The 72,089-nt window shown below is 42.2% G+C and overlaps 2 protein-coding genes, 1 long non-coding RNA gene and 3 pseudogenes across 4 annotated transcripts; 2 read left to right on the top strand and 4 right to left on the bottom strand.

Moving 5' to 3' along the window:
• Nucleotides 1-23,167: 23,167 nt before the first annotated feature.
• LOC121955789 (E3 SUMO-protein ligase ZBED1-like) lies at nt 23,168-25,151 on the top strand. Its single transcript, XM_042503871.1, has 2 exons — nt 23,168-23,657; nt 24,148-25,151. The coding sequence occupies exons 1-2, from the start codon at nt 23,168-23,170 to the stop codon at nt 25,149-25,151; spliced, it is 1,494 nt and encodes a 497-aa protein (XP_042359805.1).
• A 12,548-nt stretch (nt 25,152-37,699) lies between these two features.
• On the bottom strand, nt 37,700-45,488 carry allc (allantoicase). Of its 2 annotated transcripts, XM_042503121.1 has the most exons (11): nt 45,301-45,488; nt 42,251-42,301; nt 41,586-41,673; nt 40,838-40,957; nt 40,640-40,719; nt 39,791-39,923; nt 39,322-39,477; nt 39,066-39,139; nt 38,381-38,489; nt 38,117-38,235; nt 37,700-37,995 (listed from the first exon to the last, which is right to left on the bottom strand). In XM_042503121.1, the coding sequence occupies exons 1-11, from the start codon at nt 45,388-45,390 to the stop codon at nt 37,813-37,815; spliced, it is 1,203 nt and encodes a 400-aa protein (XP_042359055.1). In that variant the 5' UTR covers nt 45,391-45,488; the 3' UTR covers nt 37,700-37,812. The 2 variants fall into 2 exon arrangements, with proteins under 2 accessions (XP_042359055.1, XP_042359057.1); XM_042503123.1 differs by lacking the exon at nt 38,117-38,235.
• Nucleotides 45,489-46,604: 1,116 nt separating this feature from the next.
• Nucleotides 46,605-54,152, top strand: LOC121955256 (annotated as a pseudogene).
• Nucleotides 54,153-63,774: 9,622 nt separating this feature from the next.
• LOC121955788 overlaps nt 63,775-72,089 on the bottom strand; it is an 11,589-nt pseudogene continuing 3,274 nt past the window's right edge.
• LOC121955258 lies at nt 64,729-68,234 on the bottom strand (annotated as a pseudogene).
• On the bottom strand, nt 68,453-69,806 carry LOC121955266. Its single transcript, XR_006106620.1, has 3 exons — nt 69,750-69,806; nt 68,899-69,001; nt 68,453-68,549 (listed from the first exon to the last, which is right to left on the bottom strand). It is a non-coding gene; the product is annotated as an uncharacterized LOC121955266 (long non-coding RNA).

Raw genomic sequence — 72,089 nt, 5'->3', positions numbered from 1 at the left:
AACAGCAAACAGAAGAAAATCTGCCTCCACTGATGTTTCTGTCTGTTTGGAGAGGATCCGATTTGGAGAGAGAAGAGTCGGAGGCTCAAAAATAAAGTCTAACCCTCTAAAACCTGCAGCCACATCACTTCACAAATATTTAACTCTGAAATCTGAGCACGTTGGTGTATTTTTTTTCAAGACATGGGGGAAAGAAAGGCATGAGCAACTTGGTAAGAAATGTTCCACAAATTGCAAAAACATCAGTACATTTGGAAAAATTATTTAAAAAAATTATTAATTAGCTAAGGGGAAACTATTTTTATAATGATCAGTTACTTTTTAATAAACTAATTTCCTGCTAATTTTGGGTTTATTTCTTCTTTCCATGTTTTTGAAAGAAATCTCGTGTATTTGCTCTGTTTAAAATGGTTAATTAAATGTTTATTTTAACTTTTTTTTCAGGGGGTAGAGAGACAGAGAAAAGGAGGATTTGGACTCTTTGTGTTGGTCGACCTGAAGCTGAATATCTGTCAGGAAACATGAGACGAAGCTTCAGGCAGCAGAAACTCAAACACACAGCTGCAGATGTTCGGGACGCTGCTGAGGAGCTGTGATTGTGTTTCCTCTGAAAAATGATGGACGCAGATAATAAATGGTTAAAGTGACCAGACTGATACGAGTAAAACATCTCTCTTGACTAATTCTGATAATGTCGTATTTTCAGTTAAAGTCGGAAACTCTTTTGGAGCGTTTGTAACCTGAGAAGTTTGGCCTGATTGCTTCAAAAACACTGACAGAAGGCGGCGAGCAACGAAAGAAGGAAATCACACGAAAAATTAGCAAAATAAAAAACTAATGTTGTATATTGTAAAACAAAACTAAACAAAGTAAAACAAAGAATAAAAAATGCATAAAAAATACAACAACACTAACTTAACTTTAAATATGTAAAAATGATCATTATAAATATATATATATATATATATATATATATATATATATATTTTTTTTTTTTTTTTTTCCTAATTTTTTTCTCAAAGTTTATTGAACATTTGTTATGTTGCTCGTTGCCTTTTTTCCACGTTTTGCTCCGCGGTTGAAGGCTCTGAGAGCAGGACGAGGAAAGTGATGTCACTCCAGGATTCAAGGGGTTAAATATCTTCCACAAAATGTTTATATTTGATTAGAAACTGTGTTGTTGGTTCTGGATGATGATTATCTATAATGAGTTGTGATGATGTTTTCTCTTCGTGTGAGCGGTGACGTGAAGCGGAGGCCTTTAAATGTTCCACATCCTAAACACTCGGCTGATAACTGAAATCAGAGTCGTATTCGGCGTAAACACAACCTCATCAACACTCCTCACACCCAAAGACGTTTTCATTAAAATAAAATAATGATCTGAGGAGTTCAGGAGGTCCAGATGAAGCTGTTCGGGATATTTAAAGTTTCAATCAGCAGAAAAAATAAAAGGACAAATAAAAGTCAAACTGCAGACTCAGAGTGCTGCAATTTGAGTGAAATGACCCTTTAAAGGTTTTTTTTTTCAGCTCTGCAGCAGCTCAGAGGTTACAGCAAAGTGTGATAATCCCTGTGTGTGTGTGTGTGTGTGTGTGTGTGTGTGTGTGTGTGTGTGATGCATTCATGTGCAGAGCAGCAGGGAAGCAGCTCAGATGTTATCAGCTGCTGCTCGCATACAAAAAGACTCACAGCTGATTAGTTGAAACAGTGTGTGTGTGTGTGTGTGTGTGTGTGTGTGTGTTGAGAGAATAAAGTCAGTTTTATGGGTCACATTTTTACCAATAAATTTAAATTACTTATTTAAAGGAAATTTATATATATATATATATATACACACACACACACACACACACACACACACACACATATAGTGGTCCAAGTATTATCCTTGGGGAATCCCAAAGATTGTATTTAAATAAAGACTGTTGGTTATGAAAAAAAAATGCTGAATTTTGAGTTTATTTTACCGCAGATTTTTAAAGGTGTTTTCTTTGTTTGGCCTTTTTCATTTCTACTTTTTGGGGCAATGGTGATATAATTTTTTCTTTAATTTGTTTTTTGGCGACTTTTTTTTATAAAAAAAACATGCCTTCAAGGGCATTTTTTCTTGAAAAGAAATCTTTCTGGCAATTTTTAAAGAAAAAAAAAATGCTTTTTTTTTGTTTTTTCATTTTTTGCGATTTTTTCAGAAAATGTTTTGGTGATTTAAAAAAAATGTTTTGTGATTTTTAAAGAAAACATGCATGTAGATACAAACAGTTCATCCTAAGGTCCCAATTTTTTTATTCTTATCTTTACATCTTTAATTTGTTTTATAATTTTATCTTTTTTCTATAGAAATGATCTTTTATCCTCCTCCTCCTCCTCCTCCTCCTCTCCTCTCCTCCCAGTCTGATACTGGGAGCAGTGGGCTCATTAGTGGTGGAGGTGCAGTGATGGATGTGTCTCCTCCATGAGGAGAATTCAGAGCAGCGACGGCCAATTACACACCAGGAGAGAATGGGGGGGGGTAACCTTGAATTTGTGTTGCCATGGTAACTGGCCCCATCATCCATTATGGATAGTCATTGAAATTCAACACCAAAATACCTGACACATCCTCAAAGAAAAAAAAAAACCTTTTTTAAATAACAAACAGTTTTAAAGGGAAAAAAATGCTGCAAATTTTAAAGGACAAAAAAAAAGATGTACTTTGAAAACACAGAAAATTTTAAAGAGAAGGAAATCACCAGAATTTTTAAAAGAAAAACAGACAAATAACTGCCAAAACATTTTAAAATAAAGGGAAATTGACAAAAAAAAATAAAATCACAAAAAAGCCAAAATATATATATATATATATATATATATATATATATATATATATATATATATATATATATATATATATATATATATATATGTATACACGTTTCCCATGATGCCGCTTTATCGAAGGCGTGCGTCTGTGACACAGCACGCCGTTCAGCGCTTGATGACTCAAATGAACGTTTTGCTGAACGCAGCATGCTCGGCGTGCAGGTGAGAGGGAGGAAGTGATGGACAGAGAGTCTCAGTGGACAGACAGAGAGAATAAATTATGTCCAGCAGCTGAGGACATGATGAGGACACGGAAAGCTTCCTCACGTCAAACGTCTCCATCATCGTCTGTTTGCCGCTCACAGCAGTCGGCTTTTATTTTGGTGAAATCTGATCAGAGACTTTGATCATTGGACCTCACAGACAGACGTCTCCTGCGTCACGTGTCCTGCGTCACGTGTCCTCTGAGGCTTCACTCTGTGCATCACCATAAAAGGGTCATGTGACCCCTTTCAGAGGCATGCTGGGAGACTCTGCCTCCCCCCTCCACAGCGGGGGGGTCAGCACCTCCTCCCCCAATGTCCTCCAGAGCCGCCCCCCCCCGCCGAGCCGTGATCTGTCCTTCAGAGACAAACCTGCACGATAACGAGGAAACGATGATTTCCACGATGACTTACCGATAAATCTGCAGATTTACTGCACACACAGATCGGCCCCTGATAGGGCCCCTGGTGGCCCCCAAAGATTTTCTATTTTGACACTAAAAATAAAGTGATTCACTCAAGTTTTTGTCCTTTTAGTGTCAGAGTGAATAAAACAGCATCAAAACAGACGCCCCACACCCCAGACCAGGACACAGCTGAGACACTGATGTCCCAAAATCCTAGAAACGTCCTGAAATCTTTGAAATGCCCTAAAATCTGAGATATGTCCAAAAAAAAAAAATAGAAATGTCCCAGAATCCAACAAATGTCCTGAATTTCTAAAAATGTCATCAAATATTATAAATGTCCTGAATTTTTAGAAATGTACTAAAATTGGAAAAAAGCGTCCCATGTGGTTTTGGAGGGAAAACAGGTTAACCTGACAACAGAAAAACAAACAAACAAACAAATAAACAAAAAGAGTTGCCTGCTCAGAGGTCGGCCCGGTGGCGGCGGGGTTTAACGGTCTATCGGCTGTTTTCGGCCAGTTACTCCGAGTTTCTGCGGGAGGAGGTTTTTCCTCCCCGCTAACAGTTTCCCTCCACTTCCAGTCTTTGTGCTAAGCTAGGCTAACACAAACAAAGCTGCTTTTTAAAATAAATCCTGCTGTTTCTGAAGCTGCTGCCTGATGTTCAGATCTTCACACACGAACACTTCAGCTCTGATCTGTCAGCCGCCGCCGCGTCTCTGAGAATCACCGCAGCGGAGTCGGAGGTCGGCGGTGTCTCGGAGTGACGGAGGGCGGAGCGATCGGCGCCGACAGCCTCCCAAACAGAAGCTGTCGGCGCCGCGGCGTCCGCAGATGAGCCGCTGATGGATTCGGCTGTCTGAATCACTTTCTGATCACACGCCTTCTTCTTCTTCTGCTGCTGCTGTAATTAGGCAGCGAGCGCACCGGGAACGCCGCCGCGCAGCGACCACAATCAGCACACAAAGACGAGAAACAGAATCAATATCGAGCCGCCGGGCAGATGGAATATTTCAGAGGCGTAAATTAGGAGGCGAGCTGTCAGCGTTCAGAGGGCGGGGGAGGGGAGGCCATTTAAATAAAGCCGGAGAACGAAGACGGAGAAATTCTTATTATTTTTATATCAGTGTGAAAAAAATAAACCTGAAATATTCCACCAACAGAGACGAAGGACGAGTCTCAAAGGTCTCAGATTCTCCCAAAACAGGTTCTCACTTCTGTCTGCTCTGATTTAGCAGAGAAAAACGAGGATTTAGACGATAACGATTAGTCCGTCTTCAGATTGAGGTGCTGTCAGGGGGGCGGGGGTGCGACGCCCGGACCTTTGGGAGTTACATCACCGACTTTTGTTTAGGAAACTTTTGGAGATTTCTTCTTTCTTTTCAGTGTGTTTTTTTAATTAACTGGCGAGTGTTTTTTTAAAAAAATTGTAAAACAACAAACAAGCAAAAAAACAACATTTTTTTCCCTTTAAAACTTTGGTAATTTCTTAGAAACGTTTTGCATTTTTTCTATGAAACTTTTGTTTTTTTTTCCTTTTTCCTCTAAAATTTTTGGCAATTGTGTTTCATTTAACATTTTTGATGATTTTTTTAAAAAAAAAAAATTTTTCCTTTAACTTTTTGCAATCTTTGTCACTTAAAAAACTTTTTGGCATTTTTTTTCTTTTAAAACTTTTCAGTGATTTCTTTTTTCCTCTAAAATTTCTGGTGATTGTTTGTCCTTTAACATTTGGGAGGAATTTTAAAAACTCTTTTAAAAAAATATAATTATGTTTGGGTTTTTTTTTCTTTAACAATTTTTGGTGATTTTAATTTTTGTTTCTTTTTTAGAAATTTCACTTTTCTTTCAAAATTGTTTTCTTATAAAAGATTTAATGGGTGATTTCTTGGCATTTTTTTCCCTCAAAAAGTTTTGAAAACTTTTGGCGATTTTTTTCTTTTAAAACTTTTGGTAATTTTTTTTGCTGGAAAATGTTGACATTTTGTGGTAGTTTTGAGTGAAAGCCTGCCTTTCAGACCCATGAGCCCAGCAAAATAAAAACAGCCAAAATGAAAGCAGTTATCACAGCCAGAAACTGTAAATAAGAAATTATTTTGGGATTTTCACATTTCCGACGGTCTTTGAACAAATCATGACGCGCAAAAGCTTCCCAGCCACAAACCACTGAAGAGAGGAAGATTAGAGCCGAGATTAACCGGAGATTAACACCTGAAACACACCACAGGAAGACAAGGGGTTAATATGGGACAATCTAACCTGAGTTAATCCAGGATTAAACCAGCGATAATCCAGAGAGAATACGGACACAAGAAGAACAAACCAAGACAGACAGATTATCTCAGGACACACTGAGGACAGGAGACGGGATCAGGGATTAAACCAGGACAAAGCGGGGATTATCGCGGGAATGTGACGGATTATTTTGGGATGAACCCGGAAAGACCAGAAATGAAACCACCAGACTGTATAAATAACAGAAGTAGATACCATGACGATCACCCGCTGCTTTTATTCTGTTTTTATTTATTGTTATTTTTATTTGTGGACTTCGATTTTAAAGCTGTGAGTTCGGCATTTTGGCTGTCGCCATCTTGGATTTTTGCAGCCAGAAGTGACCATATTTAGACGAGAGGGCGGAGCTTCAGCTTAAAGACAATTGTCAGTCGCCAAAATGTGGAATTACACCGTCACGTGATGCTACATTAAAAATAAAAATACATTTATATCATTGATACAGTCTGTGATATAGATCCTGTTTGTTTAAGACAAATATAAAATACGATCTTGTCAAGCTGTCCGTCCCTCAGCTGAGACAAAATCAAAAACACGAGTCCCTCCTCAGCGCCGACATTTGTTTAATGTCTGACCCGTTCTGCAGCCCCTCCCCCCCCTCATAAATAACTAACAGTCCCTATCTCTAAGCACCCAGGGAGGCCGGCATGGCGACTCGGAGCGCGCTCAGAACGCCGAGTCCAGTTAAAGTCCCACTTAGGTGTTTAAATCCACTTCCTGTCACATGATCTGGGCGTGTCAGTCCTCACTTCGGTCTGATTTCAGAGAGACGAACACGTTTACAGGATTTTAAAAGTCCAGAAATAAAACAAAACTTCAACTTTTTCCAACATCAGAATGAGCATCTCTGGTTCAGGTTTGAATGTCAAAAGTCTGGCTGTGATTGGTCGTCGGTTTGGTCGGTCGGTCTGGCTTGATTGGTCAGTCTGTCTGGCTGTGATTGGTCGGTCGGTTTGGTCGGTCCGGCTGTGATTGGTGTCGGTTTGGTCTGTCCGGCTGTGATTGGTCGGTCGGTTTGGTCTGTCCGGCTGTGATTTGGTCGGTTTGGTCTGTCCGGCTGTGATTTGTCGGTCTGTCCTGGCTGTGATTGGTCGGTCGGTCAGGCTGTGATTGGTCGGTCTGTCCGGCTGTGATTGGTCGGTCGGTTTGGTCGGTCCGGCTGTGATTGGTCGGACGGTTTTTTCGGTCCAGCTGTGATTTGTCGGTCTGTCCGGCTGTGATTGGTCGGTCGGTTTGGTCGGTCCAGCTGTGATTGGTCGGACGGTTTGGTCGGTCCGGCTGTGATTGGTCGGACGGTTTGGTCGGTCCGGCTGTGATTTTCGGTCGGTCTGTCCGGCTGTGATTTGTCGGTCTGTCCGGCTGTGATTGGTCGGTCTGTCCGGCTGTGATTGGTCGGACGGTTTGGTCGGTCCGGCTGTGATTGGTCGGTCGGTCTGAGAGCGGAGCAGCTGGTTTTTCTAAAGACTCAAACAGAGAGCGAGCTGTCAGACCCCTCCCCCGCCACCGTCCCATCATGTCTCTCTGTGGGACGCTCCAGAGGACAGGGAAGGGGGGGTGTCCTCCACACCTCCTCCTGAGGAGACCCACCATCCAGAAACACTGATTAACCCTTTGAAACCTGCAGTGCCGTCACTTATCTTGTTCTGCTGCTTCCACAAGCGTTTAACCCTTTTAACTTGCAAAAAACAAACTGCAAGAAATAAGTAGATTTACATTTTTTTTTTAAAGCTAGGAAACAATGTGTCGGTGAAAAGGGGGAAGCACTATATTTACAATTATCATAATTAAGCTACATATTTAAAATTGCTACATAATTATATGATTTCTAAAGCACTCTTGCCAAATCTTGCTTACTTTTTTTTTTTTTTTTTTGCATGTTATTTTGTTTTATTTTCAGGTGCTTTTCTTGTGCTTTTTGCAAATTTCTTGCTAATTTTTGAGTCATTTCTTCACCCGCTGCTTGTTGCTTTTTCCAGTGTTTTTGAAAAAATCAAGTTAAGCTGAAACACCAACAGAACACACACCAAACTTGCGGATGAAAAGATAAAACGTTTGTATCTCTCAGAAATCTTAAAAGCAGCACACTCACCTCTCGCTGCGAGGAGGTGAGAAAGTCTCCGTCCGCCTGGAAATCACAGAAAACATCAATAATTCAGAGTTTCTTTAAGAGCTGTTTTGATTCTGCAGACATGAGATAAATACGGAGTTAAAACTGCTCGTCAGCAGTTCGTGTCTCTGCGCTCGTCTCTACATGATGTTTAAATAAAGATCTGGATAAATAAAACATGTTGACATGAAAACACTCCACAGGGCTCAGCTCGTCTCTGTCAGCATTAATATTACATACCTGCTGCTTTTATTAGCTTCATATAAAGAGATACTCCAAAACAACATCACAGCAAATATTTAACCCCTTGAAGACTGTTTGGTGCGTTTTAGCCTCTTTTCATTCTTTATATTTTTGATAACTGTGTGTGTGTTGATGCATGTGTCCTAAATGTAGTCCAGATTGTGTATTTGAGTGTAATCAGTGAATTTGCAGCTCAGCTCCTACAATAAGTCTAAAATACACTGTGGAAACTAAATAGTTACATTCAGACTGTTCAGGTCCAAAAATGCTCCATTGAAACCCATTCAAACTGACATTTTTGATCCCACAGCCATCAGAGCAGAAAAACAGGACTTGTATTATTTCTGGGTGTCATTCTGGGCTTTTGACTGAATTTGTCATTTTGACTATTTTCCACCTGATGAGGTCATTTTGACCATATTTGGCATATGGAGGAAATACATGCTATTTCCACTAGGTGACCTGTCACAGTCAATGTAGCTGCTGATCACTGACATATCCCAGACTGTCAGCAGCTACACTCACACACTGACATATCCCAGACTGTCAGCAGCTACACTCACACACTGACATATCCCAGACTGTCAGCAGCTACACTCACACACTGACATATCCCAGACTGTCAGCAGCTACACTCACACACTGAGGAGGAGGAGACTCAACATCATTAATTATTCCATCTAAAAACATAGTGTTATCATGACAAAAACCTGGAACTGAAATGGTTAAAATTCGGAAAATTAATGAATATCTGATATTTATGATTAGGACTGACTCAATGAAAGTAGAAAATCATATTAATGTATAGTACTTTTTATAGCCTGATTTTGAAAAGTGCATTTTGTGTGCAGAGCGGTGTGAGGGTGTGTGATATTAAAGGGTTAAACTGACTCCATGCTTCAGAAAACCTGTTTTTTTTTTTTTACTGTTTTTTTACGTTTGGTTTTCTGCACATTTGATCCAGTAATTAATTCTTCATTTAGGGGAAAAAAGTCCTTATGTTGAGGCAACAACCTCACATGCAGGGAGCGATGTTTAGGATGAGAGGCTCGCGGTGAGGACGAGAAAAAACATCGTTCAGACGGGAAGAAAACACCAGACTCCTGCATGGAAGTTCGGGTTTGCTGGATCCATTGATCGCCCCTCCCTTCCTATAAGTGTCCTCGCGCTCCAAATTTTCCGTAGTTACTGGAAGCATTACAACCTGACGCAGATTTACGCATAGGTCCGTAAGGCTGCGCGCTCAGTGGACGCCGCCCGTGTATGAATCAGCGCCTGGTACCGTCCAATCATCCGTCGGCATATTAAAAACAACACCACTGATTCAGTCCAGCCAATTTCTCAGCTGAGCTCTCTGCATGCACACGCCAAAGGTGCTTTTGGCATCACGCAATTACACCAAAAGCACAGAACAGACATATAAAAACAGGCTGAATCATCAATTTTCTTCAAAAAAGCAAAAAAAAATTAACAAATGCGGTTTTGGATTATCTCACTTGCCTCCAAAATAATAATAATAATAATAATAATAAAAAAAAAGCTTCTGTGATCATATAAAATTACTGTTTTTAACATTTATTTTTAAATAGAAAATAAATCTGAATAAATCTTTCAGGCTGTTTTTTGTGGATTTTAACAAATATTCTTCGCTGTGATGGAGGAGGAGGAGGACAGGAGTAGCAGGAGGAGCAGCAGCGGCAGGAGGAGGAGGAGGAGCAGCAGCGGTAGGAGGAGGAGGAGGAGGAGCAGGAGGAGTCCTTTCTTCCTCTCCGGCTCTCTGTGGCTGAACAAACAGAGAGAGTCTTTCTGCTGGAGGCGTCTTCACCTCTCAGGGTTACAGGCCGCCTCGCTAATCAGCACCAACACAAAACCCCCAGCAGGCCGAGGGGGAGGGCCCGGGGAGGCCAGATGCCAGACTCGGGCCCCGGCAGATGGGGCCTGATGAATCCTGAAAAGAAGGAATTGAAACCTGGAGAAGTTGCCAAGCGGCCGGCTGTAATTATCGCCGCGCCTTTGGGTTCATTGTCAACTAGAGTGGCGGTTGGGGCGAGCGACAGCTGTAGCAGATGGCGAGGGTCCAGAGAGAGAGGGGGGGGGCGGTCCCTTAAGGTGTCCTCTCTGTTACAAACTCTGAACTCTCTGCACCACGCTGAGATTCCTACGATTATCTAATGAAAATGCAGTAATTCACTTCAATAAAACTCAACTCTCCAGAACAGTAAATGGGAATGAATGAAATCCTGAAAAAGAGAAATGTTCTAAAATTTGAAAAATGTCCCAAAATCCTGGAAATGTCCTAAACTCCTAGAAAGTCCAAAAATCTGAGAAATGTCCCAAAATCCTTAAAAGTCTGAAAATCTGAGGAATTTCCAAAAATCTCAGAAATGTCCTAAAATCAGAGATAGTTTTGAAAATATAAGAAATGTCCTAAAATTTGAGAATTTTTTTAGGACATTTCGTGCTAAAATTCTAGCAAATCCGAAAATACAAGAAATTTTTGAAAATCTGAGCTAGAGATGAGATGAGATGAGATGAGATGAGATGATCCTTGGTTCGTCCCACAGTGGGGAAATGTACATTGTTACAGCAGTTTTGAGGTACAGGATAACAAAAAAAGTCCTACATCTTGACACGTGCAAAATCCAAGAAACATCCTAAAATCTTACAAACTTGTAAGATTTGGTTTGTTGGTGTTTTGCAGGAGTGGCCCCCAACAAAGCAGGTTAACTAACTGCACTAAACTGACGTTTTGGTGAGATTTATATTTATAAATATATTATATTTGTTATATTTGGTGTGATAAATGTATCTGTAACACATCTGTCACATGACCAAAGCTCTGCACTGTGGTCATGTGACACTGTGGGACTACCTGTCAGACTCTGGGTGTTTGTATGCAGCAGAAACTAAATGGTGACTCAGCAGAATTCATTTAGTGATGAGTCACAGGAGAGTGAACTCACCGTTACAGTAAAATACATTAAAGATGCCTGCTGAGCTGAAAATAACTGCTGACGTGGCTGTTTTTTTTAGCCGAGTCATCGCCGTGTCTGCAGCAGGAATCGGGACCCAACATGACGATTTCCAAAACATCATCACGTGCTTTAAACACGTCTGCTGCGTGACCATTTACACATGTAACTTGTGAGTATTTTTTCAGGTCACTGAGTCATTTTAGGAGTATTTTTTAGCAATAATACTTCTTCCTGCAACATCACCCATCACTGCAGGGGTGTGTGTGTGTGTGTGTGTGTGTGTGTGTGTGTGTGTGTGTGTGTGTGTGTGTGTGTGTTGGGTTAAGGGTTAAAAGGACTCAACAAAGGCTCCTCACCAGCAGAGAAAAGCAAATAAATGCTGCCGTCACCTCCTCACACTTCTGTTCACTGTGCCGGGAAACCACTCCTCCTCCTCCTCCTCCTCCTCCTCCTCCTCCTCCTGCATTTACACAAGTAAAAGTACAAAATCTTCTGCATCAAAACATATTTAAAGCACCAAAAGTAAAAGTACTCATACTGCAGAATCATCAGAATAATATATATATATTATTGTATTATAATTATTGATGCATTAGTGTGTTTTTTTTTTTTTTAATATTTTATTTAAATTTTTCATTTTTAAACAAACAAAACAAAACACAACAAAACAACAGGGCTCAGATGCATAAACTATCACCAGTCAGTTACAAACATATGCACAATAGAGAGGAGAGGCACAAGACAAAGTTGTTGGGACAGGAGCACGGTTAGCCTATTTTGGCCTTTTCAAGGTGGGCAAGAAAAGGGTTCCACAAGCTGGTAAAAGTCTTCATTGAGCCAGTATGGAGTTTATGCATTAGTGTGTTAATCAGTGACAATAATAGAAAACTAACTAAATAAATAATAAAAAAAAAAATTAATAAACCAAACCTACCCCAAAACAACAACTCATTTCAAATAAAGCCACAGAAAAAATGTGGAAAAAAACTTTTTTTAAAAAATCACTGGTCATTTTTTCAAAGCTATCTTTATAATTATCGTATTCATGTTTTCCTTTTTTCTGCAGAATTATTATAATTTTAAGCAGTTTTTCAGTCTATTTTTAAACGTAACGTTTCTCGTTTGTTTTCCCCTTTTTTTTGGCGGGTCCTGATCATGTGATCTGTTTTGTTGCATCCAGTGTACGGTGTCGCTGCAAACTAAAAAACCAATTTACTCGAGTAAATGTACTCAGTGACTGTCTTTGGTCCTCCGTTCCTGCCTCACTGAGGACACTGACGTCAACATTTTGTCTGTTAGTTATAATAGTTAGTTATTTTTTATTTTTCACGTAATAACTCAACTTTATTTAGGATATTTCACACAGCTGACGTCGTAGTTTGACAGTTTCTGTATGTTTAGATGTGACTTCTCTCAGTGTAGTTATTCCTCAGAGACGTTTTCTCTGAACGCTTCCGTCTCTAAACTGACAGATTTTAATCGTCCTGAAGGAAGGAGAGTTTTAAAAACTTTTCCTCATAACTTCATGAAGTTTTTCGTCTTAAGACTGAAGGTTTAAAGATCTTTGGCCCCGCCCACTGATGTTAATCTCAGCCAATCAGAATGTTTGATTTCTCTGCCTCCAGGCAGATAAACTGAAGGACTCAAGACACTCAGATCAGTGTGTGTGTGTGTGTGTGTGTGTGTGTGTGTGTGTGTGTGTCTGTGTTAAGCACCATCTGCTGTGTGAAGGGCTGACTCTCGGGGTCAAAGGTCACTGTTTCCAATAAAAGCCATTAGCAACGCTGACAGGCTGCAGTCTGCCAGGCGGCTCGGTCGCCATGACGCCGACGGCGTGACCAGCTTCATCTTCATCTTCTGAATTACAAAGAAGTTTAATAATCTCAGCTTAAACTTTTCTGAAGACTTCAGACTTTTTGTCTTGTTGTTATTGAGAAACAAACTTTGTTTTCATTCTAAAATTGACTTGACTTGAATCTTGAAAATCTTCTTAAATCTGAGAAATGTGCAAATGTCCTCGAGACGTCTTAAAACCCTAAACCTATTAAAATCCTTGAAACGTCTTTCGAATGATCTGCTCTAACGGTGAACATTCAAAACATGCAACTCGTTCTCGTTTGGAGCTCGTCCGCTGAAAACTCAGCCGTTAAAAACATTCATTGTACCGCGGCGGACAGCACCAGGCGGTTCCAGGTGGTGCGTCCACGATGTAATTTGAGAATGGGCAGACTGAACCGGTTGTGTGCGCACGAAACACGTCAAGATGGCGTCAGGTTGAAACACTGCCGGTAACGATGCAAAATAAAAAGTGCAGGTGTAGAAGTGGAAGCGGTCCCACAAACCTCAGACTTTCATGCAGGAGCCCGGCATTCGCTTCCTGTCTGAATCTGACGGGTTTTTCTGCACCGTACCGTGTGCCTCATATACAAAAATACAGATAAAAAACAAAACAACCATCTGTGACTTTGTTGCCTAACCATTTCCATCATTCCCAGCATGTGCATTTGTCCACATTGGCTGCCATGCGCTCCTAAAATCCTGGAAACATCTTTAAATCCTAGAAAATGCCCTTAAATCCTAGCTTAACTTTCAGTAGCATTTGGGCAGTTTTCCACCAGCAGAAATTCTGCCTTTATTCCAGTAAATAGCCCGGTCCTGCAGACAGCACGAGTTCAGCGTCACTGAGCTTACTTTCAGATGGATGGATACAAATACTCAGGATACAAAAGCTCCCACAATATTTCTGCAGACTTTCTGCCAGTCGTAGATTTTCATCAGGAACAAAATACTTGTGAATGAAAATTTGAAAATGCAATTATTCTTATCTGTTGTACCTGTATCAAGACACTGTATGCATATTCTACTGTTATGTCTGTCTTTCCTTTTATAATTTGATAACTCCCGTTTGGAGATGCATACAAATGCTTGCGTCTAAAAGCAGACATTAAAAAGCATGCTGCACGGTGGAGACTGTGTGTGAGGGGTGGTGTGTATCGTAGGTGTGAACAGTTCGTTACCATGCACATCTCTGATTGTCCTTTGCAGTCAATTATCTCCAGCTGATGATGACAAGGAGGCCATTGTGGGGAAAGGGCAATTTAGTCAGGAAAATCTGCACGTAGGGTTAAAAATAAAGAGATTATGATGATTTTTAGTTATTCCAGAAAAGTTCTCATGATATAAACATTTCATTATACAGCGTCTTTATGTTAGAAACACACGCGTGGCCCCTGAATGAACGTGTTGATGGTTCTCGCTGAGTTCATTAGGAGTCTGTTGAGGAGGAGCGTGGCGTTCATTATCGCCGCCGTGAACTCTCGTCCTCATTAAACGTTCTCATCGCACCAATAAAAACGAAAAAACAGTGAAATAACAACATGTGCGACACACTGCTGTCTGCTGCAACTACACATTCACACAGTCATTTATAACACAGCGGCGCCGAGTGCAGCCGAGCGTTCAGCACCGATGTCACTCGTCATTCATCAGAGACGCCGTCTGAGCTGCGTTCAATAAAACTGAAGGTGAATGATGAAGTTTAGGAGCTTTGTAAATGTAAAACAACAATCTATCTCTTCATCCATGAAACGATTCATTTTTTAAATCATGATTAATCACAGAATTTCCATCCATCCATCTGTTTAAATAAAAGTTACAAATGAAAAGCAGTGGTCCAAGTACTGATCCTTGGGGAACCCCAGATTTTTGCACAAGTCCTGGTCCTTTAACCCTTTAACATCTGGATCACCAGTTTTCGTTAAAAGTATTTAAATCTCTAAAATCTGAGAAAACTGGTTTGATTTCTTAAAAAAAAAAAAAAACAGGAAAAAGAAATGTTCTGCAAACTGGGGAAAAAAAGGTGACATGGAAATGATCCGAAAATTAGCTGTTAGAGATTATTGTTATTATTATTATGTCCAAAAAACTATACTTGTTATTCTCTTATTTATACATGAAAAAATGTACAAGTAATTTCTTTTTTAAGGTAACTTTCATGAAACTTTTTGCACATTTTTGCTTTTTTTGGGGTTACTTCTCATTAGGTTGCTTGTGGTCCTCACATGTTTCTGAAAGAAATCCAGTGCCAATTTGCTCAGGTTTGGGTATCAAAGGGTTAAAAATAATTAGAGGAAGAAAATCAAAGATCTGAAGAAAAGAAAAAGTTAAAAAAAAGAAGAAGTGAAGGAAAAGAAATCAAATTGAAGTAGAAAGCAGAGACTGGGCGCTCACCGGATCCTCGTCTGTCTGTCAAGATGTCCTCTGCCTCCCTGATCGTCCTCCTGACAGCAGCAGCGGGGTCGGATTCAGGGGCCTCCAGGGGCCCCCAGGGGCCCCCAGGAGGTCCCTGGCTCTTAAACCTGATTTTGGGGCTGACGGCTGCTGACAAAAAGAAGAGACTGATCACAGAGGGGACAAGAGACAGGAGGCAGCTGCAGAGACTCAATACAGAGATTAACATGAGAAAGACCTGAGGACAGAGACACAGAGGACAGGCAGAGAGAGGACAGACACAGAGAGAACAGACACAGTGAGGACAGACACAGAGAGGACACAGTCAGTACATGTCCATGCAAGGTTTAGTAGAGCTCCGTTAGACCCTGTCCTCACCGTTGGGACAGTCCTCGCTGTGTAAACATAAGGACGTGCTGCTTCATCCTGACTCGTGTATTTGTTGACATCAGAAAAGACGAGTTCAGAGTGAGAACGTGTCGGCTGATATTAAAGGAGCTGCAGAGCTGGACGTCGTCCAAGCAGCAGGTTCAAATGGACATGTTTTGTGGTGATGGACGACGAGGACGGGTAGAAGTAACATCTGTCCTCACAGCCTCTGATGGACTTTAAATCGCTCCGAGTTCGACCTGCAGGATTTTACAACCAGCTCCATCTGCTCCGCCATCAAAACGCCATCAGCTGAATGACACGCTCCCAGAGGACGAGTGTCGGGACCGTCCACGGAAAGGACGAGTCTGAGGACTTTCCACAGCCAGGACAAGTCTGAGGACTGTCCACAGCCAGGACGAGTCTGAGGACTTCCCACAGCCAGGACGAGTCTGAGGACTTCCCACAGCCAGGACGAGTCTGAGGACTGGAATTTTTTGCAATATTTTTGGTGACTGGAGCAGGGTCCTGTGAGAGACACCAGAGACAGGAAGTGACACGTCAGATCCAAGATCAATACCTGTCCGTCTGGTCTCAGGTTGACGCGGTCTCACCTTCGTGTCTTCGGGTCTGCAGCCAAATCAATGAGGTCATCTGAGGCGTCTGTGGTCGCCGGATCGATCGGACGGTGAAACGATCCATAATCACATCATCGTCGCGCAGAACGCCGCGTGAACCGATGACATGAACAGAATTCTACGTGAATGATAGTCAGCTGCTCACTGAGAGACTCCGACCGTCCTGAACCTGACGGAGGACCGGTCCATGTGGATCAATAGTTCCTGCAGGCGGAAACAGGATCAGAGCTCCGACTCCATCATGAAGGAAACAACAGCAGCTCCTCCAGATCAGAGCAACGATTTAAACCACGAACTGAGGAGACGATGTTAACCCCTCAGTGACCGTTTGTCTCATTTTAGTCTCTTTTCTTCTTCCTGTTGTGATAATTGTGTGTGTGTTGGTGCATGTGTCCTAAATGTAGTCCAGATTGTGTATTTGAGTGTAATCAGTGAATTTGCAGCTCAGCTCCTACAATAAGTCTAAAATACACTGTGGAAACTAAATAGTTACATTCAGACTGTTCAGGTCCAAAAATGCTCCATTGAAACCCATTCAAACTGACATTTTTGATCCCACAGCCATCAGAGCAGAAAAACAGGACTTGTATTATTTCTGGGTGTCATTCTGGGCTTTTGACTCTGAATTTGTCATTTTGACTATTTTCCACCTGATGAGGTCATTTTGACCATATTTGGCAGATGGAGGAAATACATGCTATTTCCACTAGGTGACCTGTCACAGTCAATGTAGCTGCTGATCACTGACATATCCCAGACTGTCAGCAGCTACACTCACACACTGACATATCCCAGACTGTCAGCAGCTACACTCACACACTGACATATCCCAGACTGTCAGCAGCTACACTCACACACTGACATATCCCAGACTGTCAGCAGCTACACTCACACACTGAGCATGGACGAGACTCAACATAGTAGAAACATAGTGGCATCATGACAAGAAGCTGGCATTTAAAGGGTTAAATTCTGAAAATGAATGAATATTTGATATCTATGATTAGGACTGATGTTGAAAATATACTTGATAAAAGTAGAAAATCATAAAAAACATCAAATTCATATTTGAAGAGAACACCAGACTCCTGTATGAAAGTCCAGGTTTGTTGGATTTGGGATGGACTGGAATATTTTGAGCCAGATTCTGTTTATAAATGTTTGAAGACTTTTTATAGCAGAGAGGACCCTTCTCCCCTTGTCTCTGAGATCATCCAGGGCCAGATTGAAATGTCCTGTGGAGGTAATGTTTAGTCCCAAATATGTGCAGTTGTGTGTGTGTTTGATGTCGGTTAAGCAAAAACCTATTTGGGTTTCCCTGACATCGGGTTCGTTTCTGGAAAACCATAACCCTCGTCCTCTCAAGATGACCCGTCAGGGCCCAGGACTGACAGACGTCTGCAGGTGATCCGGCTGCTGTTAGGCCTCTTTAGATGGAGCCGGCAATATGAGATCATCTGCAAAGAGCAGGCGTCTCTGAGTCAGAAAGGGTGAGGCCGGGGACATCTGACTGTTCGAGTGCCAGAACATCAATATAAATGTTAAACCGGCGGGGCTGAGACGGTCCCTGTTCACCCCTCCACTTTGGGGAAGAAATCTGTTTCCATATCAACGATTCATTTTCACAGCGCATTTATTATTTGTATACATTTTTCAGTTCATTTCAGGAACAGATCATTGTGCCACATTGAGTCAATGCTTTTTTGAAACGGACAAAACGAGAAGATTTTCGTCTTGTTTTGGTGGACACGTCTATTAACGAGGGTGCAGATGTGGTCTGTAGTTCTACGATGGGGTCGAAATCCAGTCTGACTCTTGTGTGTCTGAGGAAGTCTTGCAGTCGGCTGCAGAATGATGTCCCCAGTGCTGCTCACACATTGTCTCTGTCTCTCTGTCTGTCTCTCCATGTCTCTGTGTGTGTGTCTCTCTCTCTCTCTCTCTCTCTGTCTGTCTGTCTCTCTCTCTCTGTCTGTCTGTCTGGGTCTGTCTCTTTGTCTCTCTCTCTCTGTCTGTCTGGGTCTGTCTCTTTGTCTCTCTGTGTGTCTCTCTCTGCATGTCTCTCTGTGTCTCTCTGTGTCTGTCTCTCTCTGTATGTCTGTGTGTCTCTCTGCATGTCTCTCTGTCTCTCTCTGCATGTCTCTCTCTGTCTCTCTGTCTGTCTCCTGAAATAAATAATTTTTCCACTGACCTTTTTCAAATTAACGACATCATATAAAATATCACTTAATGTGGCCTTTTCCACTTTTACTGCAGCGATCATATATCTGTCACCACAGCAGCTGTTTGTGTCCGACTCTGTGTGTGTGTGTGTGTGTGTGTGTGTGCGCGCGCGTGTGCGTGTGTGAGAGAGAGATACTGACGAGTGTGTTAATGTGAGTTTATCAGCACGCCGTCATAAAGCTTAACGACAGCGGCGTGCAGACATATGGTCGACAGAACGAATCTCCCATCAGGCCTCTGAACAGAGTTTAACTGTCTCACCTCAAAACTTCTTCTGTGGTTTTTACATCCGTCACCTGCTCGTCTCCATCATCAGCGTCTCCGGAGGTTTCACCGTAAAAAATGACGTACTGCTCCTTTAATAAAGACGAGGGTCATTTACCTGCGTCCTCCTCTCACAGACGCTTCAACATCTGCACAACAAAAGACAAAATACATTAGAAAATATCTGTCCTCATAAAGTCAAAGACTGAGGACATAAAGGCTCAACTACGACTCCCAGGGTGCATTTCTCTAACAGACAGCCAATCACAGAGCCTCTCAATAACAGACAACTGAAGGTTAAAAAATGAACATCTGCAGTTTAAAAGAATTCACTTTCAGAGCGCTCGTCCTGCTCAAGTTATCCATAATCATACAAGTTTTTACTGTTCCATCGACTACCTCACCAACAGACCGCAGTACGTGAGGCTCAGTGACTGTGTGTCTGATGTGGTAGTCTGCAGCACGGGGGCTCCACGGGGTACAGTGCTCTCCCCGTTCCTGTTTACACTGTACACATCAGACTTCACCCACAACACTGACAGCTGCCACATCCAGAAGTTCTCCGATGACACAGCCATCGTTAGATGTGTGTCAGAGGGGGACGAGCTGGAGTACAGGGAGGTCATCACCTCCTTTGTCTGCTGGTGCGAACAGAACCACCTGAGCATCAACGCCAGCAAGACAAAGGAGGTGGTGATTGACTTCAGGAGGAAACCACCTCAGCCTGTACCGGTGAACATCCAAGGCCTGGACATTGAGATCGTGGAGAAGTACAGGTACCTGGGTGTTCACCTCAACAACAAACTGGACTGGGCACAAAATACAGATGTCCTGTACAGGAAGGGCCAGAGTCGTCTCCACCTGTTGAGGAGACTGAGGTCCTTCGGTGTGAGCAGGACTCTGTTAAGGACATTTTATGACTCGGTGGTGGCATCAGCCATCTCCTATGCTGTGGTCTGCTGGGGCAGTGGAAGCACAGAGCGGGACAGGAAGAGGCTGAACAAGCTGGTCAGGAGGGCCGGCTCAGTCTCGGACTGTCCCCTGGACTACATCGAGGAGGTGGGTGAGAGGAGGATAATGGCTAAGCTGAAATCCATCATGGACAACCCCTCTCACCCCCTTCATGAGACTGTGGGAGACCTGAGCAGCTCCTTCAGCAGCAGACTGCGGTACCCACGCTGCAGGCAGGAACGCCACCGCAGGTCCTTCCCTCCATCGGCCATCAGGCTATACAACACCAGCCTGAGCCAACAATAACCTGGACTCACCACAATCAAAAGTTGCATCTCTGCACATGTCTTCTCTGACTTTTGTATTTACAACCTGTACATTTTTTCTTCTTCTTGATACATGCCTATTTTTGCACTCTTGTATATTTTATATTTTGTATATATTGATATTTTTATATATTTTTTTCTGTACACACGGCTGCTGTGACAAGTTAATTTCCCACAAGTGGGATAAATAAACAAGTCTAAGTCTGTAACATGATGATAAATCAATATTTAACCCTTTGAGACCAGATTTATTTCAACAACATGGGAAGAAGACAATGAGCAATTTAACAAGAAATGGCCCAAAAATTAGCGAGAAGCACAAAAAAGAAAAGTATAAACAAAAACAGACACGAAAATGACCTTAAGAAAGTGCAAAAAAATAAAGTAAAACATTTTTTAATCTGTAACAATTTGGAATATATAATTATAAAAATGATAGTTTTCTGGACATTTTTTTTCCTTTTTTTTGGATAATAACTGATAATCTCCCCACAGCTAATTCGCAGCTCTTTGCCTTTTCTTCATGTTTTCAAAAGAAATACATCAAAACCATTTTTGTCAACACAAGCATGCGGTGGGATGACGCTGCTCGCGGTTATTTTTAGGCGAGTGTCGAGTTTCTATCTGGTTTTGAGTCACCGCAAACAAATGAAAAAGAGAAAAAGGACATTTTTTGGGATGTTTCTAGTTTGTAGAATTTAAAGATATTTCCAGGTTTTTAGGAAATTTCTCAGACTTTTCTGAACATTTCTAGCATTTTAAGACGTTTAGAGGATTTTACACCATTTGTAGGACCTTTAGGAACATTTCCAGGATTTAAGGACATTTCTCAGATTTTTGGGTGTTTCTAGAATTTAAAGATAATTCCAGGGTTTTAGGACATTTCTATTGTAGCACATTTCAAGGATTTAACACCATTTCTAGGACTTTAGGGACATTTACAGGTTTTTAGGAGGTTTCAAGGATTTATGGACATTTCCAAGATTTTGGAATATTACAAGGATTTTGGGATGCTTCATGTCACGCACGTGAAAGGCGGATGGTGCAGATGATTATTGCTGATGTCATAACATAAGAAAAGAGTAAAGTGTGTGTTATCAGTGTGTATGTGTGTGTTTGGCGGGGCAGCAGCACGGAGGCTCGTCTTCCTCCTGCAGTTACATAACGAAGATAAACGAGGCGGCGCGGCTCGCTTCACACGCTGAGCAGATTAATTACAGTTAATCATGTTGGATGAAGAGGCGAGCGGCTGCCGATTGGCCCGTCGCTTTGATGCATCACCTCTTCAGAGGAGTCAGAGAGCCGCCGAGGCTGCTGGGAAACCTGCAGAGCCGCACAGAGGATATGTCAGTGTTAGCAGCTACATTGACTGTGACAGGTCACCTAGTGGAAATAGCATGTATTTCCTCCATATGCCAAATATGGTCAAAATGACCTCATCAGGTGGAAAATAGTCAAAATGACAAATTCAGAGTCAAAAGCCCAGAATGACACCCAGAAATAATACAAGTCCTGTTTTTCTGCTCTGATGGCTGTGGGATCAAAAATGTCAGTTTGAATGGGTTTCAATGGAGCATTTTTGGACCTGAACAGTCTGAATGTAACTATTTAGTTTCCACAGTGTATTTTAGACTTATTGTAGGAGCTGAGCTGCAAATTCACTGATTACACTCAAATACACAATCTGGACTACATTTAGGACACATGCATCAACACACACACAGTTATTACAACAGGAAGAAGAAAAGAGACTAAAATGAGACAAACAGTCACTGAGGGGTTAATAACAGTCACTCTAGATGGATGTGATGAACATGAAGTGAAAAAATGCGTTCTGCCTTTCTCTCTAACTTTGTTTACGTCATGATGTGGCGGTCTGGTGAAGCTCCATCTGAGTCACATGATTCACGTCCTGTTCAAACATGAACGAGCTGAAGGGAGTGTGTGTGTGTGTGTGTGTGTGTGTGTGTGTGTGTGTGTGTGTGTGAAAAAGAATCACCTCTCAATAAAAACTAATCTGAACACTGAGAGTGTTTTGAATTGATCTGAAGCTGAAGGTGAGGCTGTGACCCCTGAACCTGACTGCAGATCATCCACAGAGACGACCTCTCACTCTGTTTCACGACAGAAACTCTGAGTGTTCGCTGCTGTTACAGAGTGGAGCGTCTTCCCTCACTGACGATCTCTGATGAGCTACAGACATTAATTATTGATCAGCTGACCTGAAGTTTATCATATTAATTGATGGACGTGACTTCATCACGAGAAGGTTCCCAAATGTTTTTGGATATGATCTTGATGATAATTTCAGTGTCAGAACTCAGATAATAATAATAATAATAATAATAATAACAACAACAACAACAAAATGCTGCAGCATGAAATCATACATGATGTCATACTAGCATGACGTCCTGACGCCTGATGGTCTCACTGACGTAAACATGCAGTCACACTGTCTGCAGGGACATGTTTGACTTACTCATTTGGAACATTTTATTTTATTGATTTGTAACATTTTATTTTACTTTACTAACTATATACTATATAGGGCTGGGCGATAAATCGATTTTATCGATTAATTCAAATTTGTACTTAATGTCGATTTGTTTTAATGAAAATCGATTTTCTCATCAACATCCGCAACCAACGCCTGCCTGCTGGGCTCCCTTAGTTCAGAGTGCGCGCGCCCCCCTCCCCCTCGCGCTTGATACACACACAACATGGCGGCAAGCGGTGCAGATCTCACTCCGAAGAAAGGAAACGTAACTTCAGTCATTTGGAATTGGTTCGGATTTGTGGCGTCAGACACTGAACAAACAGCACCTCGCTGCAAAGTCTGTTTAAAGGCTGTTGCTACAAAAGGTAGCAGTAATACCAATTTACTGCAGCACCTCAAACAGAAGCATGCTGCCGAGTGGGAGAGGTGTTGCTCCCTACGAAAGGAACCGCGAAGACCGCGGCAGCCCAAGCACCACAACCAAAAAACAACCTACCGTCTTGGAAACATTGACAAACTGTATCCCGTATGATAAGAAAGGAGCCCGGTGGAAAGCTGTCACGGATGCAGTCGCGATGTATATCGCAAGAGATATGGTGCCCATATACACCGTGGAAAAGCCGGGGTTTATTCACCTGCTGAAAGTTTTGGACCCCAGGTACGTGCTACCAGGCAGCAAACATTTTTCTGAAGTTGCCTTGCCTCAGCTGTATAACAGTACGCGCCAAAGGATCGCTACGGAGCTGGAGGGAGTGCCGTTCTACTCCGCAACAACCGATCTGTGGTCCAGCAAAGTGATGCAGCCCTACCTAAGTTTAACGGTGCACTTCATAAGCGATGACTGGACTCTGCGGAGCGTCTGCCTCCAAACGGCTTACTTTCCCGATGACCACAAAGGGGAAATAATTGGCCACGGGCTTAAAGACGCTCTGAGCTCGTGGAATCTTGCTGAGGACCGACTCACCTGTGTGACCACTGACAGCGGTACCAACATGATCAAAGCTCTGAGAGACAATGAGTGGCCCAGCCTTCAGTGCTTTGGACACAGATTGAACTGTGCTATAGGTAAGAATCAAGTGATATCTATTTCCCCATTCGAAAAAGACATGGAAAGCCTAATTAATGCATGATGTAAGTGATGCATTATATCAAACCAACATATACTGCCACAAAATCTGCATGATTAAATATAATGGTACACACAGTACATGCTACTGCGTGTGTGTGTGTGTGTGTGTGTGTGTGTGTGTGTGTGTGCGCGCGCACATGCATACATTTGTGTGCATAATAAAAACACTGAAACTACTAAATACTTTTAAACAATAAAAACTAAACTGAAACAAAGAAACAGACCCTGGAAACTAATTAATTGAAAACAAAAATGAATACTAAATAAAAATGAAAACTAATGAAAAAATACAAAACTATAATAACTTGTATGCATGCTCTTTGTGTGCATTAATAAAATGCAGATATGTGAAGACAGACAAGTTTGTGAATGTAGGTCACGTTCCACTAAAACTTGTTTTGCTTGTTTATTCTTTATCTATCACAGAGAACGGTGTGAAGGACCCACGAGTCGTGTGTGCAGTTGGGGTTTGTAAAAAGGCTGTGTCTGCCTTTTCTTACAGCTGGAAGAAAAGAAAAGAGATGGCTGAAGTGCAGGCTGAGCTGGGTCTACCCACTCATCAGCTAGTAACAGAGTCCCCGACCAGATGGGGCTCACGCCAAAAAATAATTGAGAGGTTTCTCGAACAGGAGAAGGCCATAGTCCGTGTCCTGGGTTCGGACAAGAGAAGTCGCCATCTTGTGCCCACTTGGCAAGATCTTGAAGTCTTAGAATCCATAAATAAAGCTGTGAAACCACTCCAAGACTTTACTGACGCACTCTCTGGCGAGTCATATGTCAGCGTTTCGTGCATTAAACCCGTGCTCCATTTGTTCAGAATCAGTCTCCTACAGCAAGAGGCAGATGACACAGAGCTCACTGCAACAATAAAAGGAAACATAATGCAGTACCTCGATGACAAATACAGCAACGCTGTGCAGGATGAACTGTTGGACATTTCCTCACTGATGGACCCAAGGTTCCATACAACCCACACTGACCCAGACAAGGAACAAGTCAAAAAAAGAGCTGTCACTGAACTCATGTCTCTTGCTCCTGCTGACAAGAGTACACCACAGCAGCCTGGACCAGCTGTGCAGGTGTGTGAAGAAGAACAGCCTCTGCCCAAGAAAAAAATGACTTTAGCTGCCTTCTTCAAGAAGAATGCACCAGTGTCATCTCCTGACCAGCCAGAGGCAGTGAAAATAGAGACTGAGCTGACGACGTACTTATTGACCCCCGAGGTTGACCCAGACACCGATCCACTTGACTGGTGGAAGCGCCATCAACCTAACTTTCCAAGGCTAAGTAATTTGACAAAGAAATACCTCTCAGTCCCAGCTACAAGTGCCCCCTCTGAGAGGGTTTTCAGTGTGGGGGGGAGGCATTGTTACATGCCACCGTGCATGCCTCAAGCCAGAGGTGGTAGACAGGCTTGTCCTCCTGGCTAAAAATGTTTAAAAACAGCAAAGAAGCACCTCATGCACTACTATATGATGCTGTTGATAATGCTGTGAATGCAGATGTTTCATTTTGTGAACATGCACTTTTTTACTATGCAAAATATGTTAAGGTAACTGGATACTGAATAGCAAGTTGTTAAACTTTTGTAAATGTTTTGTCAAAAAGGCTTACATACATTTTATTTCATGTCATGTTTATGTCACTGTCAGTCAGTCAGTCATTTTCTGTAACCGCTTGTCCTCGTAAGGGTCGCGGGGGGGCTGGAGCCAATCCCAGCTGTCATCGGGCGGAAGGCGGGGTACACCCTGGACAGTTCGCCAGACTATCGCAGGGCCGACACATATAGACGAACGACCATACACACTCACAATCACACCTAAGGGCAATTTAGAGTCATCAATTAACCTGAGCTGCATGTCTTTGGACCGTGGGAGGAAGCCGGAGACCCCGGAGAGAACCCACGCGGACACGGGGAGAACATGCAAACTCCACACAGAAGGGCCCCCGCCCGGACCGAACCCCGTTCCAACCGGGATTTGAACCAGGGACCCTCTTGCTGTGAGGCAACAGTGCTAACCACAAAGCCACCGTGCCGCCCCTTATGTCACTGTCAGTAAGAAAAGCTTACTGAAAAGTTACATTTTCACAGTTGTTTACAGTGGAAGGCTACTATTTAATGCAGAAAGAAGAAATTTTATGTTTAATTTTATTTGATGCAGATGTTTAATTTCGTTAACATGATTCAGGGAATTAAAATAGTGACCAAATACTTTTGTTTACCACACAAGTACTTTATTATGCAAAACATGTTCAGGTAACTGAGAGTTTTGTTTGCACTTTATTTTATCAACCTCAAAAAAGGGTCTTGTAATTTTATGTTTTATTTTTTTAAGTTAGTTTTAGAGTGCATTGTGTCATTTTGAAACTAGATAAAGCTTACTGAAAACTTACATTGTCACTGTTTACAATGGCAGGCAGGGCTTGCCATCTCTTTTTTGTGGCTTGCTGTGTGTAACTTAAACCCCAGAAGGGAAAATTTAAACAAAATAAAATTGAAACTTGTTTTGAACAATTTCTTTGTCATCTGCAAATTGATTTTAGGTAGGGGGTGAAAAAAATCGATTTAAATCGTGAATCAGGATTTTTTGTAAAAAAAATCGGAGATTTTTTTTTTTAGGCCATATTGCCCTGCCCTAATACTATACTATATACTATATAACTATAGTATTGATTTCTTAAATTTTTTTCATATGACTGACTTTTAGTTATTGATTTGTAGCATTTTATTTGATTAACTTTAATCAATTGATTTATAACCTTTTATTTTAATTTTATTTTTAATTATTTATCTGTAACATTTTCTTGTTTTATTCTGAAATAGTGAAATACTTCATTGATCTTTTGGGGACTGGGAAACGTTACAGTCGCTCTTATACCCAAAAGAGAGAGAAAAGAAAAAGAGATTAACAATGTTTTAAGTTTATTTGAACAGCATGAACACACCTGAGCGGCTTAGACAGGTGAGGTCAGAGCGCAGCGAGTGTTTCCACACACACACACACACACACACTGAACTGGTCTGAGCTCGTCTGCACACAAACACGTGATGTTTTTACAGGCGTGACTCAGCTGAGGGACACACTGTCTCACCTGCCCTGAGCCAGAAACCTGCTGCTGTCAGATCCTCTGAACACACACCTGCGTGACTCACAGCTGATGATGTCACCTGTGACTCACTGATGATGTCACAGCACCACAGGAACTACTTTTAACTCTTTAGACCTGATTTCACTGTAACACATCCATGTTTAGACCTCAATACATGAGACATAGTTTTGTAACATTAAAGAAAGACAAAATAAAGTAATTATTTTCTGAATATTCATACAAAATATTATTTTGCAGGAAACTTGTTTTTTTCCTTTTACAAAAACAAAGAATAAGAGACTAGGGGACTGTTCTTTATTTATCAGAGGAGGGTGGTTGCTGGTTTTTACCCTCCATAAAGCTACAAATATTTGTGTAGTAATATAGTGTTCGTCCCACCTGATGTGCTGAAGGACTGTCGGATATTTGATAATCCAATTATAATTTCTGTTTATATGGTTTCTGCCTGTGAAAAATGGTGTCTCTGTGGTGATCTTTATTTGGCTGCAAATTCGCAAACGATTTGAGAAAAAAAAATGGAGGGAAAAAAATCTACTTATTTAACAAAGGAAATCACCAAAAAGTCTTAACTTTTTTTTTTTAAAGAAAAAGATAAAAGCCAAAAATTTTGAAAGAAAAAATAAAAAGTAGGCTGAGGTTGAGAGCTGAGTGGACACCGTAAAGACATCTTTATTTGTTCATTTGTTACTTTCAGGGCAGAACTTGAAGAAAGGAGCAAAGAGCATTATTATCGGGGTTTTGGGTTTTTTTAGCGCGACCAGCGGCCCTCCAGCAGGTGGCGCTGTAGTTGACCTCCTATATCTCCTATAAGAGCCGCTCTGACGACCACACGCGCTCATATTAACCCCTTCATGCCCTCTCCGAAACTCTGAGCGTCAGTTGAGCGTCAGAGTAATGACACCATGGAAAATAAAAACAACAATAATAAAGAAGGTAAATTTGACTTGTTATTTTGTTTTCGTTTCCTTGTTTTGATTTTATTCTTACAGGCAAATAATAAGAAAACACGGGTCTTTACGAAATGCTGGCTTGTTTATTTGTGTTTTAGTTTTTCAGGCGGAAGTGAAAAATTGAATGAAGGGAGCCTGTTCACGCTGACAGACAGTCAGCAGACGGATCGACCGTTTTTCTAAGAAAACTTGTGCACAGCAGTTTCTATCAGGCTAAACACGTTAGCATGCGCTTTTAGCGTTATCCTTAACAGAAACTGTGGTAAACAGAGAGTTAACTACGCAGCAGAACAGTGATGGTGACAACATTATAACGTGACGGATCACAGAAATGTCAGAAATAAACCCAAACTGACGAGACTGATCGGTAACTTCACGCAGATGTTTTTAGCCACTCTGCTAACCGGCGTTAGCATCGGGAGCGTGCTAACGTTAGCATCGGGAGCGTGCTAACGTTAGCTCCGCAGCAGCAGCACAGTGACAGCACACAGCCTGCAGCGTTTCAGCGCCTTCACTAAAAACATGATTCATCTGAGAAACAGAAATGAGGCTGACTCACCTGTCTGCAGTCCTGTCCGCTCCCGTTAGCTGTCGCTGCCCCGGAAAAGCAGCACCGTCGTTTAATCTCGGTCTCGGTTGAATTAATTCCTTTTAGCTCGTTTCTGGTCTTCGCTCTGAGACTCTGTCCCCTGTCTGCTGCTGTCAGCAGAGGACAGAGACGTTTTCTTATTGCTGGTGTTTGTTTTTCGGCCATTTGTATCGTAATTCTCTTCCCGAGGCCGCGCGCTGACGGTAGTGAGCTTAGCTGAGCATGCGCGAGGGAGGGGGGCTGCGCAGCGTGTGCACGAGCATTGATTGACAGTCCATAGACCCCCCCCCCGGCTCTGATTGGCTGAGCTCTGCCAGGTGCGGTGGATTTTGGCACCAGGAGGAGCCAGAGGAGCCTCATTTATCGCGGATCATCTGTGTCATGTACTCCTCTCAGATTATTAGGACAGTTTCAGAAAATATGACAAAAAGTTATTTTGGCAAAAGTTATTAAAATGACGTTGGTAATTTACTCTTTCTCTCTCTAGATAATCCATTTAACCATCTCTTAAAGGGCTGTGATGGCGGCCTCCTCTGCAGGGGAGGCGCTGTGGAGGCGCTGTGGAGGCCGGGCTGAGGAGCAGCAGAGAGGAGGAGGGACCTGCAGGCCGTGCTCTGTCACATTTTCAAGCAAAGTCTCACTTACCAACTTCATATTTGAGGGTCCAAATTCAAAATCTGGGTCCACAGCATGCGCGTGACGGGTGAGTCTGAATTACGTCACTCTCTGAAACGCTCTTAATAGTATTATTAAGTTAATAATAAATAATACAACAAACAATTTACATTTGTGAAATAAAAACCCATCTGGATACAAATGTATAATATTGTAACTGACCTAAAATGAGTTATTTATGTTCATCCAAATAATGTCCATAAGCAGTTTGTTTATGTGATATTCTGTATTTAAGTGTTTAAATAGAGATCAAAATGTTCATAAAACTGTGTTTGCTGTATATGACCTTACTGTCATCGCTGTGTTAGTGCTGTGTGTCCAAAAAAAGATGTTAGTCTAAATTAGGACGAAATCAGCCATCTATGTTTGGGCTAAATCTGGACCAAGTCAGACGGTCCAGACATAGACCAGTTTTTAACATCTTTTTTGGGGCTAAATTAAGGCTGTAACAGCTGACCAGATTTAGACAAAAAACAAAAGACATCCTAAAGACGTCTGGTGCAGGTCAGGTAAGAGTTAATGACTCAGCCTAAATTATGCTGACAAATCAACATTCAGAGATTCACCATTCAAAATTCAAATCAGCCAATCAGCATTCAAACGTTTTTAACGGCTCTGCGAGAAAAAACGGACAGAAACAGTTCAAACTGGTTTGAGCAGAGCAGCAGCGTCTGTCCACAGGTCGCTTTAGCCCTGCAGACGTTGTAGAAAGCTGTTTTGGGGGCGGATAAGTTATGCCTTTATTTCCCCAGTAATTATACTCTACTTAAGACATGTAAGTACTCATTTACTGTCTTTTAATTCAAGTAAATGTAAGTTGTAGCTAACACGGTCGGGAAAGCTACAGACGCAGTAATGTTAGCTTAACCATGTGAAAACAGTTGATGTTTGCAGAATTAAGGTCCATGATTTCAGAGTAAGAGAAATACCACCTGGATGAACTCTTGTTGTAATCTACAGGAGATAAATACGTGCGTGTGTGTGCATCTTTATGAATGTACCAGTTTGACTGTGTTTGTAAAATGTATGATGCTAATCGCGATTAGCGCGTTAGCATGCTAGTGTCTGTGTAGCAGTTTACATTAGTGTTTATGACGAAGCTAAACCTGAAGCTAAAACTGCTGTATTAAAAAGTACATGAGCTTTTGGTAAATTAACCCCCTGGCAGGGTTTTAATTTTATGCATCATGTTACTGTTAGGGGCTAAAAATGTACCTTTCAAAACAAGGCTATAAAAAATATTATACATTAATATTATTTTATACTTTGATCGAGTTAATTTGTTAAACCAATATCAGTCCTAATCATTAATATCAAATATTCATTAATTTTCATAATTTCAACCCTTTCAATAACACATTTTTGTCATGACGTTACTATGTTTTAAGGTTGAAAAAAAACACAAAAAATGAATAATTTTCATTATACTACATGCTATGTAGATTCTTTTTTATCACCACACCCTAAGATGTCAGTGATTTGCTGTAACATTGATTTTTTTGCATTATTATTTTTTGTGTAATATCAGATACTAACATTTATACTGGTAAGGGCTAAAAATATACCTTTCAAACCTAAGCTATAAAAAATATTATCTAGAAATATTATTTTGTATTTTCAATGATATATTTTTTAAAACAACATCAGTCCTAAACATTAATATCAAGTTTTATTCATTTTCAGAATTTTAACCCTTTAAATGACAGGTTTGTCATGATGACACTATGATTTCAGGTAAAAAAATATATATATATATATATATATAAAATGATTGATTTATTTTCTCATACTAAGTAGATAATTATTATTTTATTATCACACCTGAGGATATGTCAATGACATTGACTGTGACAGGTCACCTAGTGGAAATAGCACGTATTTCCTCCATATGCCAAATATGGTCAAAATGACCTCATCAGGTGGAAAATAGTCAAAATGACAAATTCAGAGTCAAAAGCCCAGAATGACACCCAGAAATAATACAGTCCTGTTTTTCTGCTCTGATGGCTGTGGGATCAAAAATGTCAGTTTGAATGGGTTTCAATGGAGCATTTTTGGACCTGAACAGTCTGAATGTAACTATTTAGTTTCCACAGTGTATTTTAGACTTATTGTAGGAGCTGAGCTGCAAATTCACTGATTACACTCAAATACACAATCTGGACTACATTTAGGACACATGCATCAACACACACACAGTTATCACAACAGGAAGAGTGAAGTCAGCGCGGAAAAAGCCCCAAATCCAGTCAGAGGGTTAAAGTGACTGAGGAGACCTTTGTCCTCTTTAGACGGCTCTCTGTGGACCCTGTGAGGATGAAGTCTCGAGTTTCGTTCGTGACCATTGCCACCAGCTGGATCACGGTGTTGGACTGTTGCAGCCTGAAATCCACAGCCTCCTCTGACCTCCATCTTCACCCCGAGCTTCAGGTAACGTCCCGTGGACTAATAAAAACTGATGCATGTGTGTTTTACTTTGGTAGCTTGCACTAGCTGGTGAAGCAGTTCCTTATTTTAGGCCATTAGCTTTTAAGCCAGGACTCCTTTTTTTCTTCATTTTGTTGTTAGCATTTGTTTTTTGCCAGATGCAGTGTGTGTTTGTAGTGTTACAGTGAGCTACCAAACCTTATTCACAGGGTCTTTCTTTGGAAATTTATTTTATTATTTATTTTATGTTATTTTGTTTTATTTTTATAATCGCTGTCTAACTTGAATAATCGAATATTTGCTTATTACGGTATTATTACGGGTACGACAGGTGAGGTTAAAGGTCGTTTATATGAGCTACACACAGTCAGAGACCTGCAACAGCAACATTTCATCGACTTGTGATGGGAGATCAGCAGCAGCGCGCCGCAGACTGCGCTCTCAGCTCCTCAGTCTGACGGCGTTTCTCTGCTCGGAGCGCCTCGTTAGCAGCGCTCTTCCTCCATCATCGTCTGCTGAAACACTTCAAACGCTCGGCAGCCACGGGGCGCTCCGCTCGTAGAGCCATTTTTAATTAAACGGGAGCGGATCCCCCGCTGAGCCGCCGCAGTTCACCGCAGTTCACCGGCGGGTCGTCGTTTGATGTTTCCTCGCCGCTGCCGGAGCTTCCTGTTTCCCGCGAGTGAACGCGGGAGCTCGCACCGACACGACAGCGAGATCCTCGACTCCTCAGCCGACTGTCAGCCGCCTCTGCTTCACTAACACTCAGTGAGTCTGAGTCAGGATCACCTGAGACGAGCCAAACGGTGTGAAAATACACACATCAGTAAATAAAAGACCAAAGTAAATCAGTCACCATCGGAAGAAGCACAAAGAGGAACGATGGAAATACCAACTCTTTCAGTTTTGTTCAAACGCAAACAGCAGAGGAAATGTTAATGTTTTAATGACATATTTGTCTAAGACAGATAATTAGACCCCGCTTTAATCTTACACACATTCGTACTGCTCTGCACACAAACTGCACTTTTCAGAATCAAGCTTTAAAAATATTATACTACAATATTATATCGTCCTGCCATCCCATCACATTTTTTTTCTTCTTTCTCCATGTGACCGTAAAATTACTGTGAAATTTGGGAGTAAAACTGTATTTTACTCTCAGGCCTCCACTGTGAACAGACGGAGAAAGTTCTTAATGAACTGTGTGACTTAAAAGCACGTTTGCTTATTCCTTATTCACTGCATACCATTCAAAGCAAAGATTTCTTCATGGATTTGACGTAACGTGTTAAGTGACTGATTTAAAATTGGTCATTTTGCGGGTGAAGTATCCCTTTGTCCAAAATAACATCAGAGGTAAACTTGAATCCGCCTCAAAGGAGCTGAAGGTGTCCGTTTGTCTGATGCTAACATTTTACTGCAGAGGACAGACGTTTGGACCTTCTTTTACCACTTCAGTGATCCTTTGTAAAGGTTTACAGTTTCGTTGAGCAAAGTTATAAAACTAAATGTAACCTTCCTCTGGAGTTTTATTATTTCACAGAAAGTGTATTAAAGCCACCAAACACTAGATCAAAACAACTTTCCAACACACAGACTGAGAAATATGTTCAAATTTCAACATTTTTATCAGTGAAATAAAGACTTGAGTTCTCCATATTATCATCTCGTCTCTGCGTAGCGTCCAGAATGAAGGTCTCTGTAATCTGTCCTGTCGGCGTCCTGGAGTCCCGCCTCGGGCCGCTCTCTTTTCCAGCGGTCCATCACATTGCAGCTCCGCTCCGTCCAGGAGACAGAAGCCACTTTGTTGGCTCTGAAATAGAATAAAGAATACATAATTCATGTGGAGGAGCCTGGAGGAGCTCATTAAACTCTGCACAGCAAAGGCAGAAGACGGCCTCTTATTAACCGTGTCTCTGCTCACCGAGACGACCCGTCCTCACTTTGAAGTGACGGAGCGAAGCCGAGCGCAGCTTTCAGCCAGAGACTCGTCTCAACAGTTTAAAGACTGTACGGAGGACAAAAGACGACTAATCTGAATATTAAATGAGCAGATAAAAATGCTGTTAAGATGTGACTTCTGAGTTGTCGTAATGCATACATCCTCCGTCAAGTAAAAATGACTACAGGTGAAAGTAGATTTTTTGGAAACAACTGAATCTAAACTGGATTTTATCTGAATGTATGGTGGCCGTTATGGGGCAACTGCGCTATGATTTAAGAAAGCACACGCAAATCAACAAAATAAAAGCGAATTTAAAACAAAACATCATCAGTTTAAAGACACATGAACAGCATTTTAAAAACCTGCTGCAAATCCCACAACACGCCGCGTGTCCTCTGTTGTGCTGTTTTGTGATGTTTCAGCACCCTGCAGCACCTTTCCCAAATTCTTCAAACTGATATTTTCTTAATGTGATTCTGTTTTGTCTGTTTTAGCGTGTTTGTCAGCCGGGGAGAGCTGTTTTATGAAATATGACACTCGAGTTTAAACCTTCAGTTTCTGTCGAGTTTATCAAGTTCTTTCAGCTCACTTCAGCCAAAAAGTCTCAAGCGTTGGTCAGTATTTCCCAGCAGAGCAACAATCCTGTGCACATATTTTCCCAGAATCCTCAGCGCTTCACCGTAACACAGACGCCTCACAGCGTCCTGCTGCGATCATGTGACCTCTGCGACTGACATCATGCAATATTAAACAGCATCAGTCGATATTCGCACTGATCTCAGACCAGCAGACTCACATCAGCACTTTTGTCCACACACACACACACACACACACACACACACACAGTGAGTGTGTGTGTGTGTGTGTGTGTGTGTGTGTGTGTGTGCTGATAAATATTGATATCCTGTTTGATAACCTGCCCTGAGTGGAAACATGTCACAACTCATCAGCCCGACTCACACTGATCATTTATAATTCAGCTCTTTAAGAGAGGATCTGCAGGCTGAAGGAGGGCTCCTCCTCCTCCTTCATCTGCTCCTGCTCCTCCTCCTCCTCCTCCTGCTCCTCTTCCTCCTCCTCCTCTTCCTCTTCCTCCTCCTCCTCCTGCTCCTCCTCCTTTTCCTCCTCCTCCTCCTGCTCCTGCTGCTCCTCTTCCTCCTCCTCTTCCTGCTCCTCCTCGATTTGTCATGTCTCCTCCTCACCTTTGACCTCTGACCTCTCTCCTCTCGTTGAGTCACCTGCTCCAGCTGTCAGGTGACTGATTTTCGTTACAGAATCGGTTCCTTCGAGTTTTTGTGAAATAAGCCGTCAGTTTCTCCGTGATGCTCAGAGCAGACGGACTGCTGTCCAGCTGGCCGGCTCACCTGATCCGTTCCTTCGCTCTTCGTCATCACTGGCGGGTTTCCATTAACCCTCAAACTGCACAAATTGAAATTGTAAATACATAATTTGCTTTACGACCATTTGTCCGGTCCATTCTTGTGAACGTGATATCTCAAGAAAACCTTGAGGGGATTTCTGCAAATTTAGCACAAATGTCCATTTGGACTCAACCGTGAGCTGATTAGACTTTGGTGTTCAAAGGTCACGGTGACCTTGCATCTGTCTCATTTTCACGAATGCAATATCTGAAGATGGCCCTGAAGGAGTTTCCTCAAATTTGCCACAAACATCCACCTGGACTTAAGGATGAACTGATTAGGATATGGTGGTTGGAGGTTGAAGGTCAAGGTCGAACAACATTTGTTCATGTGTTCATGTTTCCACAGACATGGATGAAACTGTCAGAGAAACTTGACTGCTGGAGTCAAACAGCGACGCGGCGATATGTTTAGTTTTACGCAGATATTCAGGTTTGGAGCAGAACGTGAAGCTGAAGCATCCGTCTGCAGTTTTTATATTCATCTTAAACATGGACTCAGTTTCTTTAAAAACGTCGATCTCTGTGAACCCGACGCCCCCCGCTCGCTCTCCAGACGCTGCAGACAGGGGCGAGTGACAGGCGAGCAGTCGACCGTGACCAAGAAATACACTGAAGAGAGAGGTGTGTGTGTGTGTGTGTGTGTGTGTGTGTGTGTGTGTGTGTGTGTGTGTGTTCTGCATACAGATTGACTGTAATAAAGCAGTGAGATATATTCTGGCTGTTGATTGGCCGGCTCCATGGTGGCTTCTGCAGGCATTAAGACTGCATGAGCACACACACACACACACACACACACACACACACACACACACACACACACACACTGAGACACAGTTTAAACTCTGTTTGGTTGTCGGCAGGTTGCAGGTATTTTGGAGTAAAACGTGATTTGCTGACTCAGCAGAAATCTTCCCGTCAGTCGTGTGATGTTGGTCTCTGTGGAGAAATGTGATTCAGATTGTAGAGACAGCGAGACAATTTGTCCTCATCCGCAGTCAGACGGTCTGTCCCTGTCCACAGTCTGTCCTTAAAATTAATCACAGTCAAACTTTGTGAATTCGGATGATCCTCGACATCAGAGCAGTCCTTCGGACTATGACGAAGCATCTTTGAAATTCATCTGTTTAAGGATCCTTCTTTGACTCTGAGGACACCCCGAGAGTCTCTGTCTGTCCTCCTCTGTCTCTGCCGGACCCTCAGACAGGGTGGGGGAGTGGGAGGGGCGTGGTTTATGCTGATGAGGTCGCGCTCTCTCTCGCAGCGACACGGTTTTATCAGATTTCTCCAGCGAGGGTCGTTGGAAATGTGATTCAGAGGTCTCGGGGGAAATAAGCGTGCGAGGTGCTGTTCGCCCGTGAGGCGGAGTAATATCCTCCGCCTGTTAGACGCAGCAATAATGTGCAGGGGCCCGAGCCGAGGGACGCCAGCCCCCCAGGACGGGGGGGACGGTCTGCTTCGGTTTATGAGACCATTATCAGCGAGCGGTCAAAGTCACACAGATGGTGAACGACAGAGAGCTGGACGCCTGTCAGCAGCTGATCGCCACTTCCTGTTGAGTTTATTCAACATTAAACCGCTGTGTCATGTTTCAGACTCTGAACGAGCCTGTTTCTAAGTATCGACTGCGTCCAACATGTTGTCATACTGACTCGTCAAGCGGTGCCGCTCTGTTAGCTGTTTACGCTCCGAGACGCCATTTCCCTGATGTCAACAAATGCACATGGTGGGATAAAGTTTGAATAAAGATTTTAAAGTTTTAAAAGTCAAATCTAGAAGTTACTTATGTTGGTTTGTAATTAGATTTTAAAAGTTAGTCAGATCTTCACCACTTCAAATGTTTGAAATGCTTCCATCAAATGAAATTATAGATTTGTTTTCTTATAAACAATGTAAACAGACGCGTTTGTGTTTAAAGACAGACGGCGGTGACTCTCGTGCACGCTCCTGCAGAGACGCCTGCTGCACATGTGCATGCAGACCTGCGCTGTGTCTGCAGCCAGCTGCCTCTGCGTGTGGAAATAATCTGAAAAATGACTCGGACATGTTTCCTGATTAAACTGCAGTCAGATCTTAACACACAGAAGCATCTGAGGTGCACCTGAACGCACCTTTGGCAGTTAAATGTTGGGATTGTTGAGAGCGAGCGGCCGAATGTATCTCATGTTTCCTGTGTCTCTTAATGTCTCCCAGCCTCCGTCTGCACATGAACTTCCTGTCTGCAGGAGTCTCTGCTGCCCCCTGCTGTCAACAACAGGCACAGGATGACGTCACAGGTATGTCTCACACACACACACACACACACACACACACACACACAGAGTCCTGCAGCTCTTCAGACCTCCGTGTCTCCTCCTCTCTCTGGGTCAGTGTGGACAGTTTTGTGGTGAGTGTTGCAGATGTAGAGATGTCTGACTTCTCTCTAAAATAATGAAACTAGATCCAAAAAAATAAATCAGAAAAACTCAACAGTAGAAATCACGGCCCAGTTCAGATAATCCACAGACCTTGTTGTTTTATTTAGGAACCATTTTCCTTCTACCACCCGCCGACCGCTTCACCACGCAGAACGGAGCGAGCATCTTTGGTTTATTTAAAAAGGGAATTAATGCAAATAAAAAAAATTGACAAAATATAAAAATGCCAGAATTTGCCAGGAGGTTATTTTTCATCTGTAGTCCCTCAGACGAGGGGTTAAACAAGGTTTCTACAATACAGCAAAGCAAAACGACTAAAGAAGAGCAAACAGTAAAAGACTTCTAGGAACTGTTTGTTACTGAAGTGTGAATGATGTCCAGCAGCATTATGGGATGTATTGTTTGTATTTTGTTGTCAAAGTGTTAATAATCATCAGACTGTCTCGGTTCTTTCTGTTTTATTTCTCCGACTTGCAAAAATCATCAAACAGATCAGAAACTTCAGATCCTCTTCCTGTTCAGCGCTCGATGACGGAGGTCGAGTTTTCATGGCGTCACAGTTTGGACGCCGGCCTCTTCTGATGTGTCGGAGCACCAGTGGGCGGGGCTGTGGGTCGACCCCAGAGGCGGAGCCGGCTGACGCCTCCGTCCGGACTGATGATGAGACGAACGTGAGTGGCGGGCGAGCGCAGAGCGAGCTCGGCCTCGCCGTACAGATGTCTGTGATGAGGACGCAGCTGTGGACAGAAAGACAAAAACACAAAAAAGGGTTAAAATACCATCCAATAATAAATTTAACATTCAACCGTGATCAGTCATCAAGTCCTTCACGCCCCGAGGAACCGGAGGGACGCGTACTTTCTGAGGGGGGAGGAGGACCTGCCATTTCCCAGAATTCCACCTGCTCCTGACGCACTGCGCCTCCTCCTCAGAGGTCAGAGAGCAAACCTCGATCCTGCAGGAGTCCGGGAAGTTTCCTGCAAAACAGCTTCAGGTTTTTTACCTGCCTATGGATAAAAATTTAACATGTTTCTAAAGTTTAAAAGAAAGCAGCTGACCAGTGTGTGTGTGTGTGTGTGTGTGTGTGTGTGTGTGTGTGTGTGTGTGTGTGTGTACACACACCTTTAAAGTGGTAGGTGTCGACCTCGATGCGGTTGATCTCTCCGGGATGAGCGAGACGAAACACGGCCCACTCCCCGCCGGGCACCTGCAGGATGCCTCGCTGATCCGCCTGCAAGACAACCAGCAGGGAGACATTTAACATGTAACACATTTCCTGTCCAAAACTGTTTTTGGACTTTTTTTTTTTAAAGCAAGGGCATTTTGGGCAAAGTAAGATTTTTTTAAAAATGAAGACACTTTCAGAAGTGAGAAAATTTTGTGAAAATGTGAAGATATGTGGGGAAAAAATGTAATTAAAAAAAAAGTAAATTATTATTAGAAAATGACATTTCAGAAAGTAAACACACGTTGGAAAGAGGGATTTTTTTTTGTGAAGTGCGAACCATTGAGACTCTTTTTGACCCCTCCTTAATTGCCCTTAAATGCCCTGTTGAGAATTTAAGATTTATTTTACTGTTAAAATAAAGAACATTTCTGCACCAGCCTACATTGTACGTTATAGACCTTTTTGTCATGTTTTGATTATAACATGTGCATGAGATGTTTCATACTTAAACATTTTAAGAGGAATAAAAATAAGGTCATGTATGAAGCAAAAAAACCCCAAAACATTAAAATAAAACTAATTTTAAGGTTTTAAATGTTAATATTAAATCAGTGTGTGTGTGTGTGTGTGTGTGTTTACCTTCAGGTATTTGGGTCTGTCCAGTCTGCGTGCCGTCTCCCAGCCATCAGCCATGTTTACAGCTCGGCCGAGACCTGCAAACACACAACACCAGTCTCACCAGTGTCCCCAGTCTCACCAGTGTCCCCAGTCTCACCAGTGTCCCCAGTCCCCAGAGGGAGTCCAGGGACTGAAGCCGCCTGTCAGTCAGATATTATCAGAACATTAAATACAACATCACAGAGTAAAGACACAGATGATTTGTGTTGCTTCTAACCAATCATGTTGCGCGGATGCCCAAAGTGGGCGTCGCTGTAGCCGAGGCAGACTCCCCCATTGGTCAGAGCCACCAGGTCCACGTCCTGGTAGGGGGACACAGATGACCAGTCTCTCTGTCCAACGCCGTACACACGCAGTCTGGCTATCCCTCCGTCTGAGGACACAAGTACACTGTACAGTATTCTTCTTCTTATTATTATTATTAGTATTTTTATTATTATTATTGTTATTAACATAATTTTTGTCATCATTGTTGGTATTTATTTTTTTTTTTTTTTTTTTTTTTGTTTCTGTGTGTGTGTGTGTGTGTGTGTGTGTGTGTGTGTGTGTGTGTGCTTGTTTTGTATCTTTGTAATGACCACTGTTGTAAACCATTGTAGTGAGGACATGTGTGCATTGTTAGGACTCTGACCGTTCCTCACTAATTTATTGTTTGAGGAAGTCTCCGTGTGTGTGTGTGTGTGTACCTGGGTGCATGTTGAGGCGCAGGTGTGTGACCCTCTGGTTAAAGTTGACCTTGAAGTAGTTATGGCAGCAGTCAGAGTATCCCGGCTTCAGCTCCGACACACACACCACCTCCGGCCACGCCTTTGAGCCTAGCTGTCAATCAAACCACACGTGAGTCAGCTGTCAGCGCAGCCTCATCGCACGTTTCGTAAACACGGATTCGTTGCATCTGTACGTTATCAGCAGACATCTTTGAACAGCTCTGTGGTGTGTGACGTGTGTGGTGATGTTTGGGGTCGACTGATTCAGTTTTTTAGGGCTGATACTGATTACCGATATCTGGAACCGATATCCATTTACAATAACAATGAAAATCTTTCTGTCAGTATTTAGATTTTGGAATATATCAAATTTTTATAAAGTCGAGTGAAGACTTAAATAAAAATCAATACATAAAATCTCTCCCTGAGGTTTCCTCCCCTGCTGATACTTTCTTTGCACTTTTTAATTTAAAGATTTTATCTGTGATTATTAAAATGAAACACAGACACAAAAAATTCCAAAAATCGGCCCAATAGTCAGCCAGGCTGATAATCTGTCGACCCCGAACAAAAAAACACTCAGATTCATAATATTTCTGGCGGAAAATATCCAGTTTGGCAGCAGAATCTCAAAATCTCTACAAAATATCCAGTTTAGTTGTTTGTTGGTGTTGAACGTTCGTCTGCAGCTTGGTGGGCGACCACAGTCTGCTCACATTAAAAACGTTGGTGTGATAAATATTAAACGTACAAATGAAACATCTCTGTGGTTGTCACTGTTTTCACATCAAACCAAACATCAGCCGTCAGTCACTTAATAAAAACGACCTTGGCAACAGCAGCCAGCTGGCTGTCGGACGCCGCCGTGCCAGTACGGTCTCCCTCCAGGCTGAAGGTCGGCGCCTCGTCTGGTGAAGAACAGAAATGTGATCACAGGCTCAGCTCTCGTGTCCTCACAGAGTTTTAGGAGTAAAGGGTCAGCGACCTCTTTATGAGGTCGCTGACTGTTGGCTGCAGAGTTTGTACCCAGACAGGCGGCCTGGATGGAGACGTGAGGTGAGTGGTTTCCAGTGAAGAAGGACGTGTCGACATCGACGCCGTAGATCAGCCCCGGCACTCCTAGCTGGACGATGCACCAGTCGTGACCTGCGCAGAAAGAAGGACGGCACAATGAAGATCTCGAACCAAATCCAGCAGACAGAAGTTGTGACTCGATTACACTGACGACGACTGAGAGCAGGTTGGTGTCGCGTTTATAATCAGCTCTTAAACTGAGGTTTTAACTTTCTTTTTCTTTTTATTAATTCAGGCAGCTGAGATTCCGGATAAATACGTTTATGGCAGATAAATTTCATCATTCCAATTTCTCACCTTCCATATATGATTATGATCTGTATAAAGTATTTTAGTTTTAGAAATGTTTTCCTAGCTTTTAAGAGTAGCGGGGCATTTCTTGCCAAATTGCTCATTGCCTTTTTCCCATTTTGTGGAAAAAAATCAAACTAATTTGCTGAGGCTTCAAAGGTTTAAATACTGGTGAAAGACGTCTGAACACAACACAATAAAAGTGATGTCAGTCCAGGTTTAAAGGGTTAAAATCCAGTAAGAGATGCACGTAAATCCTGCTTTATTTTTTAAAAATAATATGTGGCAGTTTAAATTCTACCTTCAGTATCATCTGTAAGCATTGTGTTAAAAAGGAAATGAAACCGCTGCATGTTTTTCAGGTTTATTTTGGTGAATTTCAAGATTTTTTTTATATTTTGATACTGACCTGTTATTCTCTTTCTCCTTGTCTCCCATCCATCCATCCACTTCCCAAACTCAGTGAAGGCGGAGGCGATGAATTGCGGTGGCTCCCTCTGAAAAAACACACTCATCACATACAGGTAACTTACAAGTTTGCACCACATGTGGATTAATCTGCCATTGAAAAATAAGACTCCAAAACACAATATTTCAGCCCGTTCTCACTCCGAAGTCGTCAACAGTGCAGTAAATTCGCAGCATGATTCGCAGACTGGCGGGTTGAAACGCTGCTAACGACATAATGTGAGGAGCACAAAGAGGTTGATGTTCACAGGGTTTTTATTCTAAACCATCTTTACTTTTTCCCCCACAAATTCAGTGTAATATTGGGCAAAAATGAACACTTGGAAAGAAATGCTCTGCAAACTACAATAAATTAGTGGATTTAAAAACTTTTAGGGAAAACTGTCAAGAAAACTCATACAATTAAAACTTTTTAAAATAACTTTCTACTAATTTAGAATTTTCTGCAAGTTTTGGGTTAATTTCTTCTTAAGTTGCTCATCACCTTCCCCTCGTGTTTTTTTTTTAAGAAATCAAGCCATTTTGCTCAGTTTTTAAAGGGTTAAACTGAGATGATTAAGCGCTGCTGAAGTCAAACATTAAAGTGGTGAATGATGAATGTTTTACCTTCAGCAGGTTGGCAGCAGGAGCGAACCATTCGTCTGTTGCAAAAATAACCTGAAAGACCAAAAACAGAACACAATGTCACTTTATCTCAACACAAACCCAAAAAACAGACCTGAAAATACAAAACACACATTGTCATCTTAATGATACTTAAACTGTAGATTGAGTGCCAAAGCATAATGTGCCATCACTCCAGTCTCAGTTCCTCCACCTGCTGCCTTGATGTTTTACCCACTGGGGTCCTTAAAACTGTCCTGAGCAGTCTGGTAAAACATCTCACTCTTACAGAGACAGACACATCTGTCTCTCTAATCCGGCACTTTTCCAAGCCTCATCAGGCCTCTCCTAAAGAAGAGCAGCCTGGATGCCACTGTACGGAACAACTGTCGGCCGATTTCAACCTTACCGTTTTTATCGCTTTGATAACTTTCAGTCAGGTTTTGGGCCCCATCACAGCACTGAGATTGCACTCAAAAAGGTAATAAATGACAATAAATCACAACAGACAATAGACATTATACATCACATCCCTACCTCAACCCACCCGGTGCACACCCTAATTATCTACCCATGTGCAATATATTTCCTGTGCAATATACTTCACATACTGTGCAATATGTCATGCAATACACCGAGTCGCTCTACTCATATTTATTATTTAACTTATACCTCCACACCCATGTACATAGCTGTATATAAGTCTATTTTTATTTTTATTTCTATCTTTTTTATTCATATTCCTATTGCTATTTTTCTACCTATTTCGTACTTAATTCTGTAAAAAGCTTTTGTACTTGCACTGAAGGAATGGAGAAGCTCTCCAATCTCGTTATACACTGTATAATGACAATAAAGAGCATTCTGATTCTGATTCTGATCCACCTCAACACCAATTCCAGTAAAGTCTTTATTTTAGTGCTACTGGATCTAAGTGCTGCCTTTGACACAGTGAACCACACGATTTTATTAGAAAGACTAGAAAACTGGTCGGACTCTCTGGAACGATCCCTAAATGGTTCAAGTCATATCTTCATGACAGGAAGTACTTTGTCTCAATTGGAAACTGTAAGTCAGAGCAGATGAACGTGACATGTGGGGTCCCACAGGGGTCCATTTTGGGACCCCTCTTGTTTAATCTCTATATGCTTCAATTAGGCCAGATTATGCAAAATAACAAAGTAGCCTACCACAATTATGCAGATAACACAGATATACATATCACTTTCACCAGGTGATTATGAACCTGCAGACGTCTGTGTCACTGTATTGAGCAAATCAATGATTGGATGCATCAAAATTTTCTCCAACTCGACTGAGATAAGACCGACGTCATTGTCTTTGGGCCTCTGAAAGAAAGGCAGAGTGTCCATATTCACCTTGAATCGCTCTCTCTCATAAGTCAGAGTCAAGCAAGAAAGCTCTGGGTTATCCTGGATTCTGATTTAAATTTCCACAGTCAAATCAAATCTTTATTTGTATGGCACTTTTCATACAAAGAGTAACACAAAGTGCCTAACAGAGATTAAAAACAATAACAGAAATGAAAAACATCAATGAAAATCAAGAAAAATACAGACAGCCTGACCCTCCCCCCCAACATATACGTACGCAACAAAACACACACATTCATGTAGATATTCCCACACATATTCACATAGGCACCCGAACACCCCCCCTTACCACCCCCCCACACCGCCACCCCACACCAACACACACCAGCTTTACTAAAGAGACATGGCTAGGCACTGAGACCTGAGGCGAGGGAGAAGCTACCTTTGGGGGCCAACCTCACTGAGAGAGGTCACGGTCCAGCACCGCCGGGGCGCCGCCACAGAGACCATCCCAACCCGGGCGGACAGGAGTGCCCGCACCAAGATGCCGAGCCCTCTAGCCACCCGGGCCGAAACAGTCCAGGGTACAGCACCCCCAATGGTGGACCAGAGACCACTCCCAGTCCGGCAGGCCCCGATGAGGAAACACTGGAGCTAAAAACTAACACAATAAAATAAGGTAAAGAACATAAAAGCTAAGAACGTAAGGGATTAAAACAGTAAAATAAGACAAAGAATACAAGTGCACAGTAAAATATTTTAAAGGTTATAACCGCTAATAATTAAATAAATAAAAATAAATAAATAAATGGGAGACTAAAACAGTGGGATAAGATAAAATAAAAAAGTAGAATAAATAAATAAATAGTTAGTTAGTTAGTTAAAAGCCTGATTGAAAAGATGGGTCTTGAGCCTCTTTTTAAAAACCTCAACACTGTCTGTGATCCTGAGGTTCTCCGGGAGGCTGTTCCACAGACGGGGGCCAAAGTAACTGAAAGCCGCCTCCACATTTCTTTTAGAGCTAACTTGTGGTATGGTTAAAAGGCCAGTGCCGGAGGACCTCAGGGTCCGCGAGGGTTGATAAGGTAAAAGCAGCTCAGTTAGGTAAGAAGGCCCAAGACCTTTGAGACACTTAAAAACAAGTAAAAAAAAAGTCACATCAAATCAGTAACTTCATCTGCCTACTATCATTTACAAAACCTTGCCAGAGTCAGAGCAATAATGTCACAGCAAGAACTTGAAAGGCTCACCTACGCCTTTATTTCCAGCAGGTTAGATGACTGCAACGGTCTGTTTGTAGGCCTTTCAAAACCAGCTGTTCACCATCTTCAGCTTACTCAGAAAGCTGCTGCAAGAGTCCTGACAAAAACTAGGAAATATGAGCACATTACTCTAGTCCCAAAATCCTCACACTGGCTACCTGTCACTCAGAGAACTGATTTTAAACTCTTGCTGCTTGTCTACAAATCAACCTGTGGCTCAGCACCAAAATATACATCTGACATGCTTGTGTCATATGCACCTTCAAGGACCCTCAGGACATAAGGGGCCCTCAGGACATCAGGGGCCGGCCTACTGAGCGTCCCAAGAGTCAGAATGAAACATTGTGAAGCAGCATTTTGTGATCATGCAGCACAAACCTGGAATAACCTCCCAGATGAGGTTCAACAAGCCCAGACTCTGTTTTTGAATGTGAGTTTGTGTGTCACAGTGACTCACCTTCCCTCCGACCGCCTCACAGGCCAGATCATTAAACTGCAGGAAGTCGGGCTCGGCCACCGCCGTCACCGCCGCTCTCCTCTTGGCCATCCTGACTCTTGTCTAGTCTGAAACACAAAACAAAAGGTAAACGTGGCTGCTCGCTCAGCTGGAGCCTGAAAAACACCTCACAGACCTCACAGAGCCTCGGTCTGAGGGACAAAGTTCATCCACTGCTCAGTCACACGCAGCACACCGTTTATTTACAGTGAGAGGTCACTGACTTTATAAACGAAGAGCAGGTCTACTGGGCAAAGGCACTGGGGCCCAAAGTGTCAGAGGCCCCTCCGGTCTTCACCTACAAACATTAAAATGTCAAACTAACACACTGTCCCGGAGGAGACTCACAGTGACCACAGAGAGACATAAAATGACCATAAAGTGATACAAAGGAACGAAAAAACAGGAAAAAACAACCACAAAGAGACACAGAACAATGAAAACAGACACACAATTAGCCCAAGGACATACAAAATGACCTTAAAGAGACATTAAAGACACACAAGATTACCCCCAAAATGCACAAAACCTCTAAAAAAGACACATAATTACCCCAAAGAGAAACAAAATGAAAAACAAAGACACAAAATGACCCTAAAGAGACAAAATTACCCCAAAAAGAGACAAAACAACCAAAAAGACAAAAATGACCTGAAAATAAATTCTAAAAGATTTAAGGACATTTTTAAGATTTTAGGGCTATCTAGAATTTCAGTAAATAAATTTGCCTTGCAGAGGGGAAGGTGGGTTAGATAAGATAAGGGAAGCTCACAATAAAATTAATTGCACAAACAGACAATAAAAACAAGTTAAAAACAGACAGAAACAAAAAACAGATTAAAATAGAAAAACAAGCCTAGAAAAAACTAAAGGACTAAAACCTAAAAATCAGAGTCAGAGGTCAAAGGGTCAATAGCAGAAAAACTCAACAGTAACAAAGACTCGGAGGATAAAGTGCATATTAACCTCGTTATGTGCAAAGTACGAGTAATTAAAAAGTGCATCAGTTTTTGTCTCAGCAGTGTTTGTGGTAGAGCTCTCAAATTTGGACCCAAAGGAGCCTCATTTGTCTTTTGCAATAGCTGAGAAACATAAAAAAAAAAAAACAGGTGAGAAACAACCGCATCAATTAGCCGGTCAGGCGGGTCGGAGAGAGGAATGAAGAAATAAAAAAACACTGCGATTGGCTGGCAGCTGTCACTGGTTGGACTGGTTTTAACATCAGTCTGACGGTTTTTTCAGACCTGGACGGTGAAGTTGTGAGGGAGAGACGGCGTCCTCAGACTGATGTTAAACTGAGGAGGAAGAAACGAGCAGCTTCTTCTGTTTCCTCCACACATGAAGCTGGAAAGTTTCTGAGTCGACCTGAAGTCGTTCAGCAGGTGAGAATCAGACCAGAGGAAAGTGGGAATGTTTGATCGTATAATAACGATATAATTGATTTCTCCTGTTTGTAACTGCACAGGAGAAAGTTTCTCTGTGCTGATGGATGATTGAAAGTATCTGTCTGATGCCTGCAGGTGTAAATATTCTGAAAAGTTTCTCTCTGAGTTAAAGAACAGTGATTTCAGACAGATTCATACGTGATGTTGCTGTTTCTCTGGTAGAAGCAGTGACAGTTTATAATCTGTAAACTCTCATTAGTGAGAAACGTGTCTGAACTGGTCAGACCAGCTCGCTCAGGTGTTCTTGATGTTTTCACCTGATGACTTCAAACACAAACAGACAACAACAACAAGACGGCAACAAGAGCAGCTCAGCATGTCTTCTGTGAAGGACACTTTCGGTCATAATTCAAATTAAATGTCCAAATGCAATTAAAGAGATTTTAATTGACCACACTTATAGGCTTAATCAGGCCATAATTAATCTCAAAAAAAAAGAAAAAGGAAATTGAAAAAGCAAAATTAACTGCCTTTTAAACTTTAAAATAAATCTAAAATACACCCTTTTCAAGCTGTTTGTCCCTCACCAAAATATGGAAGATAATTTGTCCTGGAATTTGTACTTTACACATTAAAAACATAGCTGGTTCACACAGGATTAAAATCACAGACGTCCTCCGCAATTATTACAAATTATCGGAGGTCCTCATATAACACTCGGCCCATGCCAACAGGACTAAAGTTAATTCAGCACGATCAATTCATCAGAAATACGTTATTGCTTTCTGTTTCTGTGAGTTTATTTTTATTATTTATTATCCAGCTGCTTTGAGAGGGAATAAAATTGTAGGTCAGGGCTTCTCTAACGACTGTTGTTGAGCAAACAGCACAACTTGTTCCAGGCATACTGTATGAACTCTATTTTTATTTTATTTATTTTTGTGTTGTGCATGTGTGAGCCGTCACATTTCAGAAACATTTTACTGATGTAATGCTGCTGCTCTGCCTCCATCAGCTGTAGAGCTTGTTGTAAGGTGTTGACTCGGCTATGAATCAGCCTGAGGACACAGAGGACGGAGTCCGTCCCTCTAAAACCACTCTGTGCGAAGGACAGGACAGCCAGACCAAAGCTCACAGGTGAGACCACCGTCTCTAACGGCACATTTCCATTACATTGTACCGGCTTTACTCTACCCTACTCTACTCTGCTCGCCTTTTGGCATCGGGTACTTTTTTGAGGCTCTGTTTCCATTAGAAGATAGTACCACCTCAGTGTAGCTGGTCGTCATAGCGACGACGTGGGACACTGCTGTGACGTCAGTTTCAATGTGACACACACATACACACAGGATAATTCAGGGAGCCTCACTTTCCGGTGTGAACCACTAAACATGTGACATTCGTGTGTTACAGCGCGCGGTCAATAACAGAGTTACTGTGAGACAGACTGTACTAATACCCGCCGGGAACGTGTCCTCTTTGTCTCTGTCCTTCTGTCGGACGATGAGGAGTTCAGGTCAATACGGAAATGTGGGAATCTGAGCGCAGCGCCGGCACAAACGGCCGCAGCAGGAATAAACACGGACGTTAAATAGTGAAGACAAATGTTCAGAGATGGAAAGTAATTAGTAAATAAACACAACATTAACATTATTATTTCTGTTTTTTATTATTTCAGGAACTTTTATGTGCTGAAAATATATATTCTGAGTCGAGCTCCTTTTAGCTCCCCTTAGCTCAAACTATACACACACACACACACTCTCTCTCACACACACACACACACACACACACACACACACACACACTCGCTGGATACGCTCGGTGGACAGTAAGCTGAGGAACGTTTGCATCTCCTCGTGCGACCACGGCGTGATCTTTCTGGTTACCATTTTGGGAAAGATACAAACTGCAACCGCTACGATAACGTTGATGTTTGTGATGTTCAGGGTGTTCAGTGTGCAGCGTATTGATGACGCAGTGACGTTTCCCTCTGACCAATCGGTGGTCTGCAGTGTGTCCACGTCACCTTTTAGTACCTCTTAGTACTCAGTCGGCTGTTTTTGGAACCCCAGGAGGGCAGTTACTAAAAAGGGTGGTACCAGGTACTTTTTCCTAATGAAAACCAAATAAAGGCAAGTAGAGTAGAGTAGAATAGAGTAGAGTAGAGTAGAGTAGTAGAGTAGAGTAGAGTAGAGTAGAGTAGAGTAGAGCCAGTACCATGTAGTGGAAAAGCGCCATAACTGTTCACCACTCAAATCACTCCATCATCAGTATTCACACCCACATCCTGGACCTGGACCTGAACCTGAACCCAGCCATGTGTCCTTAAAGAGTGACAGGTCTATGGCTCTTCCTGTTCACTTGAGAGATAAACACCCCTCTGATCAAAAGTAAATTGTCTCACATTTTGTCGTTACTGGTTTTAAAACATTAAAAACTCAACAGAATTCATCAGTGAACTATCAGTGTTTGTCTGTCTTTCAGGATCCACCATAAGAGTCCAGACTCTTCTGGACCTGGACCTGGACTCAGCTGTGTGTCCTTTCAGAGTGACCATTCTGTTAGTCAGCCTCTTAACTTCACAGGTGGATCATTGTTTTCTGACCACAGGTGAGAGCTGTCTTCCTCTAATGAGGCGTTTCCGCCAGCAGGCCGGTTCGGTTCGGTTCAGTGTACTTTATTTTGTGTTTCCATTGTGAAAAAACACTGTGCTCAGCTCTGTCTGAGCTGTGGCTGCTTTAACCTCTGTCCACATCATGACAAGTCAAGTTTTTCATACAGAGCTACCTTCAGGGACAGAAACCATCTCTAGGAAACATTTATTTAGCGTGTACTTTGAGTTTTTAGTTTGGCCTGATGTCCCGTTCACTAACATGGAGGGATAGGCTTGATGACCTATACTGCAGACAGACACCAGGGGGCGACACGCACCGAACACTTGGGGGAGCTGACGTGGTCTACATCAGGCGCGTTAGCCATTAGCTCGCCTTTCTATGCTAACGTTACTGCCCGACAGCCCGAACTAGCTAACCATACTTATCTACTGCTTCTAAAAGATTTTTTTTAATGATTTCTGAAGCAGAAGCTTACACATTCAGCAAACTTTTGAATAATTCTGTTTTGATTCTAGCTCCATGTAAAGTCAATAAACAGGATGTTGTCAAAGCTAACGCTCCACTCGTCTGCCTCAGTGACACAGTTTATACATTTTTACTGCTCCTGATTTCATAAATCTCTTTAAAACTTGGTGCAGACTGATTTGGATTGATGTTTAAGCACATCTTGGGTGAAGGCGGAGGATTCCTTGTGTCCGCTCTTCATTGCATCTCACCGGTAAAAGAGCTAAAATGATCGTGTTCACCCGAGTGTCGTATCTCCATCAGTGCTGATTGGAGCTGTAGTCAAGTCAAGTCCATTTTATTTATAAAGCCCATTTTCACAAAACACGGTTTGCCTCAGAGGGCTTACAGCCTACGACACCCCTCTGCCCTTAGACCCTCACGTCACCTGAGGAAAAACTCCAGAAAAAGAACCTTGTAACAGGGAAATAAAAATAAATATCCGAGACAACTGCACAATCATTTGACTTGGGTGTGAATGCTGATTGTGCACATTCTCACATTAGAGTAATTCTCACATTATAAAGCCAAATGTTGGCGAGTGTTAGTGTATTTTTGTGTGCTGGGAATTAGTCTAAAGAATACAACCAACAGCCCACCAGCACACACTTTCTGCGGCTGCGTGAGAGGAAATGACTCATACCAGCAGGTGCTGTCAACTCTAAACACCTTTCAAAAAGGGAAACAGGACGACCAACAAGACACCAGTCAGCCAGTAACTTACTGGCCACCAGTACCCGAGGACTTATTTATTTTAGATTTTTCAGCCACTTTCAACATCGTCACATTCACATTCAAAGTTTTCTTTGTCTTATTGAAGATCAAAGTACCAACAGAGACCAGACTCTCCTGGACCTGAACCCAGCTATGTGTCCTTAAAGAGTGACTGGTCTATGGATCATCCTGTTCACTTGAGAGATAAACACCACTCTGATCAAAAGTAATATTTTTTCTCAAATCCTTTAGTTACAGTAATAACACATTTTTAAAGTCGACGTGATGTTCAGCAGAATTTCAGCTTAACTGTGAATTTATCAGTGTTTGTGTTCCTGTCAGGATCCAGCAGCAGAGACCAGACCCTCCTAGACCTGGACCTGGACCCAGCTACATGTTACATCAGAGTGGCTGGTCTATTGGTGAACCCGTTTACTTCAAAGAGGGAGAGCACTTCTCTGATCTAAGGTAACAATGTAAAAATAATGTCAATGAAGAGTAACCCGTCCACAGGTCACCCTACGATCTTTAGAGAGGATCAGCACCCTGCCAACCAAAGAGAGGCATGAATCATTTTGTAGTTTTAATCACCCAGATCTCATAAGAAGATGTCCAGACTTGGTTCAACAGTTCCTTTACCTCAGAGATTTAGTTTCCAGGCATCACATCCAATAAACAGACATGTTTACAGTTGAGTTTATTTGTCTGGTCTAACTGGTAAGAGGACAGTACATCCAGTGCTCACTGTGGGATTTTCTCATTCAATATGGTGTTTACAATCAGTTACATGTGTATGTTATTCACTATGATATCTAAACTTTAATCATCTCTCCACAGAGGAAATCAGAAGAGCTCAGAGGTTCTCCATGGTCAATCTGCCCAGCAGCATCAAACACACCTGGACCTTATATTTAAGGTGTGTGAATGTAAAATCACAGATATAACTGCTGACTGAAGAACCATTCAGATCCACGCTGATCTTTCTTCTGCGTGGTCATATCATGTGTTTCACCAGTTTAAAAAGAGAAAATTTAATTTATTATATTTATTTTGTTCCAGCTGCTTGAGGAGAACATCGTCACTTTTGTAAAGAACGAACTGAAGAACATCCGGAGAATTCTCAGTCCAAATGACCCAGAATGCTCTAATATTCAGACTGAGGATGAGGAGGTGTTGGAGGATGAGGAGCAGAGGAGAGCAGCAGCAGCAGAGAGGCATTTCTGAAGATCACACTTAATTTCCTGAGGAGAATGAAGCAGGAGGAGCTGGCTGACTGTCTGCAGAGACGTAAGATGATTTGAAGAGTTTTATCAAAGTGAAAAGGGGACATGGGCATCACGGGAAAGGGTTACACGTAAGAACGGTGTTACAGCTGTCAGATGGTGTTTGGCCATACACCGTTACACATATATTTATTTTTTATATATGTGTTTTGCCATCAATGATTAAGAGGGACAGGTAAGAGAAAGTTGATGCTTATCAGTGTGTGAAGTATTGGGAAGGCAAAATAAATTTGTAGAAAAAATTTGCATAAAGTAGCACCTCAATTCCCCACAAGTCCACACAAGTCATGGTGCCCACGGGGAAGACGCTAAACCCCAAACTGCTCCCCATATTCGTGTAGGGGACATGCCTGTCAAATGAACTGAAATGCTGCACATATTTACATCAGATCTATGTATTCTTTAGAAGAATCAGTTTGACCATGACATTCTTCAGATGTTTCATGAATTGAATTTGTTGTTTCTTCATTCAGGTTCTCTTGTTCCACTCCAAAGAAAACTGAAGTCTGATCTTAGGAAGAAGTTCCAGTGTGTGTTTGAGGGGATCGCTAAAGCAGGAACCCCGACCCTCTGAATCAGATCTACACAGAGCTCTACATCACAGAGGGAGGGACTGCAGAGGTCAATGATGAACATGAGGTCAGACAGATTGAAACAGCATCCAGGAAACCAGACAGACCAGAAACAACCATCAGACAAGAAGACATCTTTAAAGGCTCACCTGGACGAGACGAACCGATCAGAACAGTGATGACAAAGGGAGTGGCTGGCATCGGGAAAACGGTCCTAACACAGAAGTTCACTCTGGACTGGGCTGAAGACAAAGCCAACCGGGACATCCAGTTCACGTTTCCATTCACGTTCAGAGAGCTGAATGTGCTGAAAGAGAAAAAGTACAGCTTGGTGGAGCTTGTTCATCACTTCTTTACTGAAACCAAAGAAGCAGGAATCTGCAGGTTTGAAGACTTCCAGGTCGTCTTCATCTTTGACGGTCTGGATGAGTGTCGACTTCCTCTGGACTTCCACAACAACGAGATCCTGACTGACGTCACAGAGTCCACCTCAGTGGATGTGCTGCTGACAAACCTCATCAGGGGGAAACTGCTTCCCTCCGCTCGCCTCTGGATAACCACACGACCTGCAGCAGCCAATCAGATCCCTCCTGAGTGTGTTGACATGGTGACAGAGGTCAGAGGGTTCACCGACCCACAGAAGGAGGAGTACTTCAGGAGGAGGTTCAGAGAGATGAGGAGCAGGCCGGCAGGATCATCTCCCACATCAAGACTTCCCGAAGCCTCCACATCATGTGCCACATCCCAGTCTTCTGCTGGATCACTGCTACAGTCCTGGAGGACGTGTTGAAGACCAGAGAGGGAGGACAGCTGCCCAAGACCCTGACTGAGATGTACATCCACTTCCTGGTGGTTCAGACCAAACTGAAGAACATCAAGTATGATAAAGGAGCTGAGACAGATCCACACTGGAGTCCAGAGAGCAGGAAGATGATGAGTCTCTGGGAAAACTGGCTTTTGAGCAGCTGCAGAAAGGAAACCTGATCTTCTACGAGTCCGACCTGACAGAGTGTGGCATCGATATCAGAGCAGCCTCAGTGTACTCAGGAGTGTTCACACAGGTCTTTAAAGAGGAGAGAGGACTGTACCAGGACAAGGTCTTCTGCTTCGTCCATCTGAGTGTTCAGGAGTTTCTGGCTGCTCTTCATGTCCATCTGACCTTCATCAACTCTGGAGTCAATCTGATGGAAAGAACAACAAACAAACTTCCTGGCAGTCTTAAAGTTTAAGTCAAACCTGAACTAACACATCTCCACCAGAGTGCTGTGGACAAGGCCTTACAGAGTCCAAATGGACACCTGGACTTGTTCCTCCGCTTCCTCTGGGTCTGTCACTGCAGAGACCAATCAGAAACAAGGTCTACTGACCTACAGGAGGTCCTGAAACTAATGAAACACAAGAGGTCAGGACACAGGCAGGAAATAGCTCAAGACCAAGAAAACAGTCCAGTACATCAAGAAGAAGATCAGAGGATCTCTCTCAGAGAGAAGCATCAACCTGTTCCACTGTCTGAATGAACTGAATGATCGTTCTCTGGTGGAGGAGATCCAACAGTCCCTGAGATCAGGACGTCTGTCCACAGATGAACTGTCTCCTGCTCAGTGGTCAGCTCTGGTCTTCATCTTACTGTCATCAGAAGAAGATCTGGACGTGTTTGACCTGAAGAAATACTCTGCTTCAGAGGAGGCTCTTCTGAGGCTGCTGCCAGTGGTCAAAGCCTCCAACAAAGCTCTGTGAGTGGATGAATAAATGAATCTTTACAGTTTCTAACAGCTTTTTGTGGGTCATTCAAGAGAAAATCAAGTATTTTTGTTTTTATTTTTTACAAATAATTCTCAGGTTGAGCGGCTGTAACCTGTCAGAGAGAAGTTGTGAAGCTCTGTCCTCAGTTCTCAGCTTTTTATGATCAGTTTGGTTTTAATGAGCTATTCAGTTATACCAAAAAAGGATTTTTCCACCATGATTGACAGCTGTGACAGCCAATCTGTGCGCTTGCATTCAATGGAACTGCTCACGATTGGTTGGACGGGTGTTTTGGTGGGAACTCCTCCACCGCGAGTATTGCCACTGTGCAGACTCCAGCATGTCGTCCATCTTTATATACAGACTATGGATGGAACAAAACCATCAACAACAATTCCCACAGGAGTACCCTTTTGACCTCTGGGTTTAGCGACCTACCTCCTGTTTTCAGTCAGGTCAGGAACCTGAATTGCATGTTATTCCCATCTCTCTCTCTCTGCTGATATCATGTCATCTCTATGTATGTGTGTGTTTAGTCTGTCAGGCTGTCTGGTCACAGAGGAAGGCTGTGTTGCTCTGGCCTCAGCTCTGAGCTCCAACCCCTCCAGTCTGAGAGAGCTGGACCTGAGCTACAACCATCCAGGAGACTCAGGACTGAAGCTTCTCTCTGCTGGACTGGAGGATCCAAACTGGAAATTGGAAAATCTCAGGTATGGAGCGACAAGAGCTTTCCAGGTCAAGCTAGGAGAAAAATACTGCCTCATGTTGAGTTAGGACTTATATTAGATGGTAAATCATCCAAGTCTGTCAAGGCAGATGAAAACAAAGAGAGGAGGAAGTTATTGGCATTGGTAGAACAGAGTTAAGAAAGACTCTATGGGTAAACAGGAATAAGGCAGGAAATAGATGCAGGATGGCAGGCAGGTACTAACTTCAGGGTAACACGTTTCAGGGTTGAGGTTCATGTAGGGGTGTCTGGAGAGCAAAGCAACATTGACTCTGACAGGGAATAAGTGGAAATGTGACAGTTATCTATATCAGGGCTGATGAGGGACAGTGGAAACAGGTGAGCAGGTGAATGAGAGTCGGCTGACTGGGACTGTTGGGAGAGTCTGAGGGCATATGGTGGACAGGCAGAGAATGACAAGTCTGGATTGTTTCAAAGTACTGCATAGGTGCACTAACTTTTTGACAACGTTCAATTTGTTGTGCTGTTTCCAAATCAAGGAGAATATGTTGATCTGACTGTTTCTTCCTCCAGGGTGGAGCCTCGTGGACAGCAGTGGTTGATACCTGGTCTGAAGAAATGTAAGTGTGGATTCAGTTTTATTCATGAGAACAAAACAATGAGCAATTTCTGTTTTAATTAATAAGCTGTTTGCAGTTTTTGGTTCTAACCACTCAAACCTACTGACAAGAGTTGCGATCAATTGATGTCTATCCATCCATCCATCCATCCATCATCGCTCCGCTTATCGAGGCCGGGTCACGGGGGCAGCAGGCTGAGCAAAGCACTCCAAATATCCCTTTCCCCAGCCAGGCTTTCCAGCTCCTCCTGGAGGACCCGAGGCGTTCCCAGGCCAGATGAGATATGTAATCCCTCCATTGTGTTCTGGGTTTGTCCTGGGGCAAACTACCAGTTGGACATGCCAGAACTCCTCTAACGGGAGGCGCCCAGGAGGCATCCTGATCAAATGCCTGAACCACCTCAACTGGCCCCTTTCAGCACAAAAGAGCAGCGGCTTTACTCCGAGCTCCTCACCCTATCTCTAAGGCTGAGCCCAGCCACCCTCATAGTATCTTGCCCAGGGTGGGGATGGGATCAATTTTTAAAATATAAACTGAACACTTTTGATTTCGCTCCCATCTTTCACAGGTTTAAGTTACAGATCTAAGATTTCTTTTTAGCACTTAATAGATATATTTCTATCACATTGTGGTTGTAAACCTTTGTTGGTGAGCACTTCTCCCCTTTTCAAGATAATCCATCCACCTGACTGTCGTGTCTGATTCTGTAGCATCGTTTCGACACAGGTGTGCCTTGGGATGGTCACAGTGAAAGGACACTCTAAATGTGACATTTGATGACACAAAACAACGCCACAGAAAGAGCGTGCCATTGGTGCCTCACCGTGCCTTACTGCAGGAATGTCCACCACAGCTGTTGTGTCACAACCATAAGACGTTTCCAATATCATTTCCCTGAATTTGGCAGTACAGTCCTACAAATTACATGTAACCACACCAGCTTAGGACCTCCATCATCTTCCAAGATGGTCTGAGAGCAGCTATCAGACTGCTAATGCAATAATTGGGTCTTGAACTACCAAAGAAATTCTGCAATAACTGTCAGAAAATTCTCAGGGAAACTCATCTGCATGCTCATCCTCATCAGGACCTTGCCATGGGAGCTTTTGTTATCTTGTGTGGTTTTAGGCTGATTGGATATACTGTCAAATAGGAGCAAATCAGAAGCGTTGCTTCACATTTTATAGAGTGTTTATTCTTCTACAGTTTGCACAAGAAAACAAATAACCCATCAGGTATGGTTGTTGACAACCTGCTGCTGTATTGTGTTTTTGTTCTCTCCATCAGATGCCTGCACACTCACATTGGAAAAACATCCAGCATTAAACTCCAACTGTCTGAAAACAACAGAAGGCTGACCGCAGTGCGAGACGAGCAGCCTTACCGTGATCATCCAAACAGTTCTCACCTCTATCAGATGATCTGCAGAGACTGTGTGACTCCTCGCTGTTACTGGGAGGTCGAGGTGAAAGGATCGGTTCACGTTGCTGTCGCTTACAAAGGAATCACCAGGAGAGAAATCCACAACTGCAGGATTGGAAGGAACGATCAGTCCTGGAGTCTGAAGTGCTGCAATGATCGTTACTCCGTCTGGCACAATGACAGAGAAATGTTCCTCTCTCTCCCCTCCTCCTCCCCCTCTCCTCTTTCTCTCTCCTCCCCCTCTGTCTCTCACAGAGTAGCAGTGTATGTGGACTGTCCTACCGGCTCTCTGTCCTTCTTCAGAGTCTCCTCGAACACTCTGATCCACCTCCACACCTTCAGCACCACCTTCACTGAACCTCTTTACCCGGGGTTCAGGTTGTGTTCATTTGAGTCCTCCGTGTTTCTGCCTTAGCTGTAGGAAGGAGAATCTCACACTGTATGAAAAAAAGCAAATATGTATTGGAACAAATGTGGCCCAATTTTTACATTTTTTTTTTTTGGTACATACATTATTAGAAAATATCTTAGAATTAGTGTTCTGAGAACCCAGAAGCAGACACATTCACCGGAGGGTGGATGCACACACATTCAGACGGGAAGTGAACTCTCACCTCCTGGGTGAAAGTCCGGGGTTTGTTGGATCCATCCACCACCCCTCCTCCCACCCTATAGGGACCTTTGTACCCCATAACATTACGTCATCACTGCAGCTCTTAACCTGACAACCACTGAGCAGTGTATCATGTGCACGCAACGTCTAATAACACTGCGAGCGGTTGAGTTCGCCCTTGTTCTCAGCTGACATGGACCACCTGTGTATCATGGGAATGCAGAAGGTGGCTTTTGCTGTTGGGATCTTACGGTGAAAGTCCGCTGAGTTGGTCCATCATTTCCCACTATCGTGCCCCTCCGATCTTGTTGTACATGATGGCAGTGATGCATTTTTGCTGGTTGGTGAATCTCTCGTCTGATTTCTGGATGAATTTCAGAAGGCATTCCATATTGTTTCTCAGATGCTTGGACACCTGCTCATGAGGACGTATACGGGGAATATTAATAACCTGATTTCTCTGTGCTCATGCAAACACCATATCTCGAATATGATCATAACCTGGATAAGCCTCACAAAGGGATATTCATGTGCATGTAATTGCACTCAGACTTCGTCCACATCGAGACAAATGACATTGAATACTTACAATCTATCAAACCACAGCATGATATCGAACCTTAAGTTGTAACTGTAGAAAGCCGAGGTAAGCTTTGTGTGCTGTCTGTCCATCCTCTACCCTCAGAAATGTCTCAGAATTGTTTTTTAATTTTAACCAATGGACCCTGTGATGGTTGTCAGGTGACTGTGTTTGCTTTGTTATGTATGATTTCAGTGCAGTCTTCTCTGTTAATGCAGGTCAAACGTCACCTCACTCCTCTGAAAAGGGAATTACCTAGACCTCCTCTACCAGACAACCCACATGTGGTCGTGCCATTGGCTTTCCTTGTCTCTGGCTGGTCTCGCTCTCTTTTGCGACGTGGATTTTGCCTGCTAATCAGGAGCCACGTGGATCAATCAACACGCCGATGAAAGCCAGGGTGTAGTAAGGCCAGTCAAAGCTGTGATTTCATGTGAACAGTCTGCCCCTGTTTCCACTGTTTGACAGAGTTCTGGACATTGTTAACTCTTGTGAGCAACTAAACAAGCTTTCAGCATTGGGGCAATAGGTTTATCTGGGCTTGTTTTTAATTTCTTATCTGGAGGGTTTATGGGTTGCTGCTGGAGTGCAATTTTTGTTTGCCTGGTAAGCTTAGACTAGACAGGTTTTTGTTTTAAGTCTGTTTTTAAATTCTTGTACCTGACAACAGGCTTTGTTTTTATTGATCACTTTGATTATTTCTAGCGAAAATAGCACATTTTTATAGAGATTACCCTTACCTCGACAATAAGGGTACAAGTCAGCTGAGGGCCAGTGTTATGTCCTGTAGTAATAAATGAGATTAGACATTTGTTCACTGCCCCCACGGTCATGTTTTGTTCAGTCTAATTCAAGCAAGATTACTGTTATTTACTGCAGATGGGACTCAGATCCCTGCTGCCAGAGTAATGGATTTTTGGCAATAGAAATCAGTATTTAATTTATGGGGTTTATAGTGGACTGAGTTTACATTGCAGTACTACAGATGTGGAATGAACTTCATTCTTTGTATTTTCTCATATCTCATTAAATATTGTGTTTTGTGAGCAGAAAAGGGCTTGCATCAGTTGTAAGCCATTTATGAATTCATTATTTGATTCTGTACATTTGTTTTGTTCTTTTTAACAATACTTTATCAGAGTATATGATTGGAGTTAAAAAAAATGTCTGTGGGACATATATTAGCATATACTATTTATAATTGCTCTACTACCTATATTGAAAGTGTGTGAGTGTAGCTGCTGACAGTCTGGGATATGTCAGTGTGTGAGTGTAGCTGCTGACAGTGGGATATGTCAGTGTGTGAGTGTAGCTGCTGACAGTCTGGGATATGTCAGTGTGTGAGTGTAGCTGCTGACAGTATGTCAGTGATCAGCAGCTACATTGACTGTGACAGGTCACCTAGTGGAAATAGCATGTATTTCCTCCATATGCCAAATATGGTCAAAATGACCTCATCAGGTGGAAAATAGTCAAAATGACAAATTCAGAGTCAAAAGCCCAGAATGACACCCAGAAATAATACAAGTCCTGTTTTTCTGCTCTGATGGCTGTGGGATCAAAAATGTCAGTTTGAATGGGTTTCAATGGAGCATTTTTGGACCTGAACAGTCTGAATGTAACTATTTAGTTTCCACAGTGTATTTTAGACTTATTGTAGGAGCTGAGCTGCAAATTCACTGATTACACTCAAATACACAATCTGGACTACATTTAGGACACATGCATCAACACACACACAATCACAACAGGAAGTTAAAGATTCAACTCTAGTGGACATCAAAGGAACTGCAGGCTCTGGCTGGCAAATAATGTCATTGTTAGAACAATGTGTAAAGCAAAAAAGTATATAGTCCAAACATTACTATATTTTGATTTTGAATACAGAACTAAGACTGAACATAAACCACAGTAAATACCTGGTACACAAATCTCACTTTCATACTGGTGGGAGTTTTTTTCATGTTTTTTCTGCTGCTAAATCAGTTCACTCTAACCAAATATGCCATATATTTTTTGACATAAGCATATGGACTCAGAACAATATACATCATCATCTTTATTCACAAAAATGCAGTTATTACAGTCCATACCCTGTGATTCAAATGTTTTATGACATATTTCCATTAGACAGTTGACTCATTAAATAAAATTTTTAATCAGTATTGTTTTACATATAAGAATTGTTAAAAATACACAATGTTTTAATGAACATACTCAGATAAAAAATATGTTTTGTCCCCTCTGACGTGCATTTATAAACAAATGTAATATACTGTGGACCATCTCTTTTTTACATGATGATGTATCTTATATCTTAGCCAATTAGCAGCCATTATCATTTAATGTTAAAGTCAGACCTGGTGCATGTAGCTGCAGTCCCCAATAAGTTATGACAAAGGTTCAGCTCTCAGTAGATAATTTCACATCCCTAATATGTGAAGCCAGTTCTTTTATCGCCAAAGCATTTACAAAAGTCAAAAACATCTTTCAGTTGCAGTTTTGAGAAAGGTGGCTTTTATGGGATAATATGGATTTTGACATTAACCTGATGTGCTTCCATTAGGTGTATTTTATATCTGCAGTTTTCAATTTGCACAATTTGAGGGTTAATGGAAACCACTCCCTTACATTCCCTTAAAAAGTCACAAGTCTGAGTGTTTCTCTTCACAGGGAGACTCCTCCTCCTACAGTGAACACAGCGACACTGATGAGTCCAGTGACAGCATCAAAGACTCCACCCCGAGCCCAGATCCCAAACCCGAAGCCAGGGTAAAGAGAGGCTCAGTGAGAGGGTTATGCCATCCAAATCTGATATGTGGCGTTGAAGAAGTGTGGAGGTGGATCAGAAAAATGAGTCAGAATGTCTGACAGCCAGGTCGAAGGACTAATGAAAGCCAGAGGACAGTCCACATACACTGCTACTCTACCAGAGACAGAGGAGGAGGACAGACGGAGGACGTTTTTTCTACATTATTGTGCCAGACGGAGTAACCACCGTCAGAGCCGCTCAGACTCCACGACTGATCATTCCTTCCAAACCTGCAGTCATTACCTTTTTTAAAAATTAACTGCGGTAAGTCACCGCTACATCAACGTCTCCTCTCCACTCCACCTCCCAGTAGCAGCGACCAGTCAGACCAGTTATACACAGCAGCTGCCAGAAGCTGTCGAGCAAAGTTGGATGATTTTTTGTAAGTCTGTTCTTTCTCTCGCACCATGTTACCGTCCTGTTGTTTTTCCGACAGTTCGAGCTTTCTGTGTGCTGTGTTTGTGTCCAGAAGAGTTCACAGAGAATCTGATGAAGAACAGAAAAAACCATATTGGTGAGTTATATTAAGTTTCAACACTCAACCTATCACTAAACACCATGAGCCAGTCACATGCAGTTAAACCATGCACTCTGACAAACCCTGCTCAAAGACCTCCATAGGAAGCATCCAGAAATTTTGATTTTCCTGCAGCAAAACTGTTTGAATTTTCATGCAGTTATAACTGTTTTTTTTCTGGTCAAACAATGCACAAGGGTTTATGTATATATTTAAATTGCTATCCAATGTCATAAACAACTCAATATTAGCACTTTCAGTGGCGGGGATTGAACGATATCCCATTTTTTAATTGGTATATTCTCTTTCTATATACAATTACCTCCCAGATTTTATACACAACCACTACAATTTAAACCTACCACATTTTTGGACTAAATGTCTCATACGACCCCACCTTTAAAAAACCTTGAGCTATCACTTTAAATTTTGTGTGATGTTTTATTCATAAATGAAACTGAATTGACACATTACACTTCCTCAGACCAGGTTTTAACCTACTGCAAAAAGATTTTAATTTCTTTCCACAATGGTCCACCCTGAACGGAGAAACACAGATCAGTTTTGCATGATCTCTGGGAAAATGATTTTAATCCATTCTTCACTCTAATGATCAGGGCAATTCAGTAACTGCTGTTCAACGTGTAAAGTCTGGGTCAGTTTGCCATTGGGATTCTGAGAAGGACAGAGTCCCATTTGGTATCTTTTCTGTTTTCTCCCACTTGTGTCTGCAAGATGAAAGGCTAAAAGAATGTGATGTACTGTGCAAATAATAACCTTGAAAAGAGCATAACTCTTCAGTGAGCAGTGATTTCATGCTAAATCACTGCTGCATAACTAAAGTCTTACAGGTAAGATGGTTGTGCCTTTTAAGTCACACTCAACACTTCCTTCCCACTTCTTCCCAGCAGTTTTAAAGGGATTTAGACATAAATAATGTGACGTCAGTTGATTTTTAGGTTACCAAACAGTGAAGGAGACAGGAATTACCAGCCCTCACTCCAAACTCGTCCAATATGTCCGCTCTGTTGGTGCTTTCAGTGTACGGCGTGAGGCCAAAAGCCACCACCAACTCACTTTCACAGATCATATTAGGTGTTGTTATTATACACTAGTGGACAGCACCACATGGGTCCACATTTTCTGTACGGGTGGCGTTTCTTGAGATGTGAACTTTTCGGACAGAACTGGTCATTAATTCAACTCCTGCTTATTTTTACATGTGAATTGTCTGCGATGCAAAGCAAAAGATCACGGTTAATGTGTTCACACTGTACGGGACTCATCAAGCCACGACCTGAGAGCTCACACTGTCGGTGTAAAAACGGCCAGTCAGCTCCTGCGGACCATCCATGGCTATTCACAATTGTGACAAAGAGAAAGTCAAAGAGGCGCCAATGCATATGGACCCGTGGATCTCTTTGAAGACGTGGCTTGTCCATTTTTTTTTGTGACAACTGTGAAGTAAGCTGGTACTTTTAATTTTATTGTTGTGAACTTGATAGCTGACATTAGTTACTTAGACTTAGACGACTTTATTGATCCCCGGAGGAAATTTAGTTGTCACAGCAGCTTGGCACGTAAGACATACAGAGACATACACAGAAAAATAAGAAGAATAATAGAAGATAGAAATAAACATAAATATATAAAAATAGAATAAATAGAATGTTTAGGTAGTGCAAAAGAGTACTGAGGTAGTGCAATGCAGTGGCTCAGTACTCTTTTACACTAATATTCCTTGTTGTGCAGTTTACTACAGCCATAAACTGAGCTTCTACAGTATAACTAAAGTGTTACTAATTCATTAGTTTTGGGGGCAGAAAAATCCAGCGTCACTTGCCATGGTGTTTTCAGATGCTCTGTTTTCCCCTTGCTTCAAGTGTGCAAAGAGCCTGCATCAGACACCAACCCAAATTTCTGACGTCAGAAAAGATCCGATATGGCAAACAATGCCCGACAACACACATATCAGCAAGTCTCAAATGAAAGATCACTCCACTCAAGAATCCAAAAACAGGCTAAAATCACACAGTTTACACTCGTCTTAAGGGCCAAGTCTTTCTGTCAAGTCTTAAGTCTTAAAACCTCTCCAGATTTGAATGACGTTTATGAAAAAACGTTGATCTTTAATAATGTCTATCATATTACAAGTGTGTTCTACAGAATTTTGTTCATTCTCGACAGGTGATGAAAACTATATGTGCATGTGTGTGTGTTTATCTCTACTGTAATCGGTTATTTCATTCCCTTGTCTGTCGGAGCGGCTCATACCTGACGAGTCGAATCGAGTCTCCAGTGTGGATCCTTCAGTCCATCAGACAGAAGTTTGTCCTGCCTGAATCCAGACTGGATGGTTGTAGCTCAGGTCCAGTCTCTCAGATGGGAGGGGTTGAGCTCAGAGCTGAGGCCAGAGCAGCACAGCCTTCCTCTGAGACCAAAGACAGAGGTGACAGACTGGAATTTTTAAAAAAAAAAAGAAAAAAAAGGTTAACCTGTTTTATTTTTACAAAACCCCCACACTTACACTTTCCCATAGGTTTCATTGTCAAGACTCTTCACTGACATCCATGACCACAATGAAAAACATTTAAATTCTAAATTCTAAAAAAAAAACTCATAACCTGATACCTCAGAGTTTCCAGTTGACAGTGTGGACTCCTCAGTCCATCGGAAAGCAACTTTAGTCCTGAGTCTCCTGCAGGTCATTGTTACTCAGGTCCATCTCTCTCAGACTGGAGGGGTTGGGAGCTGAGAACTGAGGACAGAGCTTCACAGCTTCTTTGCCATGACAGCCTACACAAACACAAGCACATAAAGATTGAAAATATGTTGAGGCTCAAAGAAAAGACTAAACAGTTTCTGCACAGTCATGTTCTGCTTCTGCAATAATTTTGTCAGAAATAAGGCTTGTCAAATATTTTTATAAAAATATCTCAAGCCTTAAATATAAATGAGCATTTCTCTTGCAAATTATGCTTAACTTTTTAACTGTACCACTTGAATACAGAGTCATCTATCGAATAAACCGATGAATCCTGACCTGAGACTTTCCAGTGTACAATGTGGACTCTCCAGTCCAGCTGACAACAGTACTCAACCTGAATCCTGCAGGTGGTTGTTACTAAGGTCCAGGTCTCTCAGACTATTGGGACTGGGAGCTGAGAACTGAGGACAGAGCTTCACAGCTTCTCTCTGAGAGATTACAGCCACTCAGCCTGAAGAAAAAAAAAAATCAGTGAAAAACAAAGATTACAGAAAAAAATTTGTTTATCCTCTGAGAAATTTTGAGTTTGTACTATATTTTGATTCATCCACTCACAGAGCTTTGTTGGAGGCTTTGACCACTGGCAGCAGCCTCAGAAGAGCCTCCTCTGAAGCAGAGTATTTCTTCAGGTCAAACACGTCCAGATCTTCTTCTGATGACAGTAAGATGAAGACCAGAGCTGACCACTGAGCAGGAGACAGTTCATCTGTGGACAGACGTCCTGATCTCAGGGACTGTTGGATCTCCTCCACCAGAGAACGATCATTCAGTTCATTCAGACAGTGGAACAGGTTGATGCTTCTGTCTGCAGACAGATCCTCGTTAATCTTCTTCTTGATGTACTCGGCTGTTTTCTGATTGGTCTCCGAGCTGCTTCCTGTTCTCTGTGTTATCAGACCTCGTAGGTGTTTCTGATTGGTCTGCAGTGACAGACCCAGGAGGAAGCGGAGGAACAAGTCCAGGTGTCCATTTGGACTCTGTAAGGCCTTGTCCACAGCACTCTGGTAGAGATGTTTTCAGGTCTGGTTTTTAATAAAAACTTTAGGCAGCGGTTTGTTGTTCTTCCATCAGATTGACTCCAGAGTTGATGAAGGTCAGATGGACATGAAGAGCAGCCAGAAACTCCTGAACACTCAGATGGACGAAGCAGAAGACCTTGTCCTGGTACAGTCCTCTCTCCTCTTTAAAGACCTGTGTGAACACTCCTGAGTACACTGAGGCTGCTCTGATATCGATGCCACACTCTGTCAGGTCGGACTCGTAGAAGATCAGGTTTCCTTTCTGCAGCTGCTCAAAAGCCAGTTTTCCCAGAGACTCCATCATCTTCCTGCTCTCTGGACTCCAGTGTGGATCTGTCTCAGTACTTTTATGATACTTGATGTTCTTCAGTTTGGTCTGAACCACCAGGAAGTGGATGTACATCTCAGTCAGGGTCTCGGGCAGCTGTCCTCCCTCTCTGGTCTTCAACACGTCCTCCAGGACTGTAGCAGTGATCCAGCAGAAGACTGGGATGTGGCACATGATGTGGAGGCTTCGGGAAGTCTTGATGTGGGAGATGATCCTGCCGGCCTGCTCCTCGTCTCTGAACCTCCTCCTGAAGTACTCCTCCTTCTGTGGGTCGGTGAACCCTCTGACCTCTGTCACCATGTCAACGCACTCAGGAGGGATCTGATTGGCTGCTGCAGGTCGTGTGGTTATCCAGAGGCGAGCGGAGGGAAGCAGTTTCCCCCTGATGAGGTTTGTCAGCAGCACATCCACTGAGGTGGACTCTGAGACGTCGGTCAGGATCTCGTTGTTGTGGAAGTCCAGAGGAAGTCGACACTCATCCAGACCGTCAAAGATGAAGACGACCTGGAAGTCTTCAAACCTGCAGATTCCTGCTTCTTTGGTTTCAGTAAAGAAGTGATGAACAAGCTCCACCAAGCTGTACTTTTTCTCTTTCAGCACATTCAGCTCTCTGAACGTGAATGGAAACGTGAACTGGATGTCCCGGTTGGCTTTGTCTTCGGCCCAGTCCAGAGTGAACTTCTGTGTTAGGACCGTTTTCCCGATGCCAGCCACTCCCTTTGTCATCACTGTTCTGATCGGTGCGTCTCGTCCAGGTGAGCCTTCAAAGACGTCTTCTTGTCTGATGGTTGTTTCTGGTCTGACTGGTTTCCTGGATGCTGCTTCAATCTGTCTGACCTCATGTTCATCATTGACCTCTGCAGTCCCTCCCTCTGTGATGTAGAGCTCTGTGTAGATCTGATTCAGGAGGGTCGGGGTTCCTGCTTTAGCGATGCCCTCAAACACACACTGGAACTTCTTCCTAAGATCAGACTTCAGTTTTCTTTGGCATAAGAGAGCCACAGCACCAGTGCCTGAATGAAGAAAATCCAAATGAAAATGTGTTGACGGATGCCAGTAAACTGGATATATAAAACATTAAAAGTCTTTTGTTTTCTGACGCCTTCACCACCCCAACCTGCTTCCTAACTGTACTGCTCGGTAGTGTTTCCTTCTTTGCTCCCATCACACTGGTCACATGATCACAGTCTTCCAAAAATGTGCAGGAATTACTGGCTCATCATTACGTTGGATATGTACAAATATGTATTGTATTGTATATAATGTAGTGCATTACTTTTTATAGGAAATGGTACACAGTGCATGAGAACAGCAAGATTTCTCCCATGCTGGACCTATTTCCTGTTCCCATTATGTTTAATCTGTTAAAATCATCTTACGTCTCTGCAGACAGTCAGCCAGCTCCTCCTGCTTCATTCTCTTTAGGAAGTTTCGTGTGATCTTCAGAAACGCCTCTCTGCTGCTTGTCCACTGCTCCTCATCCTCAGTGTCCAACACCTCCTCATCCTCACTCTGACTCTCGTAGCATTCAGGACTCAGAACCCTCTGAAACTTCTTCAGTTCGTTTTTCACAAAACTGACAATGCTCTCCTCAAGCAGCTGGAAAACAGATTAATGTTCAAAGTTGAATTAGCAAAACATATTTCTCCAAACTGGAGTGGAAACCTTTTATGTCTTTTCTAGGTCACATGATGCTGTGTCTATGTGCTTGTCAGTAGGAACTGGCTCCCTCATGATGCAGCAGGAGCTAAATAACATAACTCTGAGAAAGTTAAACGGATCATCCGGAAGTTTTGAATCCACAATTCCTCTGTGAAATCGTGGACTACATCTCCCAGAAATCCCTCATATGTGGCCGCTACCACGTATAAGGGGCTCGCCTTTCCATCATGGCTCCATAACACTCTACGTGGCCTTGGATTGGAAATAATGACGGCTAGTGCGGTGGCTGCAATAGAAATAAAGCTGCTAATGTTTTGAACATCCATCACCATGGTTACTGGGATGTTATCACCAGAGGAGAAGTTGCACAAAATCACTCAGTGGAAACACAGTCAACTCCACATTGAGTTTTATACACATTTACTAAATAGTGTTACAGTTTTGCGCAAATCTGTAATGGAAAGTACTGTGCTTGAACATTTACACACCATGAATATTGAGTCCAGGTCTGTTTGATGCTGCTGAGCAAACGGGCCAGTAGAAACCTCTGAGCTGTGCTGCTGAACTCTGCAAACAGAACGTTTAACTTTAACACTCACAGTCTCAGTGATGATTATTCATGGTAGAGACACAAGATGAGCACATTCAATTCTGCTGTGGGGACTGAAGGGGATCCTGAATGTGTACTTCATAGAGGAAACTAAATCATGTCTAGTGCTCTGTACTAAAACATGATATTCTTCAGTATAATGATGAATAGATCTGTGCTCATTCTTACCTTTGATTCTTGAAGTCAACAGGTCGGCCCTTTGACCAGTCACTCTTCATGGACACACAGCTGATTCCAGATGGATCTGGTCTCTGCAGAGGGATCCTGTTAAAACACAACACTGATTACGAGGGACGTCAAGAAAATTCCTTTTGGATTAAGTATTTCTGAACATTAAATTTTTAGATTTTTTTTCATCAAGAAAATGCTTTTTTCCATCTTTCACTTCTTACTCTGGCTCAGCAAACTTCTGTCCATGTTTGAAGTCAACAGGTCGACCCTTTGACCAGTCACTCTTCAAGGACACACAGCTTGACTCAGGTCCAGGAGAGTCTGGTCTCTGCAGAGAGATCCTGTTAATACACAACACGGATCAACATCTATGTTAAGAAAAATCTTCCTGGATGTTCAAATGGTTTCCAAATATTTCAATGCACTTTCTTTTTGTCATGCTTTTTTTCAGCTTTCAGTTCTTACCATGGATCAGCAGACTGCTGTCCACTTTTAAAATCAACAGGTCGACCCTTTGACCAGTCACTTTTCATGGACACACAGCTGGAGACAGGCGAGACTTGTTTCTGCTGTTTAATCCTCCTACAAACACAGGGCATTCATTTTTCAAAGGGCCTTCATACTCAGGTGTCTTGTCTGTTCGACCCAACACACACAGATCTTTATGAGTGTGAATGCTGACGGTGGAGAGATCTGAGTCATGAGACGAGTTTCCATTAACCCGCAAATTGAAATTACGAATATGAAATAAGCCTAATGGAAAGCCATATTTGTCCAAACTGCAGTGGAAACCCTTTTTAAGTCTTTTCTAGGTCACATGATGCTACGGCTCTGTGCTTGTCAGAAGGAACTGGCTCTCTCAGGCAAGAAGTCGCATAACATCACTCAGTGGAGAAACTCGCCTATGGACAGTCAGAGATGGTGGTCTGACCTTTGAGTTTTGGTCTGGCTGTCCTGTCCCCCACGCTGAGTGGTTGTAGAGGGACGGACTCCGTCCTCTGTGTCCTCGGCCTGATTCATAGCAGAGTCCACACCTTCACACAGACACAACAACATGCAATCATTCATTACAACAAGCTCTACAGCAGGACTCAGCACCTCTCATCGCTCAAACAGAAAAGTGGTTTGGATTTCTGTGGATTATATGGAGCCCTGGAGGTGCCATGGATCTCAGCTTTTTGAACCTCTTACTGTGGTGAAATAATGTTAGACATTTTAAGTGAAGCCTCAGCATTGTCTGTAACCCACTTTCAAATCTGTAAAACCTTTATTCCATGTGTAAAAATGCAAAAACAGGAGATTTCACTGCATTTTTCACATGTACACCACATTGAACCATGTCCAGATTAAAAACTATTATACTGAGATGGGTTAAATCTGGACTAGATTATCCCAGAGAAGCTAAAGATTATTTAAAACACTATGACAGATTTGTTAAAGCTATATTCTGTTCGAGGCCAGCATCTCTATACAAGCATTTCTTGTTTGTTTCTTGTCATTTCCTTTTTCAGTTTTATGTTTTCCTAGTTGCTTGTTTCCTTCTCTCACTGTTTTTAAAGAAATCACACCAATTTTCTCCGGTTTCAAAGGGTTAACAAATCGCTGCTACAACCTCTACTGTAATGAGATCTGGTTAAAACTGCGCACGGCGACATGGCAGAAAAATGTTGGGTAAGTTACCTTTTGGTTAGACAACAACAAACAAAATCTGCATGAAGTTGTTGAGTTACATTGAAATAAATCAGCAGCTTCAACCAGAAAAATATCAGTCATGTAACTCACATCAGGATGTTTGCAAATGTCTGTCCATTTACACTCAAGTTGCTCCATCTTCACACTAAAGTCTGTCAGTCTTTTCTTTGAGGAAATGTGATCGCAGAGCAGCTCTGAACTTTGGTACAAACAACTCAAGTTAAACATTCACAGTTTGGATCCTTGTTAAAGGACCATAAAGATGTGTTTTTATGTGGTACAGTTTGGAAAGGCAGAGATATCCGTCTCATTGCCTCACCATGATTTTCTAGATCAATTGCTCTGTTTCATGAACCCTTCAACACCTGGCTCATATCAGTGTTCTGCTGAGTTCAGACACCTTTTACAAACAAATGGCAAATATTTGACAAACTTGAACTTGAGTTATTCCAAAGTTACGAATCGTATTCCAATTTTCTTTCGGTTACAATACAAACATGTTTGAAACCTCCTGAGATAATAAATCCTAAAAATTGTAATAGCACTTTTGAAATTCAGCTAAATACATGTGATCCAAGGAAGCTGCGAGGTGCTAATCTTTGGGTTTAACATTTTAGGGCCCACTTTAATATTACACACACTTGTATAGCTCTGCACACAAAATGCACTTTTCAGTATCAAGCTTTAAAAGATATTATACATTAATATGACTTTTCAGAGTTTTAACCCTTTAAATGCCAGGTTTTTGTCATCATGCCACTATGTTTTAAGATGGAAGAAAAAACAGAAAGAGTGAATGATGTTGAGTCTCCTCCGTGCTCAGTGTGTGAGTGTAGCTGCTGACAGTCTGGGATATGTCAGTGTGTGAGTGTAGCTGCTGACAGTCTGGGATATGTCAGTGATCAGCAGCTACATTGACTGTGACAGGTCACCTAGTGGAAATAGCATGTATTTCCTCCATATGCCAAATATGGTCAAAATGACCTCATCAGGTGGAAAATAGTCAAAATGACAAATTCAGAGTCAAAAGCCCAGAATGACACCCAGAAATAATACAAGTCCTGTTTTTCTGCTCTGATGGCTGTGTACATTTTTGTACTGATGAGCTCAGATTATATTGAAAATGTTGTTGATTCTACACGAGACCAGCAACACATGCAAATCATTTTAAAACACTGTCGTTTAACTCAGATAGAAATTCTTGGAAGTATTCTGAGGACGCTGTCACACCTTCAAAACTTCAGAATCAAAGTCTAGAAAAACATCAGCGTGACGTCAAAATCAGGTCACTCTGACCTGCATGAAGTGATTTGAATTAGTGAGAAGTCCCAGATCAGAGTCGACTCTTCTGATCACCAGATGGCGCCAAAGAACCACCTAAAGACCCAAAAATGAGCTTAGCATCACCAGCTGCTGTCAGTTATCTCGAATGACCAACAGGACTCTGCAGATCAGAGAGAAGCAGAGTTTATCTGGGCTGAACATCACTAACAGGGCTGTAAGTTCCTCTACATTTACATTTATATATGACTGATAGAATATAAATGTAAGGAGTTACACTGGCTTTGTTTAACCGTAAACTGAAAAAATCAGTGTTGAAGATATTTGTTAAAAAAATCAGAACTGTTTAAAGTGAATTCTCATCACATGGGAAACAGCAACTTACTTTTATGACTGAAAACGTTTCTATTGTGAATAAACTTGCACAGTTATGGAAAAATAGCCTTTCAGGGGGGGAAATGTAAATGTTACACATACTTCTCAGTCTAATCTGAGGAGGATTAAAGCCCCATTGTGTAGGATGTAGGAGAATATACTGATAGGAAGTAAATATAATAATCACTTTCAGCTGACATGATGATAGTGCTGTCATTAATACTTATTTCTGTTGCTTGTTTTTTAATTCCATGTTGTGATTGTAAAATAATGATTTTATCTCCACCTCAGCAGTTTGGGAAAGACTGCAGCAGTTATGACAGTCAAATCTTGTATGCATATGGAGGACACTATGAAAATACTTATCTCTACGAATACAAAGTGAACACAGTAAGTTCTGCTCTCAGGACATTATTTCACCTCTTCTAATATACAAAAATAGATTATTCTGATGTTTAAATGTAGGTTTTTCTGATGTATATCTGTAGAAAAGGCATATTAAAGTCATTAAAGGCAAAGTCATATTAATACCAGTCAGGTGTCTTATTTAAATTGATCCTGTGAGGTAGCAGTCCTGTGTGTTCTGGTTGTGCTGGATATTTTAGGTTATATGTGGAGCTGTGTATTTCTATGTAGAGAATAATAGGATTTTTGTATAATGCACTGTGTGAGTAACCTTACATTGAAGTTTTGTGCTCATTGTTTTATTTTGTTTATTTACAGAAATCACACACACAAACACACACACTGATCAGCAAAAACATGAAAACCACT

The sequence above is a fragment of the Plectropomus leopardus genome, chromosome 16 (assembly GCF_008729295.1).
Source record: "Plectropomus leopardus isolate mb chromosome 16, YSFRI_Pleo_2.0, whole genome shotgun sequence".
NCBI classification, from domain to species: domain Eukaryota; kingdom Metazoa; phylum Chordata; class Actinopteri; order Perciformes; family Serranidae; genus Plectropomus; species Plectropomus leopardus.
This window is presented reverse-complemented; position numbering and strand designations above follow the sequence as displayed.

Coding starts and splice junctions, on each gene's coding strand:
- allc (XM_042503121.1), bottom strand. CDS start 45,390: ATGGCCAAGAGGAGAGCGGCGGTGACGGCGGTGGCCGAGCCCGACTTC. Junction 39,924..40,639: donor AGCTGGCTGCTGTTGCCAAG/GTCGTTTTTATT, acceptor TTTGATTGACAG/CTAGGCTCAAAGGCGTGGCC. Junction 39,478..39,790: donor GCGCCTCAACATGCACCCAG/GTACACACACAC, acceptor TTGTGTCCTCAG/ACGGAGGGATAGCCAGACTG.
- LOC121955789 (XM_042503871.1), top strand. CDS start 23,168: ATGTATATCGCAAGAGATATGGTGCCCATATACACCGTGGAAAAGCCG. Junction 23,658..24,147: donor CAGATTGAACTGTGCTATAG/GTAAGAATCAAG, acceptor TATCTATCACAG/AGAACGGTGTGAAGGACCCA.